Source organism: Aspergillus ruber (assembly GCF_000600275.1).
Source record: "Aspergillus ruber CBS 135680 unplaced genomic scaffold scaffold00006, whole genome shotgun sequence".
Lineage (NCBI taxonomy): Eukaryota > Fungi > Ascomycota > Eurotiomycetes > Eurotiales > Aspergillaceae > Aspergillus > Aspergillus ruber.
The window spans coordinates 1-64,853 of NW_024467302.1; the positions used below are offsets into that span (position 1 = coordinate 1).

The following is a 64,853-nucleotide window of genomic DNA, read 5'->3' on the forward strand; positions in this document are numbered from 1 at the left end:
AGTCTGGGGGGGTGTGTCGGAATATAGAGGTTCCTTACCGAACAATACCAACTGATGCCTGATTGATGCCTTGCTGATATCATATGGCGCAAAGCAGCGTATTTACTCTGCTATTACTGCTTTTGAAACCGCACAATCGCTTAGTATACTCTATAAGGTATTTACGGTCGTATATAGGATCCTAGATAGCACACTTTTGCAAGAATCAGAGACCTCAACCATATACGCTTGATACGTACTTTCAACCCTGACTAAGCCACATTTCCGACAATAGAAATCAGGGCACGTGAAAACTGCCGAAGATCCCCCGCAATCGCGGAAGCCCCTCCGCCACCAAAACCAACCCAGAACCAGAGAACAATCTCCCCTCGACCAAGGGTCAGTTTTTTTCTTGTTTTTCTTTTTTAACGCCACTTGAGATTAAGGTCCAAAAGGGGATATCAGTCTTGAACTCTGCAAAAAGAATCCATCTCTGCCATCGCAACTATAATGAACATGGTGCGGACAAAGCGACAAAACACAGCTGCGTTGGAGGATACGTCCGTCGCGCCAGCGACCTTCAACGATGGCCTGCCTTTGCCAAAGCTGATTGCGTTTGATCTGGATTACACACTCTGGCCGTTCTGGGTAGACACACATGTCAGCGCTCCTGTGAAGCCCCGCGATAACAATTCGCGCTGTGTGGATAAGTATGTTTTTCGCTTTGTCGCTCTTTTCGAGACCATCGACTAACTGGCAATGATAGATGGGGCGAATCCTATGCCTTCTACCCAGCCGTCTCCTCCATAATCCACGCCTGCAAAACCCGCTCCATCCCCCTGGCCCTCGCATCACGAACCTGCGCCCCCGACCTCGCCCGCGACCTCCTCAAAGCCCTACACATAATCCCCACCTTCACCGACAACCCAGCCGCCAACAAAACACGCACTGTTCGCGCCCTCGAATACTTTGACTACGTGCAGATCTTCCCGGCGACCAAGACACAGCATTTCGCACGTATTCACCAGGCGAGTGGAGTTGCATATGAGGATATGTTGTTTTTCGATGATGAGGCGAGGAATCGGAATGTTGAGACGGAGTTGGGGGTTACGTTCACGTTGGTTAAAGACGGGATGACGAGAGAGGAGGTTGATCGGGGGGTTTGGGCTTGGAGGAAGAGGAATGGTATTAAGCCCGGGCAGAGGAGGGATGAGGAGTAATTATTTTCATGGGGGATTATAGGTTTTTGATTTTGTATTTATGTTTGACTTGAGATACCCATGTGGGAATTGAGTGCCGTGGTACGAGATAAGAGATTCTTATCCTTATTCTATCCTTCTCCGACTCCGCAACCTCCGCTCCGCACCATCAACACAACACGACACGACTACACCACCACCACCATCACCATCACCATTACCACGCATCCATCCTAGAAGAAAAAGAGAAACGAAATGGAGCGACCCTCCCAACACCTCAAACCCCCGTCCACCCATCCCCACGCCCACTCCCAACACCGCACCTCCACAACCTCCTCCCCCCGAGCCCCAGTAACCGCCCACCCAACTGCCACAATCGCAGACACAACCGTCTTCCAAGGAACCCACCCCATCGCCATCGGCGCAGAAACAGTCATCCACCCTCGCTCCCGCATATACTCCTTTGACGGCCCTGTGCTCATCGGCGAGGGATGCATAGTCAGTGAGAAGAGCACGATTGGTGCGGCGCCGGTGGCTTCGCCGGTTTCTTCGCCTACGATTGGAACTCCAGCAGGAGGGAGGGAGGGGGTTCCTACGCGTATCTCGCATAGTGTGACTGTGGCTCCGCTAGCGACTATTCTCCCTGGCGCACATATTCACTCCTCCGTGTGCATTGATAGTCTAGCGACCGTCGACCGCCGCGCGAATATCGGTGCGCACTCAAAGGTCTGCGCTACGTGCCATGTTCCCGCCAAAGCTGTGATTAGGGATTGGACGGTTGTTTGGGGGTCTGGGGCTGGTTTTGGACAGAGGAGGAAGAGAGCTACGAAGGCTGCTACGAACACGGGCTTGGGGACTGCGGTGCCGCAAGGGCAGGTGTTGGAGGGGAAGGTGATTGAGGATGCGAGGTTGGTAGTTTTGAAAAAGGAGAGGGAAGCGTTAATTAGGTTAATTGGGGCTCCGACGGCTGGATCGAGGAGGAGGTAATGCTCTTTTGGAGAGCTGCTTGATTTATGATACCATTTTCTATGTCTTTCTGTTCATATACCCTGTCATAGCATGAGAGAATAATGCATCTAGATGAGCCCACTGAAGGATTCAAGTATACTACAACCAAAAAGGTCTCCTCGATTTTAATTTGGAGAAAGTAATTAATACATGCAACCAGAATCCAAGCACAAATGCCATAAATCACATAAGCCACAAAGGAGAAAATAACTTGAAGATTTTTAGGTCAGAGTATGCAAAACAAAAACACATTTGTAAGCAAGTCAGAAGAGAAAGAAGAATAGAAGATATTAAGAAAAAGCTTCAATAATGCAACACATCAAGATCCTCCTCGATTTCCATGTCCACCACCCCTCATTCTCTTTCCACCAGCTCCGCCTTCATTACCAGCATCGGCCCCATCTTCTCTAGCACGCTTGTTACCCTGCGGAACGAATTGGCGAGCAGCGGCGTTCATATTACCCCGGTTCGCTTGTCCACCCTGAGCAGCGTTGGCATTCTGAACGTTTTGGTTCCCACCACGACCAGCACCTCCACCCCGTCCACCACGGTTACGGGGAATGCCAGTACCACGCTGGCCCTGTCCTTGAGGTTGTTGTTGCTGCTGCTCGGTTTGTTGTTGTCCGAACGGGTTCTGTTGCTGGCCACCACGCCCGCCACCACGGCCTCCGCCTCCGCCCCTAGCAACAGGGAGACCGGATTGGAGCGCTCTCAGAACGCCAGGAGCAGCATTGTCTTGATTACCTTGTGGTGGCTTATTGGGCAAATTCTGCTGCTGCTTGTTTTGAACCTGACCGAATGGGTTTGGGGGGGTTCCTGCTTGAGGGACTGCTGACGCCGCTGCGGCATCTGCCGGTGGTTGTTGAATTTCCTCTTCGATCTGGCCCTCTTCCACAGGTGGTGCGGGTGCGGGTGCGGGTGCAGCTTGCTGCTGTTGTGGTTGAGGTGGCTGCTGAGGTTGCTGAGGTTGCTGAACCTGCGGCTGCGGCTGCGGCTGCGGTGGTTTTTGCTGTTGCGGCGGTCGTTGCTGCTGAACTGCAGCTGGCGAAGGCGCCGGTTGAGCAGCAGGCGGCACTGGTGTACCCTGTCCAGGAGATGCTGCTACAGGAGGCTTCGCTCCTTGTACCTGAGAAGCAGGAGCAGGCCGTGCCGTCTTTGCCACCTCCCAGACTTCCACGACAGGCTTCTGAGGTGTCTCGTTGGCTGCCTTCTGGACGACGTCGATCTTGGCGTTTGCAGTACGGAACCGGGTATCAAGCATGCTGATTCGAGCCAGAGACTTCTTGTCCGCAAGCTCGACTGCCGACTTAACCTTCTCCTCCAGGTTCTCCTCGTGAGACTTCTTGAGCGCGTCTCTTTCATCGCTGAGCTTCTTCTCCACGGCAGCAACGGCTTCCTGGTTGGGTTCAGCGGACTGCTGCGACTGTGGCTGCGGCGGCGGCTGCTTCTCTTTCTCCTTGGCCATCATATTCCGAATATTGTTCCGTATGATTGTCCGGATTGTTTCGTTCTTCGCAACAAGTTCTCTTGCCTGGGCATCGGTCAAATCAGGAATTCCTCCTTCAGCCTTCGATGGCGTCGACGGAGGCTGTTCAATCTTCGGTCCTGGGGTTCCAGGTTCCTGCTGAGGAGATTGCTGTTGGGCGGCGGCTACCAACCTCTCCACCTCTTGTCTGTGCGCGGCCTTAACTTCAGCCAGTTTATTGTTGTACACCTCCTTCAACTTCTCCGTACGTTCCTTGAGCTTGGCATCGTGCTCGGCATCCTTCGAGGCTATGATGGCATCCTTCTCAGCCAGAGCAGCCTCAAGACGCTGGATTTTCTGCTCAAGAGCCCTAACCCTTTCATCATCTGTGGCAACAGCAACTGGGGCGGTGGTTGTAGGGAACTGGGACGCAGGTGTTGAGTTGACGTTACCATTTGCTTCAGATGCCGGTGCGGCCGGTTCTGCTGGCACGGTTTCTCCAGCAGCTGGCGCAATCTGTGTAGTCGGGATGGTAGTCTCTCCAATCTTAGCCTTGAGCTCGATCAGCTCATTCCTCGTAGTCGTCAATTCCGCTTGGATGGTCTCTTTCTCCTCCACCGCGACGGTGAGTTCCGCCTGCTTGGCGTGAATCCGGCCAGTAAGTTCCTTCGAGCGAGCCTTGAATTGATCTGTAAGTTTGGATCGCAACTCTTGAATTCTGTCTTCGGCCTGTTTAAGTTGCTCGGGGAATGATGTCGTCTGTTCCTGCAGGGTGTCGCGTGTCGTAACGGCCTCGTCGCGTTCTGTAACGGCTTCGTCACGTTCCTTCTGCAATGCCTCAAGTCGCTCCTTCAATCCTTCCATTTCAGCAGGGTCAACACGGTCGTACTTCTGCAGGATGTTCTGGGTACGCTGTTGCCAACGGTCACGGTCTCCCTGCAGAAGCGACATCTCTCCGTCCTTGGTTTCGACAACATTCTCCAGTTCCCGGACCCGAGTCTCGAGAGGCGCGATCTGCTGTACGAGATCATCGACACGAGCAGATTTCTCTTGCAAGGAGGACTCGGCCTGCTTGACTTGGTTGCGTAGGGTAACACTGCTCTCACGGAAAAGGTTCAATTCGTTGAGGGTTTCCATGAGCTTGTTATGGCTCAAAGCAGTATGTTCACTATCAGTAGCAGCACGGCGCTGCTGCTCGAGCTTGAGACGTGTCTCGTCCAGCTGTGTCTGAGTGTAATCGAGCTGCTGGCGCAAGCGCTTGCTCTCTTGTGTGGACAGATGGTATTGCACATCGACGATCTCCTTCTCCCGACGCAAGAATTTGATAACTTCTTGAAGACCCTCGAGATTCGGTGCAGCATTCTCGTCCTCGTCCTCGGGAATACTGGCGCGGTCACGCTGCAAGGCGGAGATCTGATTGGTAATATTCTCGAGTTGGTTGTGGAGCAATGTGTTCTGGTGGAGGACTTCTTCGCGGCGCTTCTGCAGCTCAGTGATCTCACCTTCGTATCTGCCCTTAATCTCGTTCCAACTCTGCTCCTTCTGGGAGAGATCCTTCTTGTACGTCTCGGACTGGGTTCTCATTTCGACCACCTCGAGCTTCAGTTGGCTGGCTTCTGAACGAACAGCATGCAGGTTCTTCGCGGCTTCGGCGTGCTTGACCAATTCAGTTTCGTAATTTTGCTGGGCGTGCTGGGAGATCTCGGCCTGAGCCTTGAGGTCTTCCTGGTGGAACTGCGCGGCAGCAACCTGACGTTCATTCTCATCCTTCAACCGTGTAATCTCTGATTCATAGTGGGATTTCTGCTCTTCAAAGCGACGGGTACCATCGCCCTGTTCGTCGCGGAGTCTGGAAAGCTCGGAGTTCGTTGTAGAAAGCTCAGTGGAAATCTCTTCTATGCGCTTCTCAAGGTCTTGAATCTTCTCGTCCTTCTCCTTGAGATGATTCTCGGTCTCCTCGCGGTATTGTTCGTCGGTCTCGGTGACGGACTGCAAGCGTTCTTCAGTCGACTGGCTGATTGCCTTATAGTCCTCAACCTGCTCCTTCGCGTGCTCGAGTTCTCCTCTGGCCAGATCCAAGTCACGTTTGAGTTCGGCCACTTGGATGCCCAATTCTTGTTCGCGCGTCAAGTCAGAGTCCTGCGCGCCTGGTTCGGGAGCTGCAAGGGCTTCAGCCGGTGCAGCAGCGGAGATGCTATGTTTCTTAGACTGCAAGACCTGGAGACGTTCTTCGGCACTCCGGAACTCAACAGTTAATTCATCGACACGGGTCTGCAGATGATCTCTTGTCGTCTTGGTAGCGACCAACTCCTCGCGAACGGCACTCAAGCTCGTCACCAAGTCATCAATTCGTTTCTGGCTTTGCTCATGCTCGTACTCCCGGCGTAGCCCCGCCTTCTTCGATTCCTCGACCTCGTCATTCAACTTTCGCTTCGTGGACTGAAGCTCGGAGTCGAGAGTTTCAACGCTCAGCTGGAGGCGACGACGGTTCTCGGAGTCAGTGTGGTCACGTTCGTTCATCATGGTCTGCAGGTTTGCGTTGAGCCCATCGAGACGGCTGCGCTCGTTGCGCAACGTCTCGTTGTCCTCGATAAGCCTCCTCTCAATACTCTTCCACAATTCCTTCTCGGCCTTCAAATTTGCGCTTTCACGTTGGAGGCTGTCAACAAGTCCCTTGGCCTCAACGAGGTCTTCAGCCGCTTGCTGGGTCCTAAGGTCCTGACGGTTGGCGTTTTCGAAAAGAGTGCCGTATCGTTTCTGGAGCTCAGAGTTTTCACTCTTGAGCATGTTGAAGTTGCTCTGGAGAAGCTCGGCTCGCTGAGATGCGGCAGCAAGCTGGCTGCTCGACCGGCTGATTTCGCTCATCAATTCACTGTTCTTCCGCGACAGTTCATTGACTTGCTGCTTCAGAGCTGTGTGATCCGTAGCGCTTTCCTCGCGGAAATTGTCAAAATGCGCTTGCACCTTTCTCAACAATTCGGCATAGTCGGGCCCAGATTGGTCCTCAGCGCTTGGGGGCACAGCACCAAGAGGAACTGACTGGGAGAATGCGGACGAGTCGCCGCCAACGGTCTGGCGTCTACGAGTAAGCATGCTTCGGAAAGTGTCACGCTCTTTCACGTAGCTCTTCGTCTGAGCAACGAGGTTGGCGATTTCATCGCGGTAGGTCTGCACCCTGATTCTCAATTCCTTCAATTCCTCCTGCTCTTGCTGGCGGACAGCATCCTGTTCACGGGCTTCAGCGCCTTCCATCTTGTCACCAAGCTCCCGGAGCATGCGCCTGAGGGTGACGTTCTGTTCTTGAAGGTCGTAGAGATCCTTGAATGTCGTCAAGTTTCGGCTGATGAAGCGTCCTGTTGGGCTGAGCTCGGCAGTCGACTCGTCTATCTCGTTGCGGGCAATCTTTTCGAGTTCTTCACGGTCGTAGGCCTCGCCTTCCTTCATGAAGGCCACCTCCAGAACCAGAACCTTGACCTGGGAACTTAGGTCTCTCAACTGCTGTCGCAGAATATCGCCCTCACGAGCCAATCCTTCAACCTGGCCCTGCCACTTCCGTTGCCCCTTGGTCGCATCATCTCTCTCCTTTCCGGCAGATTCCAGGATATTCGACATTTCAACGACGGCGTTCTCGAGTCGCGCGTGATCAGCTCGCAATTCATCGATTTCGGGCTTGCTCGATTCAAGATCCTGGACCATCTCGTCCAAGGTAGATCGGAGTTCTTGGCTGTTCTTCTGCTCTGCAGCAAGCAGGGACCGCATCTTGTCGTATTCCGTGTACATCTGTGTGAGTGTAAGACCGCCCTTTGTCCGCGAAGTTCTAGGCGAGAAAGCGCCGACAGGTGTTCCGGAGCGAACGGGTGTGCTGGGTCCTCCATTGAGACCACGGGGAGCTGGGCTCATAGATCTCCTGCTGACAGGTCCTTCGGATTCGAGTTGATTAACGGTCATCTCAAGCTCCGCAACACGACGCTCAGCAGCTTCCTTGTCGGAATGTTCAGTTTCGATCTCGACGCGAAGGCGAGAGATCTCCTCCGCAGCACTATCTTTCGCCTTCTCCAAAGCCAACTGACATTCTTGCACTCGTTGTTTAGCTGTTCCAGCAGAGTTTCCCTGGAGCTCAGCCAGTCGGTTTGCGCTATCCAACTCAATGCGGAAAGATTCGGCGGCCTGAATTGCCTCCTCCTTCAGCTGGTGAATACTCGAAAGCGACTCTTCGTAGCGTTGCTCAACCTCGTCCAGGCGGCTCTTGAGGTTGTTCTCACTGCGTCTCATAGAGTCGATGTTCGCACTGGCCTCCTCATTTTCACGTTGAAGTTCCGAGATCCGGGCACTCTTTTCCTTACGGAACCTAAGGTACTCTGCAGATTTCGTCTTCAGTTCTGTCTCGAACCACTCATTGTTTTTCTTTGTCAGTTCTAGCTCTTGCTGAAGACTCTGTTCACGAAAGCGAGTGCTGGCCGAGGAAGAGTTGGCGGACTGGAGGTTTTGCTCAGCAGTAGAGAGCTCCCGTCTTAGTTCGATGGTCTTCTTGTGTTGTGTCGAAAGTTCTTCGGCCAGCTTGTCGTAGGCGGCAGTCTTGGACTCAAGAAGGGAGAGAGTATCGCGGTTAGAAGCTTCAAGCGAAGAGATTCGAGATTTCAGACTGCTGGCTTCGGATTCGTTGGACGTAGATGACGACTTGAGCGTAGCGATTTCGGATTCCAAGGATGATCGGGCGTTTTCTGTAATGCGTTAGACAAAAGCCAAAAAGGCATCATAAGCGCCATTGATAGATACCTGATTCATGCAGCTTCTTCCTAGTTTCCTCGACTTCCACATGACCCTTCTCGACCGAGTTTTTCAGGACCTTGATCTTAGAGTCGGTGCTCCGTATAGCATTCTCGAGCTCTACCTCCAAGCGAAGCTTGTCAGACTTGAGCTCATCATTTTCATGGGCTTTATTGGCGATGGCCTCCAGCAATTGATTGACCAGTTCCACCGTAGGAGCTTGCGTAAGGGTAGAGAGGGTCGACTCGGAGATCGAATAATGCGAAGAGAGGTAGGGTAATTCGACTGTCGCAGTAGCCATGGTGGCTATCTAGCAGCTAGAGCAGAGCACTGCTCAGCTTTCCGGCGTTTGGAATTCGATTATATCGCAAAATAAAGGAATGGGAAAGGTAGGTAAGGTGAGCTAGCTCGATCGATCGAGTTCGTCGCGTGTAATGCGCACTGCTTCAGGATAAGTGCACACAACGCTGGCGGAATCTTAGGACATGACTGGGTTCATGAACAAGGTGAGTATAAATTAGAACAAACGACAGAGGGAAAGGCGAAAGAAGATCCCCTGTCGAGTGATGTGTTAATGGTTGATCAATTCAAAGGGCGTGAGGCGCTCTGGCTTTGGGCGGTTGCTTTCTCCCAACGCGGTTAGCGCGGTTAGTTGCCACGTGATTTCTTCTGCCTTTCTTTCAAGGCCGTCACCTACTTTCGTATCCTTTGCCTCCAAACAATCACCTTTTTACCTTTTTCTTTCGGCGTTTATGAAACTTGGGTGATAAAAGAGCCCTTAAATCCACTCGCTGGCTCAGATGACTTATATTACCCTATAATAAGAGGTCTTTTCTCGTTCGCTCGAGGCAAGACCTCGTCCTTGCTAGCGGCTTCCTATTCCCTTGACGTCTCCACGCACCTACGAAATACCCTTTCCTTCCACTCAGTGAAGACATTTTAAAACCCTCCAAAATGTCGCACCTTCAACAGCAGCTCAAGAGCTTCAACGCCGGTGTCATGGACTATGCGCAGAAGATGCCGCAGCAGCGACGCTTCATCCACAACGGCAACTCCACAAACACGTCGCAAGCACCGTCCTCAGCAGCATCGATACCCACACCCAGCATCGACCCGAAGCGTAAAAGGCACGATGTGGACATCGTCTACTCGCAACCCGCCAACACCGGCACGGGTAAAGATATCATGACGCAGGTGTTTTTCGCCATCGAGCACATGAAGAATAAAGGCATCCCGCTCAAGTTCTCGGACATCGTCTCATATCTCTCCCTCCAAAACCGTGCGCATGATGAGGGTTATATTCAAGCGCTGCGGAGTATTCTGCAGGTGCATGAAAAGGTGGAATTTGACCCGAGTGGTGCGAATGGGGAGGGCACGTTTGCCTTCCGCCCACCGCACAATATTCGCTCCGGTGAACAGCTTCTGCAGAAACTGCAGGCGCAAACTACGGGTGCGGGAATGAGTGTCCGGGAACTACGCGAGGGTTGGCCGCAGGTGGAAGAGGCGATCAACAAGCTGGAGAAGGAAGGGAAACTTCTTGTGACACGGAATAAGAAAGACGACCATGCTAAGATGGTTTGGGCAAATGACCCTTCGCTTATCATTCATTTTGATGACGAGTTCCGTCAAATCTGGGAAAAGATTCGGATTCCGGATCAGCAGACTGTCAAGGAGGAATTGGAAAAGGCCGGTATCACGCCGACAAGCAAAAACAAGGTCGTCAATGCACGGCCAAAGATCGAGCATAAGAAGGTCAAGAAGCCCCGTCGTAGTGGAAAGACGACCAATACCCACATGATGGGTATCTTAAGAGATTACTCTCATCTTAAGCGTTAATCGTTAATCAGGCCTTGTGTGTACCATATTAGCCATTTATTCATAAACCGCGAAATAAATACCCAATAAATAGAGATTGCCAGAATTACATCTTCGTGTTTAGTATCGCTAGAGCTTTGGCCTGGAATAACTTGCTGTCATGTACATTCTAGCTAGCCGTCTATGTATTCCTCAGTGCATGGTACTCCGAACCAAAACTAAGATAAAATGAAATGAACATGAAATAGACACACCCAGCAGAAATAAAATGAGATATTTAATCACGAAGCACCAGACACACAAGGAGAAGGGCATGTAGTACGCGCAGCATCAACCCAACTCAATGCTTCCCATTAACAGGCGCAACCAATTTCCCCTCTGTCCTCTCAATATACTCCACCAAATCCTCAATCGTACACACCTTGATCCCCCACTTCTTCCCAAACCGCAAACACCCATCCCTCCTCATCATCCCGTTACTCCCTCTCATCTCAGCAACCCCCTCAACCATCTCCCCATCCTCAACCAACTCTGCAATAACACCCACAGGGTTCTTCCCTGCCAATCTGCACAGGTCAACAGCAGCCTCGGTGTGTCCCGTCCGCTCGCGCACGCCGCCGGGCCGCGCGCGCAGAGGGATGATGTGGCCCGGGCGCCGGAAGTCTTCGAAGCAGGCGGTTGGGGAGGCGAGGGTGCGACAGGCGAGGGAGCGATCCTGGGCAGAGATGCCAGTTGTCACGGAAGGGTCGCTGGAGTCGATAGATATGGTGTAGGCGGTACCCTTGGGGTCGGCGTTGTGGGTGACCATTTGGGGGAGGGAGAGGCGGTCGGCGATTTCGGGGGTGATGGGGGCGCAGATTAGGCCACTGGCGTTGGGAGTAATTTTAGTATGTGTTCTTTCCATTTGTCTCTGGTTCATGGCGTGGGTTGTCTGTAAGAATGGGGGAGGCCAACCTTGTGAACCGGACGAGGAATGCCATCTGGACATCGGTGACTGATTCCGCAGCGATGATGAGATCACCTTCATTCTCGCGGTCTTGCGAATCCAGCGCAATGATAAACTCTCCTCTCTCTGTGAGAATGGCATGTTAGCATCCTGGCTGTCTTCTCGGAAGTCCGCAACGGAGTCTCGGGGAGGCATGGAGCGTAGACTCACCGAAAGCTTCGACAGTGTCTTCGATCGGGTCGAATTGGAGAACGGGGTCAGATGACGAAGAAGGCATATTGACTGTTGAGGTGTTGAGGATCAATGGACAAGAGTGTAGTTGTAGTAACTTTTTTTGGTTTGCCCCTCGGCGTGGATGTGAAGATGTCAAGCGGGGCTATCGATTATCTCGGAGGTTTTGCTTGACAGTTAAAGATATACTATTCGAAAAGAAAGATAGAATCGCGGTGTGCTGAATTATAACAACCTCAAGGAATTGAATTCCTTTTTATACAGGTACAGAAAAGAGCTATAGTGACAATATGGGATGATAGTCGCAAACTCCAGTCCCTCGGCGGCAAATCGCTATCAAAATCGCCCCGTCCCTGTAAAGCCGGAACCGTGAATGTCTGTCTGATATTGACAGTCGCGCACAATTAACATGCGAAATAGTCGAAACCACTGCGCAGTCTGCAATGATGATGCAGCAACACCCCCTGCAGATCCAGAATCGTGAAACAGTTGATCTCGATCCCGAGTCTGCCAGATATGAGATTGCCGGTTTCGGGAGTGTGGGGGAAGGTTTTTAGTAGAGGGTGCGTACGCGAATGCGGTGGGATTTACATGGACGGGCTTTTCGCTTGGTATTACTATTATTAATGGGAGTGGTGATATTCTGGTTCTCGTGGGATTCGGTGGGATAGTCCGTGGTCTTGTGTTTATAGGATGTGGCGGCTGTCAGTGTTGCGTGGACACCACATGGTATCAACAATAGCGATGTCCAGGGGCTGTCTCTTTGGTCTGGATTGTATGGTAGATTCAGGAAGGTTTTCCAACGCCAGTTCTTGTAGTCTATCTATGCAAAGGTAAAAATGCTTAACATATATAAACTCCACATCCAACCAAAGAAACGAACGGAAGGAGTCATCATAAACCAAAATCTCCCATCCGACGGACTTCATCAGCCTGGGTCTCCAATGCCCTGCGCATCGTCCGGGCATACTCTTTCTCGCGTCGCAGCTGCTCTCGTCTTTGTTCCCGTACCACCCCACGCGTAGTGCTGTCAAGTCCCTCATCAATAGATATATAGTCTTCTTCATCCCCCTGGTCAAGGTCCGGCTCCGCGATCCCAGTAAATTGAAGACGTCCAATTCGCTCTCCGGTCCAGATGAGTAGCTCATCGCTTATCAAACTGCCCCCTGTAGGCACAACTTTCTGGACAACTTCATTGTTACCACGTGAACTGGCGAATAAACCGCCCATATCGGAGTTGTCTTCGTCCGACTCCCCAGCTTCGGCTCCAGAATTGGCCATGCGTTGGTTTGTTTTCATATCTGACAGATGAGTGTTTATATTCCAACGACGGACTTCGGAGCGTCCGTCCCTCTCTGTCCATTTGATATTGCCATCTGCGTCGGAGTAGACAATACGAGCACCGTGTGATGCAACAGACAGTAGCTTTGACCGAGCAGCACTCTGACGGTTTTGATATGCCGCCGAAGAAAGATTGGAGGACACGTCTGACGGCGTGAGATCATAAAGCTCCAGCGAGCCTCTACCTTTGTATTCCCCACAAGCAACTATCTTTTGCAGATCCGACCCATTCGAATCCGAACGCACCGGAAATCGTGGAGAAGGCGCTGAAGCAAGATCGCATAGACTGCCACCAGAATGAACAATGTTCTGCAAACGAGGGAAGAACCGACGATCATAATGCAAGATGCCAGGAAAGCGGCCAGCGACAAGAATCGTGTGCTCATGTAAAGACGGGGGATGTAGAACAGACAAGGGATTGGGTTGTAATAACGATGCGTATGTAGCATCAGTTTCCGCATAACCTGATGCAGACAACCTAGGATCATGGACATAAATATTCAACCACGTAGCCAGCGTCAATGGTGCTGAATAGTCCGTTTCTTGCGATAAAGCAAAAACAGGACAAGGATAGCACCGCTGCGTCACCACCTGAAGTGTTTCCATATCCACTTCGTTTAGGACGTTCCCGACGGCCATATATGCCCGTTGACGGACAGAGTCCACGCTCACGCATTCTCCCAGATTCAGAAACTCCGATGGTGATTCTTCCGAGGCAGAAGCCGTTAGAATCCCCGGGGCACTGACACCAAGGACTCTACCCTTGATAGACTGAGGTGCAGCACTGTAGGAATGGTTCAAATCCCATATGCAAACACTACCATCTTCCAATGGCGCAATCGCTTTGTCCTGCTCTGAGGAACTCCAGTCTCGCAGCAAGCCAATTCCTTTCACCTCCGGGGTCTCTTTCTTATTGCTACCAGGTCTCTTGATAGACGGCTGCTGTAGCCAATTGAAAGAAACCGGCCCATGTCTATCCCTGTATTCCGAATACCAATCAATTTCCTCCCTCTCGTACGACGGGTCCCAAGCAATCGCTGCTCTCGACCTTTCTGCGAGCGAGGATACGGTGCGTCCGTCTGGACCAGTCTCGTATGAAGATGTACTATGCGGTTGAATCAAGGAAAGAAGAGATTCCTGCCCAAGCGAGCTGAGTGACGGCGTCGGATTGCCAACGAGGCTCGTAGTTGTCTCCACGAAGCGGGGTCGGGACGCCTCGATATTAGCCCATGATTGCTCGTAGCAGTGAAGTCTCCAAAGGGTATTATCGCGAGCGAGAGTGAGGAAACTTTTTGAGACGAATTGGAGTAGGACTTGTTCGCGGGGTGTGAGATCTAAATTGGATCATTGGAATTGTCAGCTTTGATAAACGGAAGTGTGGGGTAATAATTGCTTACAGTCGATGATTTCGAAGAGGATTTCTACCGGTAGTGTGTCCATATCTGGTTTCTTTGCGTGAGCAACATGGAGGGCAGGCCGGTCTGTGGCGAGACCGGAGGTAGTTCAAGAGATAGATGTCGGGAGGTGGTGCCCTTGTAAGGCTCCCCGTTCCATGTCGTGGATAGATCGCGGAGTGTTTTCCCGGGCTGGATTTGAAATCACGTGTCTTTCTTTTCTACAATTATTGCGATAGTATTTATTAGTCATTGTAGCAAACTATGGGAGGAATGAATATACTGCGAATAGCCCAGTCTGAATGGTTATGTGAACAGGACCATGTTCTATGCAAATGTGTTCCCATGTTTTCCCTGTCATAACTCTTACGAAGCCTTCATATCCGCATTAATCGTACATATATATTAAAATAAGACAAGATAGAGAGAAGAGATATCAAGATTCCGGTGTATAGAGGGAATCTTTGCAGAGAATGGCCACCTTCTTGAAGAAACGCCTCCATTCAAGCGGATCACCTTTGACTTTCATAAATTCAATCTCGAAAAGACCCTCCGCTACACATTCAATCAGGATTTTGCCCTGCAATACGCACTTTCTGGAGTCATTCGTAACAACCCGGATCATTGCACCGCTATCTCCTTGCGAAACCGCAGGAATTGTAGGCACAGGGACCCCCAGACGATGCAAGGCTTCACAAATTAAAGGAACCAGAAGCTTAAGTTCCCAAATAGAGAAGAAACGGGTCATAGTACGTAGAGGTATAATGTCACCGAATCTTTGCGCTTTCTGAGTCCGGCTCAGAGGCACGGAAGGATGGGGGGAGAATTGGGACATAGACGGTTCTTCTTCGAGGTTGTCAGCTAGCAGGGTGTCATCCACAATTAAGGGCCTGCCGGAGGGCTGGGTAGATGAGAATGTATCGGCCAGATGAGGCATATCCCAGTCGACCAACATGTCTGCTCTCACCATCTCGGGTTGTGTAGATGGGAGCCTATGGTCCATATCATCTATATCCACGCCCATGCGATCCGGCCCGGGTGTGCCAACATTTGCGGCCCGGGATACCGGTCGTGTCAGGTCGATGTGTAACGACTCAAACATGGATGTTGCCAAGTTGATCGGGTCACCGAGCCTGCCGTCCGGTGTCAAATACCGGTTCTCTCGGGTGTACCAGGGATGTCTCCTGACATCCTCTAATAAAAATCGACTAGCGGGGTTGATGTTCAACATTCCACGCATTAATGATAGAGTCGCGGGTGGCAGCTCTTTCCATAATTCGTCCGAGGTCCTCGCGTTTGTTCTAACATATTCATCGTACTCCGCGCTCGTCTCCGTTGGACTGTCCCATGGCGTATTCCCAGCAAGCAAGACGAATAAAACGATACCACAAGACCAGATATCCACCACATCAGGCCGATAACCCGCTCCTCTCTGTCCGCCGCGAGAGCTGCACGCGATTACTTCTGGAGCAATGTACGGAGGACTACCGCAGAACGTAGTCGATAGCTTAGTAGCTCCTTTGTATTCAAACAATGTTGCCAGACCAAAATCCGCGATCTTCAAGTTCCCGTCAACCGTTAAGAGCATATTCTCGGGTTTAATGTCGCGATGCCCAACTCCCTTGGAATGCATATAGCCCACGGCACTGATGAGTTGCGTGAAATAGACATGGGCAATGTCCTCCCCCACGCCCTCATCGGCCTCGATCTTGTCGAAGAGGTCGCCACCCTCGGCCAGTTCCATTGCGATCCAGCGCCAGGCGTCATCCTCCCCTGTCGCGTAGAATGATATTATATTGTTATGGCCGATTATGTGTTTATGGACGGTCGCTTCCATCTGCAATTGACGCGGACTGATCTTGCCATGGCGCGCAGCGTATTCTTTGTGAATAAACTTGACGGCAATGATGGGGTTATCGGCGTTCGTAGGACAGGCCTTTTTTATACTGTATTGATGAAACCATGTCAATATTATCGCATGAGAATTCCTTCATTATAAAGTAGCACTCACCAGGCATAAGCACCCTGTCCGATGGTTTTCGAGACGATGCGAAAGGGAAGATCGCTCGGTAGCGGGGCAAGCTGAGAGTGGTGCATTGTGACAGATTGTAGTGGAAGAAATCTATGAACTATACATTGAATGCAAAATTGAGAAATAGAAGGACAAACCGTGAGCCATGGTCAAGTTATTCTCCTTCCGTCCACGCAAGGGTCGGAGGCGACTCGAGACGGGCAGAAGAGAGCAGATGAAAGAGGCGAACCTTCGCGGCACGCGAGAACCACTTTATCCTATTCGGGAAATATGTTATCGCTGGAATGGATCAGCTGTAGGCAACATGGTATTTATCGTAAAGTAGGTACTAGGTAAAAAAGCAGAGGGTAGAATAGACAAATCATATTAGCCCTACAATACTACAAAGATGTAAAATTTTGATACGCTTCATCCGATCTTTATACTCCGGAGTTTTTGTACTGGAGATTTTACATCCATGGATGGAGTGAAGAAGACGGAGTACAAAAGAACCCACGGGTTTTAAGAGCAAACGAAAAAAGACCAATCCCTCTAGCAAATCCATTCTCATTCTAGAAATCATACCTCGTCATACTTCTTTCGTTGCATACGGGGCAACGTTCCGGCAGTTGAGGTAGATCTGCACAGATTTATACATATTCAGCCTTAATTATTCACTGGGCATATTCTGTATAGCTAACCCTGTATACTGGTTATTTTCTCTTCCATTATTTCTTTGGATTGTGGTAGCAAGCAAAGGACCAAACTGCGTACTTGTAAGTAAGCGGGGTGATGGTTGCCCCGGTGGTTGACATCTTGTCGGTGGAGTAAACAACGCCTGTTCTTTTGTCTCTCTTTCCATTGCTCTCCCCTTGTTTCCTTCTTCCCTTCTCTCTCCAAACGCCGCGGAATACTTTTACTATCCTCATTTCCCTCCTCTTCCTTTTTTTATATTTTTTTTATTTCTTGCACTTTTCCGTGCTAAGCGATTATCATCGTTTCTGGTTTCAACATCCCTTTCAGCGGATCATTCCTGCGCCCGTCATTCCAGAGAGTAACCGTCTCTTGCAACCTTGTGCTCGCCGCCATCTCCCTCACTTTACTCATTAAATTCCGAGTTCTTTGCCTCCTGCAGCCGCTGTCTAATCGCCAAAATGGACTACACTATGGAAGACTCTCAGAACTCGGCACCCGACGCGCACGAGACCACCAAGTTGGGCTCATCGTCGAGTCAGAGAAATGACACCCAGAGCGTGACCAAGCGGTTAGTCTTCCATTTTCATGTCTCTGAAAACCTGGCATTGACTTTTGCAGTCTCCAAGCAGAACTGATGCAACTGATGCTCTCGCCATCCCCCGGGATCTCCGCCTTCCCTGACGCGGACGGCAACCTTCTTTCGTGGACAGCCACCATCACCGGTCCGACAGAGACTCCGTACGAAGGTCTCACAATGAAGCTTTCGTTTGCCTTCCCGAATAACTATCCTTACGCGCCGCCGACCGTCCTCTACAAGACTCCCATCTACCACCCCAATGTCGACTTCTCTGGCCGCATTTGTTTGGATATTTTGAAGGACAAGTGGAGTGCGGTTTACAACGTGCAGAGTGTTCTGTTGAGTTTGCAGAGTCTGTTGGGAGAGCCTAACAAGTATGTGCCTGATTATAGCTATGACATGTTCAATGGCTGATCTGTTATAGCGCGAGTCCCCTTAACGCACAAGCTGCTGAGCTCTGGGACACCGACAAGGAAGAGTACAAACGCCTTGTTCTAGCAAGACACCGCGACGTCGACGACATCGAATAAACGTATATCGCCGAAATCTGTCCTGACCTCGCAGGATGGATGTATATCTACATCTTGTCGCCATACCGGTGCAGTCGAGTTCATCCTGCCTCCCGGACGGCACATTGCATATGCAAATGGGTACATGGTTTTGGAGTTTGCGTTGGAATCTTATAATTGGGATCACGTGGTCAGGCCAATTGCACGTGTCCCTGAATACCCTTTCTTTTGGCATAGTCTAGGAATGCATGGAGTCATCGTTTTACGACCGCTATTGTTACTGGTCGCAGCCCATTGCTGTTATCATTGGAGGATGTCGGACTTACACCCTAACTCCTTCCGAGCTGATGCAAAACAACATATATCTGTTATAACAATAATAACTTAACTTATACCTATGATGAGATATACTGTTGCTCATTGGTGATCAATAGTCCTGCAATCGCGGCACTGGTGAAAGTGCTAATTGCTCCCGTCAACATGGCGCTGATCGCAACACGCGAAACATCACCAGCACGCGACGGTGCGATCTGAGCAAGCACACCAATCTGGTTACCTAGAGAGCCAATATTGGCAAAACCACACAGGGCATAAGTAGCGATGACGCGAGAGCGTGCAGAAAGATGCGAATATTCGTCGTATTTCTGAAGGTGCTCGTAGGCAACGAATTCATTCTGCTGCTGTTAATACTCACGATCCTTCATGGCAAGGAAGGCCAGTCAAAAAACACTTACCGAGATTAACTTGAGCCCGATCAACTGCCCAACTTTCAGAATGTCATCACCCTCGCGAGAAACACCCAAAAGAAATGCAATCGGGTAACAGATGTACCCAACGATCAACTCGAGCGTCAACGTCGGCTCATTGATATTAATATACCGACCCCACCAGGTCAAAAGGCCATCTACGAGACCAATGAGCGAAATAATACAAAGCAGGGTAGCGCTCATGAGACCCGCAATCTTGATACCAATCCACGCGCCGTTGGCAAATGCATGCAATGCGTTCGCGGGCCGCTCTTCCTCAGGCTCCTCAGGAATAACCACACGGCCGGCGGTGATGGTTTCACCTTCAGTCTCGGGCCAGCGTAGTTTGGACGCTGCCAATGAGGCGGGGATACTCATCACACAAGACGAGATGAGGGCTTGAGAGCTGACGCCCATGCCGATGAAGGAGACAAGCAGAGAGCCTGCTATGGTAGCAAAACCGGAGCACATGACTTGATGGATTTCAGCCATGGTGAGATGTGCGACAAATGGCTTGATGAGCATTGCGGATTCGCCCTGTCCAATAAAAGGCGATGCAGCTGCGACAACGGCCTCCGCGCCGGATACTTGCATGCTCCAAAAGAAGAACGCAGCGAACTTGACGATAAACCACTGAATTATATGGAAGTAGTACAGCAGCTGGACAAAAGAGACGAAGAAGATAATGGCTGAGATAACGCCGGGGATGAACCAACCGCTGTGATCTGCGGAGAAGCCTTCTGTAGTTAGGAAGTCGGTGCCTTGCGTTGAGAAGTCGAGGAGTTCACGCGCAAGCATCGAGATGAAGTTGAAGATGTCGTAACCGGCCGTGGTGCGCAGAACAAACAGTGCGATGATGAACTGCACCAGCATACCCACAATTACTGTGTGCCAGTTAATCCGGCTGCGGTCTCGCGAAGTGATCCAGAGACTGAAGATGCACACGACCAGGCCGAAGAGACTCACGGCGCGGTTGTCGCGCGTGTTATCTGCGGATTCGGGAGAGGCGAAGGAACCGATCAGGATTACCGCGATTGTGAGGAGGGCTGCGGCTGGGATTCGCATTTTGTCGGGAATCAAGCGGACGAAGGGTATAGCTGTGCGTTTCCAGACATAGTACACTGGTCGTGTGATGATGGAGACGGGGACGTAGAAGAAGATAATCCGCAGCGTGATGGCGAGGTATAGCAGGAACGGGATAACCCAGTTCTTGTCATGTCGGTGCAGGATGAGACTGGCTATCCACCATCTATCATACGCATGAGTCTGCTTCTTTTCTCCATTCTTACCCCTGCTCTGTCTGCCCCGGAAGTAAGAACTCACCCGGTGAACAAGAGCCAGATGACCGCATAAGCGACATGCTTCCAGTGCCGCAGCCAGCGACGATACCACGGCTTAAAGATCATTTCGCCATCCTCGTCGCTTTGGCTTGGGATTTTGCCTGCGTTTTGTTCCCACATGGTTCCGTCTTTAGCGTAGCCAATGTCTTCGTCGGGGGTTTTTTGGTCCACCGGTTGGATGTGCTGTGGGGGTTGGGGTTCTGGTTGCATGACCGGTTCGGTACGGATTTGAGGGTTCATTGTTTCTCCCTGCTTAGTGGTGTGGTCTACCATTTTCTCGCGTGTTGAACAGTGAGTTGCCGGTCCTGCGGCAGTTTATCAATTCTGCGTCTGGGTGTCTGTCCGTGGTCAGATCAAGATACCTCAGATGAGAGATAGTCGCCATTGATAGGAAGTATATACCCTGCTTAGTTCGGGAGGTAAGCTGCATCAATCGCGTCCTTCCTGGCTTGTTGCATTCCCTGTCTATCAGACGAAAAAGTCGATTCCTCGGCCTAGGGCATGATGGATAAGAAGAAGAGAGAAAAAGAGGAAGAAAGAAACAGCCGGAATGATAACGGAGAAACCGAGGGTTTTTTTTTTTTCCCAGTGTGTATCACGGACCATCCGGTCTTTTTTTTTTTTTTTTAAAGAACGATAAGACGATCAAGGGGATCCTTCCCTCAGTGTTGAAACCGCATACCGGGACTGGGTACTTGCCACTGTCGGAGGCGCCCCGACTTGGATTCTCCGCATGAAGTCGCAGTGCATTGTTACAGTCACACAGAGTTAAGATACGAGGATGAATTACTGGGTTACTGGGGTTATCTGTAAGGAGATATCAAGAGACTCTACTCCATACGCACAGTGCAAGTAAGCGTTGATAGAGTCGTCTGATGGAGACGAGAAAAAAAATCTATAAAGTGCTTCCCAGATAGGAAATGTTCAGCCGAAGCTAAGAAACGGAGCTTTCCGTGTTTTAATATCGCTGATAAGAGATCTGGGATTTCGCGCGTTCACGCGTTTGACAGATATCGATGAGATATCTTGTCTATAGTCTCTGGTGGTTGTTGTTGTTATTGTTGTTGTTTATAATGCTGTCTATATGGACTGACTGTATGGAGATTTATACGGCGTAGTCCGAAGACGAGTTTGAGCCAAGATAACAATGCAACATCGTTCGTTGCAAGCAGATCGATGGGCACACATGCTCACCACTGCTATGCCAGATGACCGTTTTCAATCATGTCCAACTGAATACTAGTAAAGTAATGAGTACTTTGTGGTATGCAATGATGCTCACTTCTAGTAGTATTTCTGGTCTGCACATGTATTCTGCAGATAAACGTGATCAAGCTTACATTTGCCCCTCCTCCATCCAGCGGGTCTTCTCCAGCTTCCAACCTTAATCCGGCCCAGCAGGAAGATTAGCAAAAAAGCAATGTGATCCATCCATCTATTACACTATACTAGTACTGTTATTATTATCGCAGCTATGGACGCAGACTGGGAGTTGGAAGAGGGTATTCCTCAGGTCGAGGATCCCTTTATCCAGAAGTATCTGAATGGTCGCAACTCTTTGATCGCCCAGGAACAGAAACAACGTCATGGTCAGCAACATCACCAAATTCACCCCTCCTTCGACTTCGTTTCTTGAGATGGCCCAAACTTATAGTACTCATCCTGTATAGATGCCAATCTTCGAAAATCTCTCTCCCCCGTCGCAGACAGAGCATGTCGAATCGTCTCCAAAATCCGCGCCCGCGAGCGAAAACAGGTCTGGTCCAAGGAACTCGATGACCCCAAGGACGACAACGAGACTACCCATCAAGCGGACGAGATCCTATACCCAGGAGTCATGTTTCACTTAGCCAGAAATCGAATGGAAAAGACTAAGCTCTGGAAGATTGTTCAACACATGCCCAAGGGCTCGTTGCTTCATGCCCATCTTGATGCCATGTTTGATATAGATTTCTTGATCGATCTGGCCTTTTCTACGCCAGGGATTCATATATGGGCACCTCAGCCGCTGCGGTCACAGACGGATTTTGATGAGGCGCCGTTTTACTTCCGATACGCGTCGTTGTCGACCGGGACTGGCGAGGCAGCGGTTTGGTCTGAGAGTTACAAGCCTTCTTCGTTGGTTGATATTCACACGGCTGCTGCATCGTTTCCGGGCGGGGGGGAGGCAGGTTTCCGGGCTTGGTTGAGGAGTCGATGTGTTTTGACACCAGAGCATTCATTTTATCACTACCATGGGGTCGATGCTATCTGGGCTATCTTCCGTCGCACCTTCCCCATTATCAACTCGATCCTCCAATACGAACCCATTTTCCGTGCATGCTTGCGTCACTTGTTGAGACAGCTCGCGGCCGACGGTATCCGATATGTGGATTTCCGAGCCGCGTTTGTCTTCGAATATAGACGTGAAGGAAGCGAGGCACCAGAGCCGGACTACATCGAGTGGTGTCGTGTGTTCGGCGATGAAATTGAGAAATTCAAATCCACCGATGAGGGAAAGAATTTCTACGGGGCCCGCATTATCTGGACCACTCTTCGCGCGCTATCAAACAAGCAGATTACGGACAGCATGAAGCAATGTATCGAGACCAAACAGACATTCCCAAACCTTATTGGCGGATTCGATGTGGTTGGACAGGAGGATAAAGGACGAACACTGGTCGATCTCGTCCCGATCCTGTTCTGGTTCCGGAAACAGTGTGTGGAAGAAGGGGTGGAATTGCCCTTCTTCTTCCATGCAGGAGAGTGCTTGGGTGACGGTGATAGTACCGACAACAACCTCTTTGATGCTGTCCTGCTGGGCACCCGAAGGATTGGACATGGATTCTCGTTGTTCAAGCACCCCTTACTTATTGACTTGATAAAGGAAAAACGCATTCTTGTCGAATGCTGTCCCATCAGCAACGAAATCCTTCGGCTCACTCCCACAATCCAAACCCACCCCCTTCCTGCTCTGTTGTCTCGCGGCGTCTCGGTCGCGCTCTGCAATGACGACCCTGCAATCTTGGGTCACGGCCGGAACGGGTTGACACACGACTTCTGGCAGGCTCTACAAGGGTTGGACAACATGGGTCTCACCGGGTTGGCCACGATGGTGGAAAACTCAATCCGATGGAGTTGTTACGAAGACCAGACGACACCCGAGTGGTTAGCGGACATTCATGATGGTATGCTGGGCGACGGTACCAAGGCCGCTCGTTTGCAGGAGTGGTATAGAGATTTCGAGAAGTTTTGCGAGTGGATTATCCTGGAGTTTGCTGAGGAGGATATTGATGATTGAGTCCGGGTATATATCCCGAGCCGAATGGTACCATAATGTTATTATTTGTCTGGCGTGAAATACTGGAACTCTGGCATGATCGTACTCCGTAAACAGTATACCCAGAATAACGTTAGTTAATCCGAAGTTTATGCAATGTCAATTACCCCCTGTAGGAGCGTTGCAGTAGCATATCCATGTGCCAAGACACACATAACAGTGTAATCGACTACATCACAGCACCTGTTTCCGGGGATTTTACAAGACATAGAATAAACAACTCACACCAGTTGACTACAGGTAAACATTCATCGCATCCCCTGGCCAAGTTACCGATTTCGGCGTGTGAGTTGTCGGGGTGTGATTTGACCCTCCCGCCTGACTGTCGGCGGCGGGTTGATCGCCATTCGGAACGTCATCTCCTCTCCTCCATCTCTGGGGAAAAAGAAACAATCCTCTTTCCTTTTTCCCCTGTTTTCATTCATCCCCCCCAAACAAACAAACTGTTCCTACGGAACATACATACACAAGAAAGAAAGGAGACACTGCGCTCCCTTACTTATACATCGCTGTGTTTCTTGATAGTATTATGTTCCTTCCCCGATGACAGTCTAAATGAGCCCCCGGTCGGCTCTGTTCGTCGCCCAAGATGGCTTCCTTTTTGCCTTCATTTTTCCAGAAGCGGTTGCTCCGGTATGCTCTTTCAAGGTTGGAGCTGGTCGACACCGAGGCCTTGGACTTGGATAGTCTGGGCATCCGCTGGGGACAGAGGAGTACGGTGGAACTACGGGATATTGGATTGAGATTAGAGGTAACCTTGTCCCAGATTGTTAAGAGACATAATAAGAGAGCTAATATACCCATAGAAACTAGCTAGCTTTTTACACCTTCCCCCTTCGAGTGAGTTACTCAACGCTCGCGTCCGGTTCCTCAAAATCACCGTTCCCGCCGATATCTACAGCAGCGGCATCGTTTGCGAAGCTAGCGGTATCGAAATACACTTGAAAATATCGTCGGAAGAAGCAGAACCGTCAGATCACGATCGGAACCCGTCGACGACCGCCCAGGATGCTATCGATGACCAAATCCTCCCCACGCCGACCGATCTTGCACAGTCGTTCTTGGAAGCGGAGCCTAAGGAGGAGAAGGATGAGTTGCAGGCAGCTATCTCGTCGCGGTCTCAGGTGCTCCAGCAACGATCGTCGACATCATTGAGTGATGATGAGGAGGAACTGGGATTGGGAAATGAGAGTTTGTCACTGCCTAGTTTTGTGGCTGGTTTTTTGAAGGGGATTGCGGATCGGCTGCAGGTCAGGGTGAATGATATCGCTATACGGGTTGATATGGAGCTGAAGCAGGATGGTACGGCCAAGAGGCAGCCAGAGGATGAGCCGGATTTGGTGACTGCCATGCTGAGTGTGCGGGAAGTCAAGGTGGATGGGGTTTCGACGACTTCCTCAGAGGATGCCTCCCATACCCGAACGGAAGGAAAGAGACTTGTTTCGGTATCTGATATCAACATGACCTTAGTCTCAGACCCCGTTGTTTTCTCGAACTATTCTCGATTCGCCGCTCCCCCTTCCCCGGATGACTTGACGCAATCAAAGTCCAGCCAGTTTCCCAGCAGAGCGCCATCTCCTTCGCTATCTGAATCGTCGGGTAATTCAAACCTGGCCATGACGCGGCCTACTATCTTCGGAATACCCAATGGGCCGCAGGAGGAAGAACCGGAGCAGCCAGGGACACCAAGGCCGACTGCACCGCAGATGGAAGCATCCGCATATACCTTTGATGGTCGATTCTCGGATGCAGATTCGGAGGGTGATACCAGGAGTGACGGCTATCTTCAAGACTCGCAGAACCTTGCGGATGATGGGATATTGGATAATCCGGATTATCTCGATTCGGTTATTGATACTCAATACGACGATGATGACATTGAAAGCGCATCACGCCCATGGCCAAGAGGTGGGCAACGCCTTACGGGCAATGAGACTACTTCGCGTCCTCCAAGTCCTCAGCTACATTTCTCTGAAAGTATGCTGCGGGAGAGTGATATAGGGGAAACCGGGATCTCGGCAGGAATGTCAGCGAGTCATGAACGGACACCTTCCGTCCACAGCTCTGTGCATGGCAGCCAGGCTGGTCTCAGGATCACTGAGAGTGCAGTACACCGCACGGGATTCTCCGAGCTTCCTCGTCTCTTGGATTCCTCACTCGCTGAAAGGCACGCGGAGGAGCAGGAGCGGCCTCCATCTCACACCTCGTCACCCCCATCCGAGGCTGGCAGTGCACATTCGCATTCTGGTTCATCCAATGGAGACCTTTCAGAGTCCAAGTTTTTCAGCCATGAGGAGGCGCAGAGCATGTACATGAGCGCTATCAGCCAAGGATCAGGCTCGAGAAGTTTCATTCCTGCCATGCCCGGAGCTTGGGATTCGGAGTCGACCGTTCTGAGATCTAGCCCTGATCACGAGACAGCCAGCCATGAGACACAGGAGGAATCAATGTCCACACCAAAGCTTAGTGGTCAGCCGGGACCGTTCGCACATGCCCAGGAACAAGGAACCGAGGATAACTCCGAAGCGCAGTCTGAAACAACTGAAAAGGAACTCAGCCAATCAACCCCGGAGTTGAATAAGGTCACTGGCGTGGCGAAGAGGTTTTTAAGCGTTGATAAGGTGTTGATCTGGATTCCGCCGGTTGAACAAAACAACGATAGTGAAGGCGCGCCAGCAGAGTCACGCAGAGCACCCCACGAGGACTTAGAAGAGTCTACGGCCGACTTGCGGGAGTCTAAAATTGAAGATGATATTCTTACTTCGAGAGTCTATGACTCTACACGACTTCGTCCGGGTACTTTGCACCACTCAAGGGAGTTGCGCGCCGACTTGCACGACGAACATAAAACGATTGCAGTCGAGGTGTTCTCCGTGGACTTGCAATTTGACATTGCTACTGGCTGGCTCCTTACCAAAATAGGCCAGAGAATCGCTCAAGCCTTTGATAATAGCGAGGAACAACCGCAACCGCGACCTTCTAAGAAAGGCCGTCAGCCAGAAAAGTCGCAGGCGCAGGGCAAACAGGCGATCAGCATCTCTCTCAATAAGCTGTCAATCAAGTTCGTTGAGCATTTACACGGACACGCTTATCCTGCTGATGGCACTGGATTGCACTCGTCGCAGTCCTTTAGTTCATCTATCGAGGATACCGTACTGCAAGCTTCAGCATCTGGTTTGAAGGCTCGCTTCGCTACGGAGAAAGAAACCACGAGTTTGCATCTCGATATCTCCAAGTTCACGCTAGGATTTGCTTCTGATAATCTGATCTTGTTCGATGAGAGCCTGAAGATGCGAGAATCTACACGGGATATCATGGCGCCCAGGCATGGCGACATCTCTCTTTTCCTGAGCAAATCTCCTGATTCTGGAAGAGTCAATCTGACTACGCTTCCGCTGCTGGTTAATTTCAATGTCCAACGCTTAGAGGAAGTCTTTGGTTTCTTGGGTGGTTTGAGTACTATTTTGGAATTGGGAAGCTCTATCTCGTCCGTGTCAACCGTGAAGGGTGCCAAGCAAGAAACACCGCCACCAAAACGGCCCCGTGGAGTGCATTTTGAGACGGCGCCTCCGCCTGCCAGTGTGGAGCCAGATGATTCTACGCCTTGGAAGGTGAATGCTCGCGTGGGTGGTGTTATGCTAGATATTGTTGGAGAAACCCATTGTCTTAAATTGAGATCAACGGCTCTCAAGATGGTCAGCAGGTCCGAAGGAATCGGAGTCCAAGTCGACAAGACAAAAGTGAGCGGGCCTTTCCTTGTCGGCGGGTTCCAGGATGCACCTGCGAAGGTCAGCTTGACAAATATCCGAGTTGAATACTTGTTCACTCCAAAGGAAGTCGATTTGGACCGTCTCCTGGCGCTGATAACACCGTCCAAGGACAAGTACGACGAGGATGACGACATAATGCTCGACACTCTCTTCCGACAGCGACGACAGGGATCTGTTCTTCGTGTTACGGTTGCCGGGATGAAAACCATCATTTCTCGAATCAATGACCTCGAACCAATTTCCCAACTCGGCAATGAGCTGTGCAGGTTCTCGAGTATGGCCAAGTATCTTCCCGAGGATGACCGCCCAGGGCTTCTTATCCTTGCTCTGATTAAGGAAGCCGAAAGTCAGGTACACATTGGCGGTCAAGTTGGGGATATCTCCGCTCACCTCCGCAACGCCGAGGCTGCTTATATCAGTATCCCATCTTTGATTGCTGCTCAAGTTGGAACGATGGCAGTCGTCAGAAATGGCGAGGAGGAGCTCCTTGGTGAAGCATTGATATTGAGCAGGGAGAAGAGCAAGGACCACACACCGCTTCCGGTATTAATGGCTCGTTTTATTGCCGATGAGATGGAGCCTGCTGTCAAGATCAAGCTGCATAATTTGCGGGTGGAGTATACCATTCCATCGGTGATGGCGTTCCTTGGATTCAGCGAGGACATGACGCGGGGTGATGTTGCTAGTAACATGGCGAACTCACTGGCTAATATTGCAGAGGTATATGAGTCTCGACACATGTCTGAGAAATCTCCTGTAAAGCCAAATAGTCCAAAGGGCTCTGCTAAGCCTACCCGGTTGGCGCTGGATTTGCGAGACTGCGTCATTGGCTTGAATCCTCGTAACACGCCGGCAAGGGGCTTGGTTGTGCTCACGAACGCCAAGTTTGCCGGCACCATCCATGATCTTGAGTCTTCTGAGGCGACTTTAGATCTCCGAAAAGCGTCAATTATGGTCATCGACGACGTGCAGAATATAGGTTATACCGACAACGTATCCCGGGCTAGATCTACAGTTCCGCAGAGTAGCCAAGTTCAGTCTTTAATCGACTTGGGATATGTTCCTGTGTCATCGATTTCGTCAGCGACAGCTACCGTGAAGTTATTGGCCTCCGGTGACGGAACGAAGTCAATTGATGTGGAACTCAGAGACGATTTGTTGATCCTGGAAACTTGTGCCGATTCGACGCAGACCTTGATAAGCATCGCGAATGGTCTTCAGCCGCCGATTCCTCAGACTGAGGCTGTTAAGTACCGGACAGAGGTCATGCCAATCCAGGACATGTTGGCGTCGTTTTCAGGGGATGCTTTTGAGGCTGACCCGGTAACTGTTCGACCGGAGGGTGTTCATGATCCTGTCCCAATTGGAGAGGATGATGGAAGGGAGAAAATAGAGGACGAACTCGAATACGTGAGCGACTTCTATCCAGCGAAGCCGGGCTCTGATACCGATGAATTCGCCGGCATGACGGGCTCGCCAACGGGCGCTTCCGACCCCGAAGATCTTCTCGATAGTTTCCATTCACAATATGAGGTTTCGTCCAGCTTTTCTGAGCTTGATTTCCAGAGCGACCATTTCGCCAAACAGTCCGCGGTTGGTGGTACGGCACACCGGTGGGACTCGACGCAGAACACCTATGGGCTTTCAAACGACTCGAAGCTTCAGAGAAGTCCTCTGCGGGTTAGAGTTCGGGACGCCCATGTCATCTGGAACTTGTTTGACGGATACGATTGGCAGCGGACGCGGGATACGATCTCCAAGGCTGTCAAGGATGTGGAGAAGAAAGCGTCTGAAAGACGTTCTAGGACCGGTGGCAGCCGAGCGTCCCCTGGGCTGGAAGAAGAGGAGGAATCGGTGATTGGTGACTGCCTCTTCAACTCAATCTACATTGGCATCCCCGCGAACAAGGACCCGCGAGATATTCGTGGCGATATCAATCGTAATATCGATGATCTAGTCAGCGAAACGGGTAGCTATGCGACTACGACGACTGTGACCGGGGCGACGGCGCGACAGAGCCAGTCGCCCTCGATACGAGGGAAGAAGCTGCGCTTGTCTCGGAGCAAGTACCACAAGATGACGTTTGAATTGAAGGGTATTTGCGCAGATCTTGTTGTCTTCCCGCCTGATTCAGAAGAGACGCAAAGCTCATTGGACGTGCGTGTCAATGACCTAACAATCTTCGACCATGTGCCTACTTCGACATGGAAAAAGTTTGCTACGTACATGCATGAAGCTGGCGAGAAGGAAAGCGGAACGAGCATGATCCACCTGGAGATCTTGACGGTTAAGCCTGTTCCCGAGCTGGCTGCATCGGAGATTGTCTTGAAGGCTACTATTCTCCCTGTTCGGCTACACGTCGATCAAGATGCTTTGGATTTCCTGTGTCGGTTCTTCGAGTTCAGGGATGAGTCTGCTGCTAGCACGCCTCCTGTTCCAGGCGAGGTTCCGTTCTTGCAGCGGGCAGAGGTCAATTCTGTGCCAGTTAAACTCGACTTCAAGCCCAAGCGAGTTGACTACGCGGGCCTCCGTTCTGGCCGCACAACTGAGTTCATGAACTTCTTCGTTCTAGACGGTGCAGACATGATCCTCCGCCATGTAATTATTTACGGAATTTCCGGCTTCGACAAACTAGGCCAGACCCTCAACGATATCTGGATGCCAGATGTCAAGAGTAATCAACTCCCCGGCGTCCTCGCAGGTCTCGCACCCATCCGCTCCCTCGTTAACGTTGGCGGCGGCGTAAAAGACCTCGTCGTGGTGCCTATGCGCGAGTACCAGAAAGATGGCCGCATCGTCCGCAGCATCCAACGCGGCGCCATCTCCTTTGCAAAGACAACCTCCAACGAACTCGTCAAGCTAGGCGCCAAACTAGCCATCGGCACGCAAACCGTCCTCCAAGGCGCAGAAGACCTCTTCTCCGCCCAAAATGCCGCAGCCCAACAATCAATCCCCTCCACAACAGCAGGAGTAACAAATGAAGACCTTCTCGACGAAGAAGAAGCCAAGAAAATCTCCCTTTATGCGGACCAGCCTGTGGGTGTCGTACAAGGCCTGCGCGGTGCCTTCACCGGCCTAGAACGCGATCTCCTTCTCGCGCGAGACGCCATCGTCGCTGTACCAGGCGAAGTTGTGGACAGCGGGAGTGCGAAGGCTGCTGCGAGGGCTGTGTGGAAGCGCGCGCCGACTGTGGTGCTTAGACCTGCTATTGGCGTGTCAAAGGCTGTTGGGCAGACCTTGTTGGGGGCTGGGAATACGTTGGACCCGGCGAATCGGAGGAGAATGGAAGATGTAAGTTTTTCTCTTTTGTCCTTTCGCAAAACTTTTTGCTAACGATGCGAGCAGAAATACAAACGCCATTGAAACCCCTCTTTCGACATCAGTTATCTGGATAATTTTCATGGTTTTCATACAGCCTACTTGCTTGTTTGCTTATTATACCCTACTTTATTTTATTTATTTATTTTATTTTATTTTATTTTTTTTGTTTTTTTGTGGAATGTTTCTGTATCCCACCCCGATTGGTCCTATTTCAACACGAAACTGAAGAATGAGGTTGATGATAATGATTGACGAACGACTGCGTTTTGTTGTATTTGGTTGATTGATTGTGTTTTTTCGATTGCATTTATTCAGGACATAGATTGGTGTTTATTGGAACTACTTGCTTGCTATGAATACTATACTAAAGAATGAATAAGTTACTTTTGTGATTAAGATTAACTATCATCAAAATTACACATATTCCTTTTTCCCATGACTAAACACAGAATAAGAATTATAGATAAGTACGATCAGAAAAGGAAACAATGTTGTGCCAATGGTACACTGGTAACTTCTCCAGCCTTGCATTGTTTTCCATCTGCCACGACGGTCTAGAAAATCACCAATTAACATCTTTACCTCTATAGATATCAGAAACAGGGGGTATAAGTGCTTACAAACAACTCCGGATCAACCTCCATATGCGGCGTGGCATTATTAAACTTCATATCATGTTTCGTGACAGTACGGCAGTTCTTGACTGGTTCGATTTGCTTTTTCAGATCGTACGAGTCGATGACGCCGGATTCAACACTGGCCTTAGAGACGAAGAGCACGCTGGATGTAGGGTTTAGGGGCTGTTGCAAATGTCAGTGGAATTGATTTGACCATGGTAATGGATAGAGGGTACGTACCGCGAACATCTTTCTGGTGATGATAGGTTGGACAGTAGAGATTGAAGCATTTGGATCTCCCTAGATACTGTTAGTGGCGACCATGAAAACTTGACGAGAAAACATACCATCTGCGCCGAAGCAATGAATCCCTTCTTCAGCACCAAGAACGGCTTCGTTCCGAAGTTTGACGGCTCCCAGATCGCCAAATCCGCCATCTTACCAACCTCCACACTTCCTACCATATGACCGATACCCTGCGCCAATGCAGGATTGATCGTGTACTTACTGACATACCGCTTGATACGATGGTTATCAGCACCAGTATCCTCATCCTCAGGGAGAGGGCCTCTCTGCTGCTTATTCTTATGCGCCGTGTTCCAGGTGCGGAGGATGACCTCGCCGCAGCGGCCCATTGCCTGGGAATCAGAGGACATCATACTAATAGCGCCTGTATCGTGGAGCATGTCTTCAGCCTCGATGGTTTCGGCGCGAATACGGCTGTCTGCGAAGGCAATGTCTTCGGGGATGTTCTTGGACAGGTGGTGGCAAGACATGACCATGTCGAGATGTTCGTCGACTGTGTTGCAGGTGTAGGGCTTGGTTGGGTTCGTGGAGCTAGGGAGGATGTTGGTATGCTGAACAAGGGTGATCATATCTGGGGCGTGGCCGCCACCAGCGCCTTCGATGTGATAGGCGTGGACGGTGCGGCCTTTAAATGCTGCTGCGGTGCGTTCGACGAAGCCAGATTCATTCAGGGAGTCGGTGTGGATTTGGCATTGGATGTCGTATTCTTCGCAGACGCTGTATTACCTCATCAATAGAATGCGTAATGCAAGTGGATGGTAATGGAAGACCCACCTAATGCATGTGTCAATGGCTGATGGCGTACAACCCCAGTCTTCATGCAGCTTCAAGCCAGCAGCACCTGCGTTACATTGGTCCTGCAGACCTGGCTTCCCGGTATCACTTCCTTTTCCAATTACACCGTAGTTGACGGGTAGATGATCTAGGGCCTGCATCATTTGACGGATATACGTTTTACTCGGAGTGCAGTTTGCCGCAACAGTGGCCGTGCTAGAGAGACAGGTCAGCAATCACTGTCCGAGAGCTAAAGCTGAGTTTGAGAAAACGTTGAAGGACTTACCTTGCTCCCGTTCCGCCACCAAACATGGTAGTTATTCCTGCTGCCAAAGACTCATCGGCCTGCTGAGGACAAATAAAGTGAACGTGCGTATCAATACCACCAGCCGTGACAATCTTTCCTTCAGCAGCAATAACATCCGTGTTCGATCCAACAATCAGGTTCGAATTGACACCGTCCATAGTATCAGGATTTCCGGCCTTTCCAATAGCTACAATCGAACCGTTCTTCACACCAATATCAGCTTTATAGATACCAGTCCAGTCAATAACCAGGGCATTGACAATAATCAGATCCGCGCATTCATCGTCTGCTCGACCTGCAGCTTGACCAATTCCATCCCGAAGAGTCTTGCCACCGCCAAAGGTGCACTCGTCGCCGTGTGCGGTGTAATCCTTTTCTACCCTCACCCATAAATCTGTGGTACCAAGGCGGATTTTATCCCCAACCGTTGGTCCATACATCATAGCATATGACATTCTGTCCATTGTATACGGACGGATAACGCTATGGTCTGATGGAGGATCCTCAGGTACGTGCCGGAAACCTTCTTCCTCGAGACGTCGCAGGACTGCGTTCACGTGCGACATGTCAATGGTTCCTGTTGCAACACTGCTTCCACCCTTGATGGTCTGAAGACCACTAATTTGAGTCAGGGTCACCGTCTTCGTTTCACCCGGTTCGAATCGTGCAGAGGTTCCCGATGGAATATCTAAGTGGTAACCGTATGATTTGATGCGATCAAACTCCAATTGAGGGTTGGTCTCGATAAAGTGGAAATGCGATCCGACCTAGAATAGCAGTATCGTCAACAGATTGTCCGCACATAGTGAAGACACGAATTCTCACCTGGATAGGTCTATCTCCTTTATTGGTAACGCGCACTCTAGTCCTCTTCCGCCCCGGATTGAGCTCAATCGTGCCCACATCGGCTGGGACAATCGCACCTGGCGCCAGGTGTGGATCATAGTCTGCGTCTTCGTATGTCGGGAATATGGATTCGGATGGAGGAGAAATAAAACTGCCGTAGAGGGCAAGTTCTATGTTGCCATCTCCAGAACTGATAGGTTGGTCTACCGTCACTAAATGAGTTCCAGTGGTAAAGGTCCCCTCAACCTGCAATACTTGAAGCTGAGAGACCACAGAAGGAAGCACATGTCGGCGACCTAGGATATGCTTCCCTAGAGACATGAGCTGAGCCACTGTGCGGGTTCCATCGCGGATTAGCTGACAATAATTGATTAGCGTGTCAATTGCTTTGGCGGAAACCCATCTTTTACCTCATGAAGAACATGCGACAACAATGCCTATCATAATGTCAGCTATCGATTATATCGACTCGGACGGTTGAAAGAGATGGTACTGTAGCTTCGGTATTATTCAACTTCACACCCCTCGCTAGGCGATGTTGAGCTAGGAGACCGGTTTGCGCGATTATGAGTTTGTCCAACTAGCTCAGCCGTTAGCCATTAATTTTCTGGTAGACGATGCGGTGGACAGTACCTCTCGGGGAACGAGGTTCATCTTGGGTAACGATTGGATCACCAGTTACCGCAAAAAAAAAAAAAAAAAAAAAAAAAAAAAAAAAAAAAAAAATATGTATATTAAAACAAAGAGTGGGAAAGACTGGTAGCAGAATTAGAGTAAAGAAGGCTCTATTCAATAAATTTTGCATATGAGCAGTTCATGGCCCGATAGTACTCCGTGCTATGGAAGATGTTCGGTGCCGCAACGCCGGAAGTGGGCCACAGGGCTACCGCAACATACCAATGCCAGGGACCGTGACCAGCGTATGCCACAAACCTCTCACTGCTCAATGGGTCAATGCTCTTGAATTTTCGCACATCTCGGCCATCTTCATGGAAAATATGGAGAAGAAGCTTTCGGCCATCGGCCAACGCGGGACCACCGGAAACGGCATACTTGATGTCACCATTCCAGAGGGACCAGAGGAGCCAATTGGCTGTGAACGGGAACTCTCTTGGTCATTCTGAGCTCATGGGTGTTTAGTATAAGATAATGATGGGCATCCCATGGCACTACATGGCAATGGAAACGCAATGACAACGAGTCATCCTCGCAAGCGCACGGTTGGTGGCGGAGAGATAGATATCGAAGCGTTCCAGCGATCCTCTTCGATCGCAACCCTTTCCTCCACATACCCCCTGCGGCTCATCTCACACCCAGTCCGGACAAGCAGTCGCGCCGCCATTATTTTCATGTCCTCCTATGGAGGAGGACTTGTGGCTGGGGATCATGTTGACATGCATGTTAAGGTCCGACCCAAAGCACGATTAGCACTTCTGACGCAGGGAAGTACGAAAATCTACAAAACACCATCGAAAGATATCTGCACGGAGCAGAATCTCACCGCCACGATAGATGAGGGAGCAGCGATGCTATTGCTGCCCGACCCCATACAGCCATACAAGGGGAGTTCGTATAAGCAAGGCCAAGCGTTTCATGTACAGCCGCAGCACTCCAGCGTGGCATTTTTAGACTGGCTGTCAGCAGGCAGGGCGGCACGCGGAGAAGCATGGGAGTTTTTCCAGTGGAGAGGGTGCAATGAAGTGTGGACTCTCCCTGCCAACGCAGGCCACGCAGCCCCGAAAAGGCTCTTGCTGCGGGACAACGTCATCCTAGATGGCATGTCTCCATTTGAACACAGCTATCGTGATGAAATGGATGATTTGGGATTATTTGGCACCCTGATCCTCCAGGGGCCGGTTTTTCATCCGTTGGCACAATTCTTTTTGAAGGAATTCACCAGTCTACCGCGAATCCGAGGGGTATCCAGCACAACAACATCGTCGACCATGAAAGCAAAAACGACAACACCAACAGCATCACCAAGGCTGACTTGGACCGCAGCGTCAATACGGGGATGTGTCATCGTTAAGTTTGGGGCCAAAGATGTTGACGAGGCCAAGCAATGGCTGAGGGACATGTTAGAGCGAGAAGGAACGGTAGAAAGAGAGTTTGGCAAGCATTCTCTACTGTGCTTACAGTAGTAATCTGTATATAGACATAGAGCATGATAATAAATGAGCGGTGTTTTGCCTTCTCGGCGGTGACCTGAAACATGTTCCTTGCAGAACTTCGAGATCGACTGGCGTTGAGATCGTCTCATAATGGATCAGTCATTCGTCTTTGTGTATTTGTCGCGGAGGGGGCGGGGGGCAGGACAGTACCGCAACTGCAGTCATCATTGGACCACGTTGGCTGGCGGTGGGAAGTTTTAAAAAAAGATCCGTCTAGCGGAGAGAAAAAGGAAAAACACGAAGGAAAAAGAAACAAAAATTAGACGAAGAGGTTGAGTATACGGTATGGAGTAGTAGAGAGTAGAGTTAGGAGAGAGTGTGTGAGTGGTTCGAAAAGACCGACTCAAGAAGGAAGGAAGAGGCTCTGCTGAACGACACCGGTACTTTGTATATTTCTGAATCTTTTCTACAAATTAACTTATGTCGCATCTCTTTTTATTATTCATTTTTGCTGTTCTCAGCGAGGTGCATCCATCTGCTTTCTGTCATATAATCCGACTCTTCCCTCTTTGTCTCCTTCGTCTCTTTCTACTACCGTTCCTTGGCTCTCATTCGTTTGCTACCTTGGCCTATATAACACGGACTTATAAAACGCAGTCTATTGATCATATCCTCTGTTTGCGCGGTCCCTGACTGTTTGCAATATCCGCTGGCTCGTACTAGCTTCCTAATTTGGTCTTGCACCTGGTCGTGATTTCATAGAACCAGACTCAGTCTCCGGAAAAAACCCTGGAAATTTTAACCACTCTTTTTCCTCTTTTTTCTTTGGCCACAATGGAGGTTCGACCATCCAATCCCCATCCCCTGGGACTTCGGTACAGCGTTGTCGACTTCGACCATTATCCCGGTTCTTTGCAGTTTCAGCTTCACCAGCCCAAGGATTCAATAAGCGCAGGCACAGCCTATGGTGCAGCCATGGAGGAATCGAAGCCGGACTGCTCGGGTTTGCTTTCGGTACACCAATACCGGCAGCGTCTCTGGCAAGATGACGAGAGCTGCAGTTCAGATGGCCATGGCGTGAAGGTGCTGCAGCACAACAACGGTGCTTCTAATCCCAACCAGACGCCTTCTCTGTCAGCGACGTCAAGCCCGCCGCCTCTCTCGCCGTCATATTCGTTAAGTATTGCATCGCAACGCAGCGAACAGGAGCTGGAAGCTTTGGATGGTTTTCTTTGTAAGTGGGACGTCTCGTCGCAACTATGAAATTGTGCTAACAGACATAGTTCCACGAGCATCTAGTGACCAAATGGCGCATTCGGAGTTTCCAATTCGCAGAAGGGTCTCAAACCGACTGGTATGCTTCTTCCCTTTTTCTAATCTTCTTGCACATACTGATGAACCAGAATACATTTCGCGATAGATTAAGGAAACCATCTCTTACCCGAGAGTCGTCACTCCGCAGCACCCATACCAAGACGCAATCAGATTCGGTCCTCACGGACCTGAAACAGGCCAAGGCGACAATGGTGCACCAGGGAACGTCCTTTGAGATACTGAACCCGCATGAATCGCTTAACTTTGCCCGCATCGTTTCTTATATCGAAGATGTGGATATGGATGACTTCTCGTGCGCTTCGTCAGATTATAAACGAGAGTCATTCTTATCTGCCAGCACCATCAGCACAAGAGTCTTGAAATCAGAAAGGGAGGTTGCGCCATTGGATGTGCCTGATAATGAGCCAGAGACAAACGGCAATACTGGCAATGAAGAGGTGCAGGTACATTCAGATCTGGTGGGCGAACCTCCTCATACACCAATGCCGTCAATTTCGGAGCGCTTGGAGAGCAGTGAAGATGGTGCATCGACGCATGGATCCCGTTCCGAAACACCAGCATCTAGCGACCTGGGTGAACCAGGGCCATGCGAAGAGGATGGTATCGTCGTCAACGAACCAGGACAGGTCTCCAACGCACCGAAAGAAGTTCCTTCCATCACATTGGAGCAGGCTCCTTCGAATGTGCCCAAGCAAATGCCCAACAAGCCCGGACAAAAACCTCAGCCCCAGAAACGTTTCTACCCGGATCCATGGCCGTTGAGTATGTATGACGACGGACCCGCCTCCGGGCTTAGGGCTCAGGATCAGCAAACTCGCCCGGTAATCCAGCATCACATACCTGCACTGACAGAGAAACCAAATAGGACCGGCACATTTAGTCGGCTACGAGCCGTCATCCGTTTACCATTTTTGCGGCGAAAGACAGATGGCATGGGCCGGCGATGAGACTGAATTTTGATTTGTTTTTGCTACGGAGTTATTAGATACCCAGGGACTATGCCATTCTGACGTACATTTGACTTATCTCCTACACTTCTATAACACCGTACAAAGTACACCCCACAAAACATTAAGTCCCAATCACAGCAAAAGTGAACCAAAATGACCGAACCCTCCCCAACAGCCTGCAACATAATAACCACCCAATCCCTCCATAACACCCTCCCCCACAAAACAATCCTTATAACCGGCTGCTCCTCAGGCCTAGGCACCGAAACTGCCCGTGCCCTCGCCAAAACGGGCGCAACCCTCTTCCTCGGCGTCCGCGACATGCTAAAAGGCAGACGCACACTATCAGATATCCTCGACGGATCACGGGTCCGCTTGCTACGCCTCGACCTCTCCAGCTTCACGAGTATTCGCCATGCAGTGCACGAGTTCCTGAAACATGCTAGTTATCTACATGTCCTGATATGCAACGGGGCCGTCATGGCGACCCCCCGCGAACAAAAGACAGAAGATGGGTTTGAGATGCAATTCGGGACGAACCATCTCGGCCACTTCCTTCTCTTCCAGCTACTACTGCCTGTCATGCTGCGCTCCGTTGACCACGAAGCCGGCGAAGCAGTCCGCGTCATCGGCGTAACTTCGTCAGCCCACCGCCGTCTTGGAATCCAATTCCACGACCTCAACCTCCAATCCACGCACCTCGATCCCACCGAGGTGCCCAAACTAGCATACGCCCAGTCAAAGACAGCAAATATCTACATGATGAACGAGATATCACGACGTTTCGGGTCCCGCGGCGTGCAGGGTCTCTCCGTGCACCCGGGTAACGTCTTTACCGGCCTGCAGAAATACATCGATGAAGCTGTTCTTGAGGAATGGAGGCAGCCGGAGATGAAGCAGCATTTGAAGAGCGTGGAGCAGGGTGCTGCGACGACAGTGCTTGCTGCTGTTGGGCGGGAGTACGAGGGTGTGGGCGGGGAGTATTTGGAGGATTGTAGAGTTGGGGGGATGGTGGAGGAGGGGTATCGGAGTTTTGACCCGGGGTTTGAGAGACATGCTTTTGATGAGATGGGGGAGGGGAGATTGTGGGAGGTTTCGCTGGGGTTGGTTGGGCTGGAAGGGGATCAGGCGTAGCCTGCGTACAAAGTACGATGAATTAGGGTAGGTGGTAGATGGGTATCTTTGTCAAGTACAAGCATACTATATACAAGAAGGGAACTATGATACAAATACAAATACAGATACAACATTAAAGACAGTGCTCCACCATAGACGCCAATGCAGCACTAACCAGACTCTTCCTCCTAAGTCCCTGCTCACTCTTCTTGCGCATCTCCCGGCTCGACGACGACGGATAGTAGTTCTTATCAATCCGTGATGAGAACGATTGCAAGAGAGCACCGGAGCTACTCTTCCGTCGTCCTCGATACCCTTGCTCCAAATCCCCTACTCCCGAACCAGAGCTAGAGCCCGAACCACTAGCCCCCACAGGCCGCGAACGACTCCGGTTCATCGTAACGGTTCTCCGACGCGGAGACCGCCTCGGCGGCAACGAACTAGGATGGCAATCATACTCCCCAAACGTATCCATGGGACTATCCTCCTCAGCGCAGCAGATAAGTGCTCGACGAATCGCCTCGATATCTGTTACGCTGCACTGGATCTGCGAGATCTGCTGTCTCTGTGCGCGGACGTTGATCGCCTCGTGCGCGTTGTTGCTATCTGTGTGCAAGAACTCTGATGGTACGGATGTCGGGCTTAGGAAGGGTGTTTGGATATGCGAGACAGTCGGCGAGGTGAGTGTTGACTCGTTGTCGACGTCGCCGTGGAGTGATGATTCATCGTCGTGGTCGACGTCTGTGTCTGGGGGCGTGAGGAAGTAGCCTGGGAGACCAGAGCCGGGGACGAGTTCGGGGAGGGAGTGTGGGGAGAGACATTCTTCTTGCGCATTGTTCCTGGGATCAGGTTGCTGTTGTTGTTGGTTCTGCTGTTGCAGGGTATGTTCGTGGAGTTTCTTGGTGAGGGTCTCGATGGACAACCCGCCGTGCTGGTGGTCGGCGGGGACCGAGGTCGGCGGGAGAGAGGGCTGTCGGGAACGGAGAAGAGATGGTCGCACCGATCGGGGGAATCGCTGGCCCTGTGGCTGCGAGGTAAAAGGACCAGGAGATGGACAGCGCGAGGATAGTGGAGAGACCAGCGAACTGTCGCTGTCGACCATGAGGCGATCATCGCCGTCGAAGGTGACGCGGGGGCGCGGAGAGAAGGTGAAGTCTTTAAACATTGTGCCGGTGCCTTTGCAAATTCAGCCTGGATAGATTAAGTCGAAAATAAAGCCCCGGAGACTATTGCGCAGGTGCAGAATAAAAAATCAAGGTTATTTTGGCTGGAGTAGGAAACCGGCAGACATGAGGAATCACACAGTAGTAAAGTAAGTGAACGAGTGAAGTAAATAAAATAAAGAATTGCCTCTCTTTTGTTCAAATTCTTTTGAAGGCGAAAACGAGCGACCAGAGGCGAAAAAAAAAAAAAAAAAAAAAAAAAAAAAAAAAAAAAAAAAAAAAAAAAAAAAAGAGTTGAGGGTGAACCCTGGGGCAAGAATCAAAGGAAACGAACGTGGAGAATCACATCGTCTTTTACTGGGCAGAGTTGAGAATGCCACATTAAAAGAATAAAAAACTGTTACAATAATAAGAGAATTACTCGTCTCCTTTTCCCGTTCAATTCTCTTTTTATATTCTTTTTCATACGTATCTTCCATTGCGGCAGAGCCAATTAGCTCCCCGTGCACCCTCAGGGGGTCAGGAGTGCCGTACGTACAGAGTGCTCTGTAGAGTCAAACAAGTCAAGGACCTCGGAATTATAGAGGCTAGAATCAAGAAACAGCGTTGTAATGATTATACACGTTAATCAGAGTGAGACCGACATGTGCTACTTTTCTGCTCCGTACAAGTATACTCTTGACTCTCCGTATGCAGAGTGCACCACAAAGCAAAACATCCATGACATGTGGCTTCTGATCTATCCTTTACCATGTCCAGGCATGCACAAGTACTCGCACATGATTCGTGTTATATTTCTTTTTCAGACCTGGCTCGACTCTCGCCACCGCAGTATATTCGATCAAGCCCTCCGGATATCACCCGGAGACCCTGTATAGAACACGCATAGAACAAACTTACCCGGAGCAATGGAGTCCACTAATTTAGACTCCCCCGAAAAGGCTGGACGATAGGCGTTCAACGGTTGGGACCGGTTTAAAACCGACAGATCTGTTTTTGTTCTCGTTCGCCAGGGATGCAGTATGAATGCGACTGTCTTGATCAGAATCCTTTATTGGCAGACACCCGAACCGTCCATGTGTCTTTTGGACGTGTACTCTGGAATTCTTGGCTTGATTCTGGCTGGATTCTGGCTCGAATTTTAGATCTGCCCCCTAATCCGGGCCGATCTCTTATGGAGTTTTCCGTGGGATCGGAAATGGACGGTGAACGGTTTCCGGGATATCGGTATTGCTATTAATATTGCTTCTTTTGGGCATGCTGTGCGGTCATGGTCGTTAGTAGCACTTGATATACGTCTGGTTTGGATGGTTTGGAATGGTGGAATTGAAACACCTTGTTTCAATAGTTTTTTTTTTTTTTTTTTTTTTTTTTTTTTTTTCTTTTCTTTTTTGTACTGCGTCTAGAGTTCTGGCGTGGGATCTATCCACGCCTGAGTCGCGCAACGACCACAAATATACATGTCCGGAAAGGATCCCTATCTCTCTCTCTTATCCAGAGTCAGCTTAGTACAGGTAGTCTACCTATCTCCGAGCAATCATGGCGTGTTCTGCCTATCCCAGCATGCCAGTGTCCGATGAAACGGCCGATTTCCGAGATATTCCCCGCATCTCTATCACAATCTGACGCCTCCCACTTCTCTCTTCGGACTACGCATGTTTTCAATAGACATACACCATGGCATCCTTACTCAAGAAACCGTTGAAGCTCGCCCTCGTGCAGCTGGCCTCAGGTACGTTCTCTCTACACCCACCCTCTCAGCACACTAACAAAACCGGTACAGGCGCCGACAAAACGGCCAACCTCTCCAACGCCCGCACCAAAGTCCTCGAAGCCGCCAAAGCAGGCGCATCACTAATCGTCCTCCCAGAATGCTTCAACTCACCCTACGGCACATCATACTTCCCCAAATACGCCGAAACCCTTCTCCCCTCCCCGCCCACAAAGGAACAATCCCCCTCCTTCCACTCGCTCTCGTCCATCGCCGCAGAGGCTAAAGCGTACCTTGTGGGCGGGAGTATTCCTGAACTCGACGCGACCACGAAAAAATACTACAATACCTCGCTTGTGTTCTCGCCGAGCGGGTCGTTGATCGGGACGCATCGCAAGACGCATCTGTTTGATATCGACATCCCCGGCAAGATCACGTTCAAGGAAAGTGAGGTGCTCTCGCCAGGAAACCAGTTGACTGTCATCGATCTCCCGGAGTATGGAAAGATCGGATTGTCTATCTGCTACGACATCCGCTTCCCTGAAGCAGCCATGATCGCTGCCCGCAAGGGTGCCTTCCTGCTCGTCTACCCTGGTGCTTTCAACCTGACTACCGGTCCCTTGCACTGGTCGTTGCTTGCGCGCGCGCGCGCGGTCGATAACCAGGTGTATGTGGCTATGTGCAGTCCGGCGCGGGATATGAGTTCTACGTACCATGCATACGGACATAGTTTGGTTGCGAACCCCAGTGCGCAGCTTCTAAGCGAAGCGGAGGAGAGTGAGAACATTGTTTATGCGGATTTGGATAATGAGACGCTGGAGGGGACGAGGAAGGGGATTCCGATTTATACGCAGCGGCGATTTGACTTGTATCCGGATGTTAGTGGTGAGAAGGCTTAGGTTGGGTTTGTAATGCGGAAGAGTACGAGACTGACCTGGTGCCCATTGGCCTACTGTCAGTTACTTAAGTAGGAGTGAATACCATTTCTCATCGTACGAAAATATACATTTTCCTGCAACAGTGAATCGAACGTCATATACACAGTAACTAGTGACTGCTTTTCTATCCTCGATTGCCCTTGTATCCTGGCTCGCTCGATATATATCTAATCACAACATTCGGCTTCGAGCAGCGGAAACGCGCCCTAGCCTGCTATTTATTGTTTGGGAGACACTTGACATCCATCGATTAGGGTCATCTCTTTTGTCAGACATGTTGGCTCTTAGAGAGCCTACAGTGACCTGAGACCAAGACTTATTCGATATCACAGACCCACATGCGTAGTCCCTGTTTCCGTGCTGCCCTTGGAGGTAACCTGATCCGGGAATTGAAAAAGTGGATAGCAACGCCGTTGCAGAAACCTTTTGGCAGGAGACATGCCAAACACCATGCACCTACCTATCAAAGCTGGCTTATGGAGAATGTCGGTCACAATTTGGACGACCTGGTTAACAATGGCCCGGACAGCCTCGGATTAGCTCTCTCTCTGCGATACACAACGCGATAATCTGGACCACACGCAGTCTCGTGGGAGGTAGGGAGGGAGGAATCGGCATTATCGTTTCCATCAGAGAGACTCGCAAGGAATACAAGCCCAGAGAAAAGCTGTGACATTGTCCTAAAAGAGTTACCGACTCCACATGAGACGCGGTAGTTTAATCCAGCTCCAAGGTAGAGGGGATGACTTCTGACTTGCCAACAGAAGAAGCATGGTTCGCTAACTATATGGCAAAACATGGCATGGCATGATAGCTGATTCCAGTGCAATCTTGCTCTTTTCGTGGGTTTCTCGAATGTCGCAGTTATGGGTACTCCAGTCAGGATGGTATTAGGTTTGGAACTATATGGGCAATACTAAATAAGCATTGGTAGACCTGCTCTGCTGCGTAATGGACCATCGCGAGACAGAGACACTACATTATGGGAATATACATATCTAGTAAACAGATCCCGTCGATTATTGCAATAGTAGTATGGAACGTAGGTAGTATAGTATTGACTCTGATTTGTTTCTAAACTTAAGCACTGACACGAATAGCTTACCCTAGTATAGTGAAGTAAGATGTGCTTGAATTGCTGATCATGTACGCAGAAAGATGAGATGGAACTACTGTTACAAGATAACATATCCGCTTCAACATCCCATAGAATGGTCAAATACTATATATGTTGCGATACGGATCGAGAGTACGAGAACGTCCCTTTTGCAGGTTAGCCTAAAAACCTATTCTCGGGCTAACCTGGGAAAGGGCCATGTTCGGTTTTCGCAATCGATATTTCCCAACACACATCTATTATCCAATCCGTTTTGTTGTAAACACACCATATGTTATATTTTTAACCTCGATAGCTAGTCTCGCACATATTACCAGACTTTACCGGACCATTGCTCGTCATGAATATCCATCCAAATTGAAACTGGCGAGGGCGACATACGCAAAATCACATGCCCACTGAGATTCCGGAACGGAATGTACGAAGGGCGAAGCGGACTCGCCTATCTAGTAGCTAAACTAATTTTATCATACATGCTGAAGCTCCCAGATAAGAGCTGGCCTTGAATTCTTGGGCCGCAACACGGCAATACATATTCTATGGCGGAAGGGGACGAAGGAAAACGGGTAGGAGAAAGAGGTTGAAAAGTTTTCAAAGTAGGGAATAATGTGCTAGGCATACTGTGTGGTAAAAGTGAGACCACTGCAGCCATTTATGGAAGTCTCTTGTTCCTGACTGCGACCGCAGGATCTCATCCACCTGCTGGTTTCCCCAAGGATGTGGGGATGCCTTGTGGCCCTTTCGGCAGTAGTAGTGATAAGGGGTCTTAAAACTCCCGCATGAACATTTTAACTTGGCATCTTCGTGCCCAAAACGCTCATGGTATTCGGCAAAATCTCTATGACCCGCCCGGGTGGCTAGAAGTCGGCCGAGAGTGGCTCTAGAAAGGGATAGTTCATGGGGTTGTTTGACTAGGCCAATGGAGAGATCCTGGTATTGCTGTGGCGCGTTCTCAGTCCAGTATGATTGAAATCGTCACCAAAACTCCTCCAAAGTTCGGCAGGCCCAGACATATCTCGCAGGAGGGGTGGTCTGCGGGGTAGATTTAGCTCCTCTTTTTGCTTGTTCACCAGCATTCTCGTTCCCTGCAATGCCTGCATGTCCAGGGATCCAGTAGACATACACCTGTCTGGGTGGGATTGCTGTGCATCGAGGGGACCAGTTGGGCCAGGCACTTGCGGCTTCTTGGCAGGCCAGTGTGGTGCTCTGGCTGGAGCCCCTGGGACAGCCCGCAGCTGCCATGCTACTCCCTGGTTGTCAAGGAGGATGTATAGGTTCTGAGCAAAGGGTGCCTGGATGCTATTAAGAGCAACCTTCAGCCCCTCAGTTGCTACGGTTGCCTCTGCATCAAAGACTTCGCGTTGTGGGACGGAGAGATGGCCGCGAGCAGACTCTTTCTTCCATATGCCCCGATATTCAAACCAACCAGCGCCAGCCGCAGACTGAATTATTCAAGCGGCTGCCGTCCGTGAAAAAAAAAACATGGAGAGTGGGCGGGCATGAGTCTGCCCAGTACTGAAATTCTGCGCCAGCCCTGTCTCGGGTAGAGCAGGTATTTCGGAAAGTATTGAAATTTTCTGGCTGCCAACGGGAATAGACCAGAGGGTCAGTCTGTTCTATCTTCTCCAACCACGGCAGATGATTGCGGGTTAGGCGTGTATTTAGTAGGGAGGATTGTGTTCGAAGTGAGCGTCTGAGAATTGGGTGGCGGTTGTCCAGCCTGGAAGCACGCAGTTTGGCAGCAACGCGTTTCTGATCTAGGATGATCTCCATAAGGGGGATTGCAGTTTCCTGATGGAGAACTGGGACAGGGCTGGAGCGTATGCTGGGAGAGTACGCCGGAGGGCTTCTCTGAGCACCTGGCCAAGGCACAATAGGGCGGAATCAACTCGGTTTTATATACATGTCTGGTTCCGGGGCCTGCGCCGGCCTGGCCACCAGGCCTCAGCCCCATAGCAGAGAACTGAGATGACACGCAGCTGCGGCTTGGCAAGAACAGACTACTTCGTACATAGCTTAAGCGAGGGCGGTATAACCACGTGACGCAATACTGATCACGTGTATTCCACCAATCAGCGGAGCCGGGCGGATAAGCGAGCCACACTGAATTTCGACATCAAAAATCATCCGGAAATTCCCATCCTCGAAAGTCGACCACTTCGCCAACGACAGCCGACAACCTCGTCAACCCCATTCAGTCAGTATACAGATATTATTATTCCGTCTCTTCTCGCTCAGGCTGACAGTTTATTTTCACCAGAAATGTCCAACGTCCAGACCCAGAAGAAGCAGCGCTCGGCCATTGCCGACGTTGTCACCCGCGAGTACACCATCAACCTGCACAAGAGAGTACGTTGAATAAGTCCTATCTACATTTGTCGATTGTTTTAGCGAAATCGACCAAAAACCCTGCGAATTTCTCGATACCGGAGGTATGGACGGAGAACACAAACTGGGAGAGCTGCTCGATTTGGGACAACCGATGGGGAATACCAATTCGAGGAAGGCATATCATACCAGAGAAGGAAAACAAAGCAGAGCAGAGCAGGCCAGGAAACTGGCTGCAATGTGATGCGCAACAAAAAAAGAAGAATTAGTTTTATGAAGTCCACCTCTATGGCCGATCGCAGAATACACATTCATGGCATTCGGGCGGAAGACTGATTTCTCTTTTTTTGCGACTTATAGTGCCACGGTGTTACCTTCAAGAAGCGCGCTCCCCGCGCTATCAAGGAGATCCGCACCTTCGCTGAGCACTCCATGGTAAGACTTTTCCCTTCACTTTCTGCCAAGGAGGTTGACAACTAACCGTTCTACTCTCCACAGGGCACCAAGGACGTCCGTCTTGACCCCCAGCTCAACAAGAAGGTCTGGGAGTGCGGTATCAAGGGTGTTCCCTTCCGTCTCCGTGTCCGCATCTCGCGTAAGCGTAACGACGAGGAGGGCGCCAAGGAGAAGCTCTACTCTTACGTCCAGGCCGTCAACGTCAAGGAGCCCAAGGGTCTTCACACCACTGTTGTCGACGACGAGTAAATTAATTGACAATGAATGGACATGAAAAAAGTTTTTCTTCCTTTTCTTGTTCGTCCTGGACTTGAATAATGGGGTTTGTTGTGGCCGGTCCGGGTCTGGCGGATTTCTCGTTCGGATGGATGTACTAGATACCATTGACAAGAAAATTTGAAATGCACAGATCTTGTCCGAGTGGACATTTTCCCAGGGCATTTGGTCGAAAGAATCTTGATACCCATATTGCTTCTTTGTTATGAGCTCTCCAGTAGGCATATTGTAGTTTCGCGGTTTATAAGTGTTATCACCTGGGTCATTCACTAAAGCTATGTTACTGGTATACGCTGAGTGACCAGGTTCTTTTGCAAATATGCTCTCGACGAGATCAACACTTAGCATGTAAAACAGACAGGGAGTCCTTTTCGCTTGGTCTTTCAGTACATGCTTCACGCCGGAATGTGCACTCACCTTCTGATGCTGTTGTTCCAAGATCTTGTAGGGCAGATCTTGTTATCCATAAAAGAGTTAGGTTACAGATTGTAAGCAGGTTCCGTCTGCTCTCTTACTCTTCGACGTTACTATTAAAACTTTTCAGTGGCCAGATGCATTGTTCAAGTAGGTTATTCGACATCCCCCAATCGAAATTCTGGGCCAAAGTGCCGGTTTACAAGATCAACTCTACTGATGCTGCTGGGCCCTGCCTTGTAAGTGTCTTATGTATGTTTCCGTACGACTTTCAGCTAACGATTTCATATCAATGACATGCTGAATGACTAGAATGACCAAGGGGCACGATCTTGGCGACTGTCGAAATGTACATAGAAACGGATTCATCATCATTGATATCCGAGCTCAATATCATGCTGATAGTCGCCGTCAAATTCCAGCGTCAACAATGGCAGAGGGGTTATGCTCATAAAGACCAGCACCAGCCCTGCATCCTTGCCGGTGAAATATCGAAGTTTGTAACTCTAGTTCTTTTAGTTAGCACAGTATATCAACCGAATACAGGCGCAGCGCCGACATGCCAGTGGATGCGTTCACCAACCCGGGAAGGAAGTGCCGTTCAACTCAATTCTACGAATCCACCAAGCGTTCCAGACGCTGTCAAAACGTTTCGGACTGGACTGTGGACGCCAGAGCAGTCCGTCGTAGTCGTGGTTTCCCATAGGAACCGGTGCTACAGATGATTATAACTGATCCCCTTGGGAGTATTCATTGTTTTCCCTAGAAAAGAAAATTTGGCAAAATCCTGCCCTAAAAGTTCGGTGTTGTCTTTGGAGGGTCACTTTTTCCCATTGTTTCCCTTGTGCTGCAGGCATAGGTGAGTTATGACAGCGTTCTATGCCTTTTGAGGCTGTATACTATTGGAGATTCATCTAAACCTCGACTTCGAAAAACCGGCAAGACCCCAGGAGTTTACGCATCTCCTCGGCAAAGCAATGTGCATAAGCAAAGAAATATCTGATTACTGGGAATATCAAGAGGCATGCATAATCAGAATCTATGAAATCGATGTTAGACTACTATCTCTATTTGCCGTGAAGAGCCCAATGCCAACAAAAGTTTTTGAGCAATTGCTCATGGACGAAGAATACCTGGCACATTGGAGCTTGAGCTCGTGCACACTGCCAAAACCCGAAAATTGGAAGGAATTGAAGGAAATGTTGGTGAGGAACTTGGTTGATTGCATGGAGAAAGACTATGATGACTTCGTCGAGAAAGCCGATGCGATGCAGCCCTTGGCGAGAAGATTATCAGTGAAGATTATCAGTTAGCTTCTTTCCGTTGATCCTAGGAAACGATCTAGTACAGCACGAATAACGACTTACTATGTTTCAAGAGCCTACGGTTAATTATTGAGAGAATTATTAAACAAGTAATCTAAATGCATTCTCAAAGAAATAAAAAATGCCACATCGCTATGCTAAACTAATTGCGCCTTTCTGAACTTAACAACTACACAACAAAACAAAAACGACGATGCTCAACAAAGCATACATGCTGCAAGCGCCAATGTGCAACATAATCAGGTAAATACATACAAAGACAGAAGTAGGTGGGGTATGTCTCGAGAGCTGTGAAGTCGGCCGTTCCAAGAAGGTGAGGTAGGGAAAAAGTATAAAGAAACGAGACGAGGCAGCGATACCCAAGGTCGAATTAAACAAAGAAGTGTAGGAAGACATGGTCCAGAAAAGAATCTCAATGGTCAGGGTTACACGTGAAATAGAAAAAGAAGCGATGGAGGTGTCAATGATGAAAGGAAGTCGTTGACGAAAAGAAGGAACAGATCGGAAAGCGGGTCTGTCCTCGTTAGAATGAAGAGCATTCATACTGCATCACATAAGGTGTTCGAAAACAAACGCAACAGACTTAAGCCTTGGCCTCTTCCATAGTAGATCCAAGACGTCCAATGTCCTCTTTCTTCGTCCGAATAGCCCACTGCTCGAGACTTCCATCAGGCTGAGGAACGGGAAAGAACACACCAGTTCCATTGACGGTGTACTTGAGGTCCTTCATCAACGAAGCATTCAGAAGTACCTTACCACTAGGATCAGCGCGAAGAACCACACGGGAACGAGAAGTTTCCCGGTTCTTCAGAATCTTAACGAATCCAACACCTTGGCTGTCCCATCCCTCCTTGGCCATCTTCAATCCACGAGCACGAGTTTCCATGAGCACCTCCTCGTTCTCTTCGCCTGCGCCACCGCGAGCCAGGTCAACCTGGGGCAGAGCTTCTGCTGCTTCGCCATCACCGGACTCGCCGGCTCCGGCATCAGAAGTCCCTGGCGTTGAAGCAGCGCTGGTTGCGGTGGAATTAGGTGCAGAGGAAAAGATAGAAGAAGTCTGAGTTGAAGGAGCGCCGAATGTAAATCCAAGTGACGGTTTCGAATCACCAGCTGTTGGCTTCGGCGCAGGTGGTGCCCCAAACAGGGTAGAGAATGGCTTTGGGGTTTCGGACGAAGTGGAGTCCGGCTTCGAGGTGGAGCTCGAGTCCGATGCAAACTTGATAGGAGAGTCTTTCTTCCATGTCTGGTCATTCTTGACACCGTTCTGGCCTGCGCCAAAGAGAGATCCGGTACCAGCTGTCGAGGTGCCGAACAGGCTCCCACCAGTGGCGTTTTTGGACGCACCGAAGATACTGGTAGAGCCGCTAGTAGACGTAGTGGGTGCGAAAAGGCTTGGATTTCCACTTGACGACGCTGCAGGCTTCGGGGTGCTGAACAACGAACTAAATGGGTTCTTCGGAGTAGCCTCATTCTTTTCGTCCTGAACACTGCCAAACAGGCTGCCGCCAGCGGGTTTCGCTGGAGTAGACTCACTGGTGCTTTCCGTGGCCGAGGCAGGCTTGTCAGTGGCCTTGGACTTCTTGAGAGCCTTACCAAAGTCACCATCTTCACTATCGTTGGACCCGTCATCTTTGCTGGCAGTGGCGGCCTTAGGCCCTGGGCCCTCATCCTCATTATCTGAGGCTTCCTCAGTAACATCGCCATCGTTCTCTTCAACCTCCGTAGGAGTGGCAGACAAGTGACTAAAAATGTTACTGGGTTTTTCTTCGGTCTCACTCTTTGTGTCAAAGACTGATGTAGTAGAGCTGGCGAAAGAAACGCCGTTCGTCTCATCGGACTTCTTGGAGTCTTGAGTGTTGGTGCTGACATCCTCGTCGAAGGAAAATCCCTGTCCAGGAATGAACTTAGCCCGCCTCTGCGATTGGGCTTCGAGCTCCTCCCGCTTCTTGCGTTGTTTCTCAGCATCCTTGCGCTCCCACTCAGCCTCGTCTTCTTCTTCCGAGTCAAAATCTTCTTCTTTCCTCTTGGCCTTCTCCTTTTCGGCGTGGCTTTCCGCTTGGGTCTTGAATTGCGCAAAGAAATTCGTGCCACTGCCACCACTGAACTTTGGCATCGAGAACGACGGGGCAGCCGCCGGCTCTGCACTCTTATTCTCCGTTGGCTTCAGTGTGAAAGGATTTGCAGGGGTAGCATCATTCTTTGGTGCTTCAGAGGCGGGCTTCGATGCGGATGAAGGCTGACCAAAGAGCGAGGTAGGAGCAGAAGGCTCCTTCGACACAGCGGGGCCGGGGAAGAGAGTCTTTGCGGGAGATGTGGTCGGGGTAGTCGAAACCGGAGCCACCTTCTTAGACTCAGGGGTGGACGGCTTGAAGGGAGAAGAAACGGGCGACTGGGAAGGTTCTTCCTTATCAGAATCGACCGACTTGGAGTTAGAGAAGGTCTGGGCGAAGATGCTCGCAGTAGTAGAATCGCCCTGCGAGCGTTTTGCCGAAGGAGGCTCAGAGACGCCGCCATCTTCATCGTCTGCTTTCCTCTTACTGGGACTGGGTTTAGCAGTCTCACTCGCACCAAACAGGTTAGAGGTACTGGTGAGAGAGCTCGGTGCGATGTTCATCTGCGGCACTGACGAAGATGCGGCTTCGCCAAAAGGCTTCACCTTCTTCTGAGCCGGAACACCCTGATCACCGTCTCCATCCCAAGTCTTGCGCTTAGGGGCATGTTCCCCACCAGTAGGGGCCCCGATCGTATCACGAACGCGCATATAGTATAAGATAACGAGATCGAAGTCATCCTTTGACGGATCAAGTTTTGTTATCTCGCGCTTAAAGGACTCATTCAGGATGCGGACCCGGTTCAGTAGCTCGACATCATCTTTCAGATGCTTGTTGAGGTCAACCGACAGCCCCTTGGGCTGCATCGTTTCGAGATGCTGAGAGGCCGGCGTGGGAGCCGCAGCGGGAGGTGGCTGGAAAAGAGAAGTAGACGGTTGGAAAACGCTTGGAGGCTTGGCCGTACCCGCAGCAGGTGTAGAAGCCGAGAAAGAAGGTGTGGAGGTGGTAGGGTTTGCCGGCTCGCTTGGCTTGGGAGAAAAGAGGCCGCCGCCAAAGGAGGGTTGGGCTGCAGGTTGCTGTTTTCTCTCTTCCGGATTGATTTCAGAAGCTGGCTTGGGCGCAAAAATACCGCCAAATGGGTTGGCCGTAGGTGCTTTCTCTTCTGTGGAAGCTGGTGGCTTAGGCGCGAAGATGTTGCTTGTGGATGGAGGCTGCGATGCACCAAGACTAGGGTTTTGGCCGAACAATCCACCAGATGCAGGCGGGGCTGGTGCAGTCTCGCTCTTGGAAAACAACGAAGATCCAGTAGGGGCAGACGGCGTGAACTGGAACGGCGACTTGGGAGCAGAGTCGCTTGGGTTTCTCTCTCCTTGTGGCTTTTCGCTTGCCGCAGGGGCACCCGAGAAAAGATTGCCGGACTGGAACGGGTTCTGGGATGTAGAAGCTCCAAATAGAGAAGGTGCAGTTGTAGTGGTCGTCGCAGAGCTGGTTTGAGTGGTCGCGCCGAAAATAGAGGGGGATGCCGCGCCGGACTGCTCTGCGGGCTTGGCCCCAAAGGTAAATGGTGTTGCTGGAGTAGATTTTTCGTCTGGTTTTGCGCCAAAGAGAGGCTTGGTGGGCGATGGACTGGGTGCAGAGCTTGCAGGCTTGCTGAATAGGTTGTCCCCGCCAAAACCGCCAAAGGTTGGAGGTGGTGCGGGAGTGGTTCCATTGCCAAAGATGGACGGCTTCGATGCAGAGCTGCTCTTGGCGTCCGGAGAAGTTTGCATCGAATCGTCCGTAGAACCTGTAGATTGGCCGAAGATAGATGGTTTGTCCGAGGTTGACTGGCCGAAGATACTCGTCGAAGCTGCCGGCGCCGGCGCAGGACTCGAAGCGCTTGTTTGTCCAAATAGACCAGCACCACTAGTAGCAGGCGTGGCCCCGGCAGAAGGACCAGAGGTCGCACCAAAGAGACCACCAGAAGGCGCTGGGCTTGCTGGTGGGAGATTGAAGATGTTCCCCTTGAAACCTCCGAAACCACCGCTATCGGTCGGTTGACTCGGAGCGGCCGTACTCACGGTAGCAAATGGATTGCTAGCTGTTGTAGTAGACCCTGCGGCAAAATTAAAGGAAGGACCGCCGCTTCCACCACCAAAAGAGAACGGCGATGATGTTCCGTTTGTGCCGGGCTGACTCGTAGTGGGAGCGGGGCCTGGGAAACTCTGAGACTGGCCAAATGAGAACCCGTTTGTGGAAGCGGGCGGGTTGGCATTTTGATTGAGGGAGCCGAACGGGCTGTTGAAAGGTTGTTGTGGCGGTGGTGGTGTGGGAGATGGTGTGGCAGTGCCTGGCCGTCGCCTCCGAACATCTCTAATTCTGGTTGAGTGTTAGTATCATCCTCAGAGAACCCAAAGCAAAATTCAGCTAAAGCCGTCCCTAATGAATGGAGAAAAGGGGCTACTCGCAGGGTCCGTATTAACTCACTTTCTGTTGGCCAACTGCGCAGCGCTCGCCCGTTGGGGCTTCTCTTCTGGTGTACTCGACATCAGGAATTCGTTGAGAGAATCCTTATCCCCCTGAGGTCCCTCGTTGCCGCGTTTAGACATCTACAATAGCAAGACCAATGTCTCTGTCTCGAATCCTAATGGAAGTGACAGACAACAGCGGTCTTCAACCCCTTGTGATAGCTTCGATTGGGTATTTGCGAATCACGCGTCTCTCATGCACAGCAACGATTCAATGAAATCCTCCTTGTCGTTTTCTTCAGACTGAAGGTGATGTTCACACGCAATAACAACCACGTATCGACAAATCGCAAGCTCGTAGGCGGTAGACGACGGAGTGGCAACGTGCGTGGGTGAGCTGTGTCAACAAAACAAAACAACCCCGATGGTTAGAATCGGTGCTCTCGGTCCCAAATATCGAAATTATGCGCGTGTTTAAATCGTAACTAAGGTGCGAAGTGAGGGACACGCGCAAGTGTTCACCACGGAATGTTGGTCCGTCGCGAGGATAAATGGGGGGTGAGAGAAAATAAAATAAGACAAGAGTTGAAGCGCGCGCTTTTCGAAAGGATAATAAATACAGGCGCGTCTTCTTGATTCAATAAAGCCTTCTGTATGATAGGAAATGGAGAGAGGAAGAAGGACGAGGTTGAGGGGATGAGCTGAGGTTGTTGAGTGGGAGTTGCTCGGGACACTTTTTTTGCAGATATGCGGCTCGCGACGTTTTTTTCTTTCTTTTTTAGCGGTGCAGGTAATATTTCGGTCACGTGAATACGCGAGATAGTCTTGGCGGACAACATACAGTGAATGCTTTGCTACTGGATAATGGGTTATAGTGAGAATAGTATAGTGAATGAGAGGCAATACTCTGCTTTGTTTGCTTGACTCTGATATCATGTTCTTGTGGCAGCAAATGGGTCAGGCAGTTCGGGGTCTATAGTGTAATTTACGTATCTCCATTACACGTGCTTGTTTCCATGGCAAGCAGCCTTACAGCCTACAGATACTGACATCTTCCACGTTTCTTAATCGGGATCACAAAAGGCAAGGGAGTCGATGTCTAAGGTACTGATGCAGGTACATCATTAGGGCAGGTGCAAGTCTCAGTACGAAACTCAGACAGGCCTGCAAAGGTGTGCCTACTTTTTTGTGTGGACAAACGCGGGATAGATCTCCGATATGTAGAGTTAAACTGGCTGACGAGATCTAGCGTCATTGCAGACAAGGTTAAATCTTCCCTTGATATGATAACATATACCCAAACGATCATATGATAGATTACTGCGGTCTAACTGGAGAAAGGTCCCAGACGCGGGTACTACAACGGATCTCAACATTGTCGCGGCAAGAAATCTCCCTACGGATTGACAGGACAAGAGCCAACCGGAGAAATTGCAGGACGGGAGAAAGTCTTATATCTGCGGATTATTTGGCTTGGTCATCCTTGTCCAACATGCGCGTGCTAGGAAATCGGATTGATGCTCTACCGAGGCGCCTTTATATACCTGTACAACGTTTAACCCTGGACGGTTGGTCTAAATGGCAATTGGCCATGTTTCTCTCAGAATCGGGGACTTATATCTCCAGGTTTTCTAATCCCTGGCAGCGATCAACTATGCCGATTCTAGCCACAAGTCGATGACATCTTCAGGACAATTTGGTGGTTACCAAACGACGTCAGTGCCTAGGATGTCTACTGGGAATCCGAGGCGGACTGCCGGATGTCAATGTGCCTCCAAGATTCTCATGCAGGTGCGCGGCAATGCCTCGTTTTCTATTGGATCTTCATGCCTCGTCATGCCTGGAGGTTCAATTGATGGGAACACTGCTGCCGGAGAAAACAGTCTCAGTTGTGACTGGAGATCCTTTGACGCGTCTCGGTTCATATGTTATTTCTGTATGCTTTGTCTGAGTGACGGAAATAAAAAAAAAAAAAAAAAAAAAAAAAAAAAAAAAAAAAAAAAAAAAAAAAAAAAAAAAAAAAAAAAAGAGAAAGTAGATATAAGAAGCCAAAATTCTCCAGGAAAATGGCTTGCTTCAATACCTCAAGTCTGCGGACGCGTTCCCTATTGAATATATTGACAAGATGCGCGGTACCTTTTTTGCTACGACCTGGTTGCTGCTTACTGGCCTCAGTACGCAGTTACCTCAGAAGCCTCCAGAAACTCTTATCGCCCAAGCCCTAGAGACAAACTCAGTCGCAGCTCCTAGTGACGCATCGTATTGGCAGGCAGATATCAAACACCAAGGGATCGCGGCATTTAACCAAGACCCGTCGGGATATAGAGTGTTTCGCAATGTCAAAGACTACGGAGCCAAAGGCATGTCTTGCTTTCATGTACTCATGAAGAAGCATAGCTGACTGAAACAGGTGATGGCCAAAGCGATGATACCGAAGCAATCAATCGAGCTATCAGTGATGGCAACCGTGCTTCCCCAGAAAGCCGTCGAACATCTACCACCACTCCTGCAATTGTGTATTTTCCAGAAGGCACCTATGTCGTTTCCAGGTCGATTGTTGATTACTACTTCACTCAACTCGTTGGAAACCCGAATGCACGTCCTGTTATCAAGGCAACTTCCACGTTTGAGGGACTTGGTGTGATCGATGGTGATGTGTACCAGGACGACGGGAACCAAGGCTGGACGTCTACCAATGTGTTCTTCCGGCAGATCCGCAACTTTGTTTTGGATTTAACTGATATCTCTCCGGATAAAGGAGCGACGGGAATTCATTGGCCAACTGGGCAGGCGAGCAGTCTTTACAATATTAAGATTGTGATGAGCTCCGCACCAGGCTCACAACACCAAGGACTTTTCATTGAGAATGGTACGTCACCTTCGTACAATGAAGATAACCGTATAAAGCTAACTCTGCCAGGTTCTGGAACTGTATTGGACGATATTGAAATCATCGGAGGCCTCTACGGAGCAAACATCGGAAGCCAACAGTACACAACCCGCAACCTGCGAATCTCCGACTCTGCCACGTGCATCTCCCAGATCTGGAATTGGGGCTGGACATACCAGGGTGTTGAGCTGAACAACTGTGGCACGGCAATCTCCATGGTCAATGGTGGACCTGGCTCCCAGACCGTGGGCTCTGTCACTGTCATCGACAGCGACATCAAGAACTCCCATGTGTTTGTGGATACTGCCTGGCAAGAGTCACCCTGGAGCAACGGTAGCTTGATTCTAGAAAATGTCTCTCTCGAAAACACCCCAGTTGCAGTCCAAGCCTCGAACAAGACCGTTCTAGAGGGTGGATCTAAGACAATCACTGCCTGGGGTCAGGGCCACAGCTACAAGCCATCCGGACCAAATAACTTCCAAAGTGCTATGACGCCTGGTGATCGGCCTCGCGGTCTCCTTGCCAAGGATTCGAACCGGTACTATACCAAGTCCAAGCCGCAGTACGAGAAACTCCCAGTATCATCCTTTGTGAGCGTGCGAGAGGGTGGTGCAAAGGGAGATGGCTCGACGGATGATACCAGAGCACTGCAATCCATTATTGACAACGCACAACGCGAGAACAAAATCGTGTTCTTCGACCAGGGCGTATACAAAGTCACCAACACCCTCCACTTACCACCAGGCACCCGCATTGTCGGCGAGGCCCTGCCCGTAATTATGGCAAGTGGTGGCCCATGGACTGACATCAACAAGCCCGTCCCTGTCATCCAGATCGGGCAACCAGGAGACACAGGCTTCTTTGAATGGTCCGATATGATCGTCAGCACGCAAGGGTCTACTCCCGGCGCCACTCTGATTGAATGGAATATTGATGCAGAGCTAGGCTCAGGCATGTGGGAAGTGCACACGCGCATTGGAGGATTTGCCGGATCTCAGCTGCAGGTGCCGGATTGTCCAACTATATCGCAGGTATCGACTAAGTGTCAGGCTGCATATATGTCGATGCATATCACAAAGTCTGCGAGGAATGTATACCTGGAGAATAACTGGTTCTGGACGGCGGATCATGACCTCGATGACCCGCATGACACGCGGGTTTCCGTGTACACAGGACGTGGCCTGTTAGTCGAGGGCAAGAATGTCTGGCTGTATGTCTCCCAACCCTCCATATCATATTCTAAATACTAACGAGCATAGATACGGAACCTCCTCAGAGCACCATTCCCTCTACCAATACCAACTAGCAAACACCGACTCCATCTTCGTCGGCTTCATTCAAACCGAATCCCCCTACTACCAACCAAACCCTGACGCTCGCCACAGCCCCTATAAGCCCAACCCTACCCTCAACGACCCAGACTTCACCCGCTGCCTCGCCGGAAACTGTAACTCTTTGGGCCTGCGCCTGCTTAACACGCGTGATACGGTAATTTACGGTGCTGGATTGTACAGTTTCTTCAATAACTACGATACCACGTGCTCTGCGAATGATAATAACCAGGTTTGTCAGAGCGAGGTGTTTAGTATTGAGGGAGAGACGAGTGGGTTGGTGGTTTACACGTTGAGTACGATTGGGACGGAGTGGATGGTTGTTAGGGATGGGGAGGGGGTTGTTAGGGCGGAGGATAATCGAGCGACGTTTGCGGATACGGTTGCTTGGTTTAAGCTGTGAGGTTGTTGTTTGAGAGTGAAGTTAGTTTGTATCTCAAGGACTTAAGTTAGTAGCAATGTCAGACTGTCTCAATTCGAAAGGAAAACTACCCCAGATCATCACGTGTCAACATGTGAGCGACACGCGACATCAGAGTACCCCGGACAATCGACCACCCAGGATAATCATAACCCCATCATATGAAAGGCCGCCGGATATCATACAGACCCCGAGCATAGCAAAGCGCACAAACCACGATGATCCTGGAGGAGAGGGGACTCTGGACTGTGGAGCGCGAATTGAATACCCAAATGGGATAAACGAGCGAGTGCCGGGCCTGCAGAGCCGCGGACGGGCGTTTAATGGGAAATATATGGAGCTGCAGATCGAGTTCTCGCAATTTCGATGTTGTTTGTTGGGGGGCGTTAACTGTTAGCTGTTTGTTTTCCGACGTACTCGGAGTAACCTGTATTATCCAGCTGGGAGTTTAGCATTCTTTGAATCAAATAAATCGGCGATTCTATATTCTAAAGAAGCGATCAAACCAATTCCACTGTGTAGAGCGCAGTTGTCCGGAGAATTCTGAACGATGAGATCACAAGTCCGACTCGGCATGTGAACCGCGCCCCCCGTGCCGAGGCCCAACGGACAAGTTTCGTGTCCATATATAACCCAGCTCAGCTCCTACCACCATCTCACTCTCATCTATCCAACTATTACCAAACAACTCACCATAAAGAACCGCCATCATGACTCTCAAGAACGGTGCGCTCTCTCCCTCTCCATTTCCACACGCGATCACTAACAAACAACCGCAACAGACGCATTCCCCTCCTCCGCCGCCTTCGACGTAATCAACGCGACCCTCCAAGCCGACGAAAACGAGCGCAAGGACGCCATCTCCAAGGCCAAGGCAGTCGTCGCGTTCAACATCAAGAACGCCGAAGGAAAGGAGGAGGCTTGGCACCTCGATCTCAAGGAGAAGGGTGTTGTCGCTAAGGGGGCTGCTCCGGCTGGGGGGAAAGCTGATGGTACACCCCTCGAATAAATATACGGGCCTATGTGGTAAATGGTACTGATGATAGATAGTCACGCTGAACCTCTCCGACAAAGACTTCCAGGACCTGGTCACCGGCAAGGCGAACGCGCAGCGATTGTTTATGGGCGGCAAGCTGAAGATTCGCGGGAATATCATGAAGGCGACCAAGATGGAGCCTGTGCTCAAAAAGGCGCAGGGCAAGGCCAAGCTCTAAGCTATAGATACCCTATTTTATATTTATCGCGTTTTCGTTACTATACGTTTTTTCTTTGTTGATCGGGTGTAATTTGATTGATTGTTGACTGGATACTATGTATACTCCGTTGAGATATCTAAATATATGAATTGATCACCACGAAGGCTTCGCAGCCGCATAGCTTCCCTTCACACTAGCACCGGTACACTTCTCAGGAACCTTAAGTGCCGCAGAGGATCCCCAAGACGGCGGCACAGACCCATCGCGTCTCGCAAAAGCAGTCAAAAACGCCGCGTTCGACCAAGTCAGATCTGGAGCAGAAACCTGGACCCCTGTGTCGCGGTCATACTCCTCCGACAGGCCTCCATCAGCAGGAGTGCACTCCTGCACCGCGGAAATGAAACCATCTGCGTAGCTACGTATCGCGTTTGGCGATCTTCTGATACGTCGGGATTACGCTGGGGTACACGCCTGGCTTGATACCAGGGAGGAGGTCTGTGAAGAAGAGTTGCCAGGTACCTGTTCTTGTTAGCTAGCAATCCCAGCTGGAAAAGATGCTAACATACCAGGGATTCCCACCCATGAAAAACATCCTCCGGATATCTTCCCACAGCAGCAGCCTTCCCAGCAATCCTACCCTGGTTAGCACCATAGATAGACAGGAAACTATCAATGAGAACCTTGTGGTTGGACAGCGCGCGCAGAGCACGGCTGGAACGTAACATCGTCGCATCTTGCAGCCGGATCAAACGTGTTAATAGCCGTGAGCACAGAGTTGATATCAACACCACTCCGACCCTTGGGATCATTCACGGTAGGATAGTTCGACACCACGGCAGTTCCGTTCTAATACCCCTGCAGATGGCACAGGAGCTCTGGGGCAACAGAACAGCCCTCGCATGTCTGTCCTAATGCCTCCGCGAAGTTCTGTCTCTCGACGAGCGCCTTGTGCTGCACGGCGGTAGTAAAGAACGAAGTCCCATTGACTTCGTCCCACAGATCGAATCCAGCCTGATTCCAGTACTGCCCGCCATATGCGAGGTCATTTTGCAGAACAGGCCAGACGTTCTGCGCAGCCTTGACGTGCTGACCCTGCGAGAGCAAGTAATTTCCGTACGCAACGAGAGCAGACGCACGCACGGCGGGCCCTTCGCGCTGGGGACGGCCCCAGGGATTGGTATACGCTGTTAGGTTGATGTTAAACTTTGGCTCGGCGAGCCCCAAACTGTCGGAGAGGGGGCTAGAGGCGTTTGTGGTGGTTTGAATCTTGGCTTGCGATGTGATGTATTGCTGGATGAGTGGCTCAAGGGAGGTATTTCCGGTGAGGATATCGTGGATTAGGGATTGCATTGTGAGCCCGGAGTCGCGAGTTCAGGTGTAGATGTCTGGCATAAATTAGCTTCTGTTCTCGTTGAACGCAAATGTAAGTGTGATAATGTACAAGGAGGATTCGTCTCGGAGTTTCGGGCAACTGGAATACCAGGAGCAGCTCCATGGGACAAGTTGCCCTTGGGACCAAAGTTGCTCAGTATACCCTGAAGGACAATGGGCCTCTCGGATTGGAAAGGGGTTGCTTGGGCTGATGGTGTGGGCCTTCATGGGTTTTGTTTGAGTTGTGAGATTACTGTGTAGATGCTGGTCGCTCTTTGTTTAGCTCTACTTGGTTGAATTGGCCCATCCTTTCCTACTTTCATAGATAGTTGGCTTCTGGAAACCGGTGATCTGCCGCAATAACGACTTTAGCCCTTGAAAATAGACCGGGATGTCCGAAGGACATACATAGGACAGACATCACACCATGACTTCTGACGATGCAGAACGATCCTTTGGCTCAGTACCCGTGAGCCAAGACCCTCATTAGAAAATGATGCACCTAGTCATCGTACATAATTCCTATCAAATGGACCTAGCGTACGGATGCCATAAAGTGACAGTAATTCCATATTTTTGGCGGTGAGATCCTTGCTTGTTCTCCAACACAAGCGGCTCATTTTGCTATGCTTGACTTGGATAGTTCTGTTTCGGCCATATCACCGATATATGCGTAAATGTAAGGCTGATATATGGAACGTTTGAGGGTGAAGTGAGCCGTCCATCATATTGGACCCTTAGCGGGAATTAGGGAACAGAGGATAGTGTGACAGTGTAGGTGTAATACTATTTAGAACACTCGAGGGACGTTTAAATGGACTTATATTCCAAAGCAGTAACTATCATTTTCTTGTCTATGCGACAAAAATGGTAAAGACCGAACAATATACAAGCACAGAACGGACATACAGTATTACCTATCAAAGCCCCAAATGGCTAAGAACAAGCATAAATTTGACCAGCAGAGTACATCGCTTGTACTTAAATTGATGTCAGTGTAGGTAAGATATTCTTTTCGTTGAAGTTTTGTTTTGTCGTAATGACAAGCCGATATATTGGGAATACGGGACTGAGTGAACCAGCCAAGGTGCTCTCATTGGAAGATATAGCGAATCTACCGCTGTAACAAATAATCATGAATGTGTGAAGCAATGCTATTCTGATTGCTGTCGCCAGGTAATTGTCTTTGCCGAGCAAGCGGAACAAGTCAAGCGTAGTTAAGAGACAATGGAAATATGGAGGAGGAAGGAGAAGAAGAACCCAATAATATAGATAGGTTTCCTATCCGCTACGGTAATCATTTACTAGTAAGGATGGTAAAAGAATAGAAGTGCTCACATGTATATACTTTCTGCGAGTCCAGCAACGACACGGAAACTTATGAAAGAATTTCATAATCCTTAAAGCCAACCCTTTTCTATATCTTAAGATACTTCCGTAGAACCTTAGAAGAAAACACTCTTCTCCAACCAGTCGGACAAGCCGGCCGTGTTGATGAAAAGAACTTCGCGTCTATTGGGAGTTGTGTAAGCCCAATAACACTTCATGGAAGGACCTGTGCAAGCACAAAGGCCCTTCCACAGAATCGAGATACTAGATTAATGTCGCGTTCCGTAAAACGGGATTCAGCGATTAAACCGAAAAGAACAGTGTTGCCTCACTTGATTTAAGCAAAACGGTAAAGAGTGCTGGAGAAGAAAAGGGAATAATGACCGGGCGAGGGAAGGTATTTATACTGTTGGTAGATGAAGCTAGTTTTAAGCGAGGGAGTTTTTGACTCATTGACAAAGGCAGACAGAGCTCTCATATAATAACGCCAATTTTTGCGGTATGAGACGTGTGTCTTCGCTTTCTGGCAACAATATGATCAACATTATGCCATCCTCGGAAATAGTATGTCTTCTAGACCAGAATGCAACCGGTCGAGCACTAGTCCTTTTGTGTTATCAATTATAAAGGACACAGCAAAATGGCGAAAATCATAATTCGTGCCATTACCGGTAGCTTCGAGGGCCAGGGCCATACCAGGAGTTACATTTTCCAGGCCCTCCATCTTTTGCCGGGACTCGTCCGAACTGGCATTAATGTGAGTAACCTGGGCTTTCTGTGCTTTAACCTGTTGATTGCACTAAAACCTCTCGTCATTGGAGAGGAGAAGGTTGGCATAGGGCGTGCGATAATCCATGGGAGCCATCGGCGCTAGTGCAAGCGCTGGATTAGTGGGAGGTGGCATGGGCTTTTGAGGACTGAAGGAAGTTCCCTTTGGGGAAGCGCGAGAGCTCTTTCGCTGGTTATTTCTGTGTGCCATTTTTGTTGCTTGTTCTGTAAACAAGGGGGTGGAAGACGGAAGATGGGAAATGGGAGAAGTCCAGAGAGAAGCAGGTATTGATACGGTCACGTTAGGCTGCAGATTCAACAAGGTAGCAATATGGTAGCGAGAGCCTGTCGGTCCTCGAAAGCGGCAATTCCTCCCATAGGCAAAATTTTTGCGAGGATTGGTCGCTATTAACTCTCGAGTGGATGTCGTTTGAGCAGGCACTCCAATGTGTCTTGGGCGATATTTCGAGGTAGAGCCCATAATTTGAGACAAAGAAGGGTTCGAAAGTTGAGATGGCATGTTCGTCCAGCCAAATGTCGTCACAATTGACCTTTTCGAGCTCCCGGGGTGGCTTTCGACCTCTGGTCAGTCTGGTCGGTTGACGACGTAGTAGCAGGATAGACAATACGCCCGCCATGAGGTCTCCCGAATTCAGAAAGACCCTCGTCCTGGCGCTGTTATCCAATGGACTCAAGCTCACACCAGAATAAGTGCTGCTCATATTCATTTAGATCGGCTATTTACGCTCTCCTTGAGCCGCAAATATAGGGTTATTACCCAGGGGAACCTCCGGAGTCGAAGCAAGCTGAGCTTTGAGTTGGCTGAGATCAAGGATTGAATTGGCTCGCAGGCAATCGTCATGCTAATGGCACCATTAGCCTCGACACTGGCTGGGAAAATACAGGATAGCCTTGGCCACCCGCAAATTGGCTGATTGCGTTATACAATCATCTCGCAAACTTAGAGTATGCCTCTGCCATATTGCTATACATTTCCTTTCCGGCAAAGCTCCTGAGCGCCAAAAATTCACCAATAGGCGCAGACGCCGGTCCTCCCCTCTCATAGGAAGCGCAATTCCCGGGCATATGTATCGCCAATAGCGATTTTCACATCGAGTGGCTCGGTGTGAGAGCATTTGAACAAGACATCCTAGTCTCTAGCAACGGCGCTATGGTTGCGGGGGATAGGGTTAGACTCGTAGAGGTTAAATGGCATAGCCAAGAATAAATCTAGCTGTTCATAACTTGCATACGTCCGCCTCCGACCTAAATCCTCATCCCACACCTAAGGACTGCTTGTTCACCTGATTCATTAAACAGCCAGCGAAGCATTATGAGAGGCGTGATATAGGAATCGCGGTTGGATAGAACATCAGCTTATAAATGCATCATCTGACATCACTTGTTTTGACTGAAATGCTCATATATGTCATCTAGGGTTAGCGAGTCCAAAAAAAAAAAAAAGGAATGCAAGCCGCTAGAATACAAACTCGTACAATTTATTATAATCATAAGAACCACAACTCAAAACAACATGTACATCCGCATCCCAATCTCGCCTCCAAGCATTAGCACTATACACTCCATTCCCAGACACGCGGTGAGACCATCATCTTAAGAACCCTCCCCAGCACAGACGTTATTCCACTCGCTCTCTCCCCGAAGAAAAGATTTCCATCTCCATCGACTGTTCCTTCCGGTCGACCGGTATCACCGCCCTTGAAGATATTATGACAGGACCGAGTTGGAATAGGAACGGAGAATTCTCGGATTCAGACTACGGGAGATGATATCCGAAAATTGCCTTTTCGTTCGTCTAGGCGAGCTTTCCGGAAATTAAAAGGACGATCACTCGGTTCTCATCTGGATCTCGGTCATTTCTGTTCCGAAAGTAGCGGTGTTGATTGATAATGTATTTTCGAGAACGTTATAGTACCTGTGCGCAAAGCCTACTGCCCCGTAGAGAAGTATCCCTAACTGGGAGAGAATCGGAAGCGTGCGATGTGACCTGGTTTGGGCAACCGGTACTTAATATCATCCTCGTCGGGTCTGTAAAGGCATGATAAGAGACGGTGATAACTAGCGAGGAATTCTGGCTGTTCAAATAAGCTCCTTTTTCAGTCGGAAATGAATTTGCTGGGGTTAATACCATCGCCTGACCGTCCTGGTCGAACACTTCCCAGGTAATACCCAGGTCAGGATCCTGAGCAAGCGCTCTAACAATATAATCCGCAACACAATCCAAATCCCCGTTTTGCTCAATCTGATCAACCAGTCCCCCTGGAACCAAAATGCGTCACCAAACGCAGTCTTACAAGATCCCAAAACTCATCCTGCGAAATACTCAGATAATGAAGACACTCCAACGCCCCTTCACCTCCATTTAACTGAATTTGAAGCTCCTTAGCAAACCCCCGAAACCCATCCCTTGGAGGCCCATCCCTTCCAATCTGCTCCGGCTTCGCAACATTACAACACATCCAGTAAATCATGGAACATCTCGTCTCCCTTTTCATCAAATATAG

The 64,853-nt window shown here is 50.1% G+C and overlaps 20 protein-coding genes across 20 annotated transcripts; 11 read left to right on the forward strand and 9 right to left on the reverse strand.

Annotated features, from left to right (window-relative positions):
• Positions 1 to 495: 495 nt before the first annotated feature.
• On the forward strand, positions 496 to 1,199 carry EURHEDRAFT_450967 (Mg-dependent acid phosphatase; the record flags this gene model as incomplete). The annotated part of the gene is made up of 2 exons (XM_040783908.1): positions 496 to 689; positions 746 to 1,199. 2 exons carry the CDS (start codon positions 496 to 498, stop codon positions 1,197 to 1,199), a joined length of 648 nt encoding a protein of 215 aa, XP_040640729.1.
• Positions 1,200 to 1,300: 101 nt separating this feature from the next.
• On the forward strand, positions 1,301 to 2,295 carry EURHEDRAFT_317669 (transferase hexapeptide domain protein). Its single transcript, XM_040778322.1, has one exon. The coding sequence runs from the start codon at positions 1,434 to 1,436 to the stop codon at positions 2,163 to 2,165; it is 732 nt and encodes a 243-aa protein (XP_040640730.1). The 5' UTR covers positions 1,301 to 1,433; the 3' UTR covers positions 2,166 to 2,295.
• Positions 2,296 to 9,372: 7,077 nt separating this feature from the next.
• EURHEDRAFT_451351 (transcription factor TFIIE subunit TFA2) lies at positions 9,373 to 10,254 on the forward strand (the record flags this gene model as incomplete). Its single annotated transcript, XM_040783944.1, has 1 exon — positions 9,373 to 10,254. The coding sequence occupies one exon, from the start codon at positions 9,373 to 9,375 to the stop codon at positions 10,252 to 10,254; it is 882 nt and encodes a 293-aa protein (XP_040640731.1).
• Positions 10,255 to 10,389: 135 nt separating this feature from the next.
• Positions 10,390 to 11,880, reverse strand: EURHEDRAFT_317823 (3,4-dihydroxy-2-butanone-4-phosphate synthase RIB3). Its single transcript, XM_040778323.1, has 3 exons — positions 11,390 to 11,880; positions 11,188 to 11,305; positions 10,390 to 11,099 (listed from the first exon to the last, which is right to left on the reverse strand). The coding sequence occupies exons 1-3, from the start codon at positions 11,454 to 11,456 to the stop codon at positions 10,574 to 10,576; spliced, it is 711 nt and encodes a 236-aa protein (XP_040640732.1). The 5' UTR covers positions 11,457 to 11,880; the 3' UTR covers positions 10,390 to 10,573.
• Positions 11,881 to 12,304: 424 nt separating this feature from the next.
• EURHEDRAFT_513657 (uncharacterized protein) lies at positions 12,305 to 14,191 on the reverse strand (the record flags this gene model as incomplete). The annotated part of the gene is made up of 2 exons (XM_040786191.1): positions 12,305 to 14,085; positions 14,149 to 14,191. 2 exons carry the CDS (start codon positions 14,189 to 14,191, stop codon positions 12,305 to 12,307), a joined length of 1,824 nt encoding a protein of 607 aa, XP_040640733.1.
• Positions 14,192 to 14,581: 390 nt separating this feature from the next.
• Positions 14,582 to 16,242, reverse strand: EURHEDRAFT_451506 (putative serine/threonine protein kinase; the record flags this gene model as incomplete). Its single annotated transcript, XM_040783957.1, has 2 exons — positions 14,582 to 16,091; positions 16,157 to 16,242. 2 exons carry the CDS (start codon positions 16,240 to 16,242, stop codon positions 14,582 to 14,584), a joined length of 1,596 nt encoding a protein of 531 aa, XP_040640734.1.
• A 783-nt stretch (positions 16,243 to 17,025) lies between these two features.
• On the forward strand, positions 17,026 to 18,308 carry EURHEDRAFT_318031 (putative ubiquitin conjugating enzyme (UbcK)). The gene is made up of 3 exons (XM_040778324.1): positions 17,026 to 17,420; positions 17,471 to 17,803; positions 17,854 to 18,308. The coding sequence occupies exons 1-3, from the start codon at positions 17,311 to 17,313 to the stop codon at positions 17,957 to 17,959; spliced, it is 549 nt and encodes a 182-aa protein (XP_040640735.1). The 5' UTR covers positions 17,026 to 17,310; the 3' UTR covers positions 17,960 to 18,308.
• Positions 18,309 to 18,333: 25 nt separating this feature from the next.
• On the reverse strand, positions 18,334 to 20,264 carry EURHEDRAFT_375651 (NupC/NupG family nucleoside CNT transporter; the record flags this gene model as incomplete). Its single annotated transcript, XM_040778765.1, has 3 exons — positions 18,334 to 18,612; positions 18,673 to 19,933; positions 20,008 to 20,264. 3 exons carry the CDS (start codon positions 20,262 to 20,264, stop codon positions 18,334 to 18,336), a joined length of 1,797 nt encoding a protein of 598 aa, XP_040640736.1.
• Positions 20,265 to 21,498: 1,234 nt separating this feature from the next.
• Positions 21,499 to 23,304, forward strand: EURHEDRAFT_375652 (putative CECR1 family adenosine deaminase; the record flags this gene model as incomplete). The annotated part of the gene is made up of 2 exons (XM_040778766.1): positions 21,499 to 21,613; positions 21,695 to 23,304. 2 exons carry the CDS (start codon positions 21,499 to 21,501, stop codon positions 23,302 to 23,304), a joined length of 1,725 nt encoding a protein of 574 aa, XP_040640737.1.
• A 265-nt stretch (positions 23,305 to 23,569) lies between these two features.
• Positions 23,570 to 30,797, forward strand: atg2 (putative autophagy regulatory protein Atg2). The gene is made up of 3 exons (XM_040785377.1): positions 23,570 to 24,094; positions 24,150 to 30,404; positions 30,459 to 30,797. Exons 1-3 carry the CDS (start codon positions 23,933 to 23,935, stop codon positions 30,474 to 30,476), a joined length of 6,435 nt encoding a protein of 2,144 aa, XP_040640738.1. The 5' UTR covers positions 23,570 to 23,932; the 3' UTR covers positions 30,477 to 30,797.
• Positions 30,798 to 30,825: 28 nt separating this feature from the next.
• Positions 30,826 to 33,776, reverse strand: EURHEDRAFT_410083 (Urease, alpha subunit). The gene is made up of 8 exons (XM_040781279.1): positions 33,695 to 33,776; positions 33,264 to 33,641; positions 32,418 to 33,205; positions 32,132 to 32,347; positions 31,399 to 32,074; positions 31,292 to 31,351; positions 31,055 to 31,234; positions 30,826 to 30,988 (listed from the first exon to the last, which is right to left on the reverse strand). Exons 2-8 carry the CDS (start codon positions 33,603 to 33,605, stop codon positions 30,908 to 30,910), a joined length of 2,343 nt encoding a protein of 780 aa, XP_040640739.1. The 5' UTR covers positions 33,606 to 33,641; positions 33,695 to 33,776; the 3' UTR covers positions 30,826 to 30,907.
• A 254-nt stretch (positions 33,777 to 34,030) lies between these two features.
• EURHEDRAFT_410084 (urease accessory protein UreD) lies at positions 34,031 to 35,752 on the forward strand. The gene is made up of 3 exons (XM_040781280.1): positions 34,031 to 35,350; positions 35,421 to 35,523; positions 35,606 to 35,752. The coding sequence occupies exons 1-2, from the start codon at positions 34,475 to 34,477 to the stop codon at positions 35,460 to 35,462; spliced, it is 918 nt and encodes a 305-aa protein (XP_040640740.1). The 5' UTR covers positions 34,031 to 34,474; the 3' UTR covers positions 35,463 to 35,523; positions 35,606 to 35,752.
• Positions 35,753 to 36,370: 618 nt separating this feature from the next.
• On the forward strand, positions 36,371 to 38,814 carry EURHEDRAFT_513665 (oxidoreductase, short-chain dehydrogenase/reductase family; the record flags this gene model as incomplete). Its single annotated transcript, XM_040786192.1, has 3 exons — positions 36,371 to 36,640; positions 36,799 to 37,492; positions 37,856 to 38,814. 3 exons carry the CDS (start codon positions 36,371 to 36,373, stop codon positions 38,812 to 38,814), a joined length of 1,923 nt encoding a protein of 640 aa, XP_040640741.1.
• On the reverse strand, positions 38,631 to 40,190 carry EURHEDRAFT_410089 (uncharacterized protein). The gene has a single exon (XM_040781281.1). It carries the CDS (start codon positions 39,959 to 39,961, stop codon positions 38,930 to 38,932), a length of 1,032 nt encoding a protein of 343 aa, XP_040640742.1. The 5' UTR covers positions 39,962 to 40,190; the 3' UTR covers positions 38,631 to 38,929.
• A 1,176-nt stretch (positions 40,191 to 41,366) lies between these two features.
• EURHEDRAFT_495754 (carbon-nitrogen hydrolase) lies at positions 41,367 to 46,758 on the forward strand (the record flags this gene model as incomplete). Its single annotated transcript, XM_040785673.1, has 6 exons — positions 41,367 to 41,691; positions 41,743 to 42,548; positions 45,898 to 45,922; positions 45,986 to 46,074; positions 46,414 to 46,488; positions 46,552 to 46,758. The coding sequence occupies exons 1-6, from the start codon at positions 41,637 to 41,639 to the stop codon at positions 46,756 to 46,758; spliced, it is 1,257 nt and encodes a 418-aa protein (XP_040640743.1). The 5' UTR covers positions 41,367 to 41,636.
• A 2,349-nt stretch (positions 46,759 to 49,107) lies between these two features.
• EURHEDRAFT_375661 (RanBP1 domain protein) lies at positions 49,108 to 53,163 on the reverse strand (the record flags this gene model as incomplete). The annotated part of the gene is made up of 2 exons (XM_040778767.1): positions 49,108 to 52,933; positions 53,042 to 53,163. 2 exons carry the CDS (start codon positions 53,161 to 53,163, stop codon positions 49,108 to 49,110), a joined length of 3,948 nt encoding a protein of 1,315 aa, XP_040640744.1.
• Positions 53,164 to 55,044: 1,881 nt separating this feature from the next.
• Positions 55,045 to 57,806, forward strand: EURHEDRAFT_410097 (glycoside hydrolase family 55 protein). Its single transcript, XM_040781282.1, has 4 exons — positions 55,045 to 55,382; positions 55,433 to 55,891; positions 55,943 to 57,122; positions 57,172 to 57,806. The coding sequence occupies exons 1-4, from the start codon at positions 55,148 to 55,150 to the stop codon at positions 57,644 to 57,646; spliced, it is 2,349 nt and encodes a 782-aa protein (XP_040640745.1). The 5' UTR covers positions 55,045 to 55,147; the 3' UTR covers positions 57,647 to 57,806.
• A 489-nt stretch (positions 57,807 to 58,295) lies between these two features.
• EURHEDRAFT_410098 (SCP2 sterol-binding domain-containing protein) lies at positions 58,296 to 59,039 on the forward strand. The gene is made up of 3 exons (XM_040781283.1): positions 58,296 to 58,390; positions 58,447 to 58,656; positions 58,715 to 59,039. Exons 1-3 carry the CDS (start codon positions 58,375 to 58,377, stop codon positions 58,876 to 58,878), a joined length of 390 nt encoding a protein of 129 aa, XP_040640746.1. The 5' UTR covers positions 58,296 to 58,374; the 3' UTR covers positions 58,879 to 59,039.
• EURHEDRAFT_551079 (uncharacterized protein) lies at positions 58,729 to 60,851 on the reverse strand (the record flags this gene model as incomplete). The annotated part of the gene is made up of 5 exons (XM_040787527.1): positions 58,729 to 59,299; positions 59,440 to 59,571; positions 59,714 to 60,131; positions 60,302 to 60,439; positions 60,776 to 60,851. 5 exons carry the CDS (start codon positions 60,849 to 60,851, stop codon positions 59,014 to 59,016), a joined length of 1,050 nt encoding a protein of 349 aa, XP_040640747.1. The 3' UTR covers positions 58,729 to 59,013.
• Positions 60,852 to 62,359: 1,508 nt separating this feature from the next.
• Positions 62,360 to 62,848, reverse strand: EURHEDRAFT_400832 (uncharacterized protein; the record flags this gene model as incomplete). Its single annotated transcript, XM_040780039.1, has 1 exon — positions 62,360 to 62,848. The coding sequence occupies one exon, from the start codon at positions 62,846 to 62,848 to the stop codon at positions 62,360 to 62,362; it is 489 nt and encodes a 162-aa protein (XP_040640748.1).
• Positions 62,849 to 64,853: the final 2,005 nt, after the last annotated feature.

Excerpts from the sequence above, each read along its gene's own strand:
- atg2 (XM_040785377.1), top strand. The coding sequence starts at position 23,933 with ATGGCTTCCTTTTTGCCTTCATTTTTCCAGAAGCGGTTGCTCCGGTAT. Across the intron at positions 24,095-24,149 it reads ATATTGGATTGAGATTAGAG|AAACTAGCTAGCTTTTTACA; the intron begins GTAACCTTGTCC and ends ATATACCCATAG.
- EURHEDRAFT_410098 (XM_040781283.1), top strand. Across the intron at positions 58,657-58,714 it reads GGCTGGGGGGAAAGCTGATG|TCACGCTGAACCTCTCCGAC; the intron begins GTACACCCCTCG and ends GATGATAGATAG.
- EURHEDRAFT_317669 (XM_040778322.1), top strand. The coding sequence starts at position 1,434 with ATGGAGCGACCCTCCCAACACCTCAAACCCCCGTCCACCCATCCCCAC.
- EURHEDRAFT_410089 (XM_040781281.1), bottom strand. The coding sequence starts at position 39,961 with ATGTTTAAAGACTTCACCTTCTCTCCGCGCCCCCGCGTCACCTTCGAC.
- EURHEDRAFT_410084 (XM_040781280.1), top strand. The coding sequence starts at position 34,475 with ATGACAACGAGTCATCCTCGCAAGCGCACGGTTGGTGGCGGAGAGATA. Across the intron at positions 35,351-35,420 it reads TTGACGAGGCCAAGCAATGG|AGTAGTAATCTGTATATAGA; the intron begins CTGAGGGACATG and ends TACTGTGCTTAC.
- EURHEDRAFT_317823 (XM_040778323.1), bottom strand. The coding sequence starts at position 11,456 with ATGCCTTCTTCGTCATCTGACCCCGTTCTCCAATTCGACCCGATCGAA. Across the intron at positions 11,306-11,389 it reads AGACACTGTCGAAGCTTTCG|AGAGAGGAGAGTTTATCATT; the intron begins GTGAGTCTACGC and ends CCATTCTCACAG. Across the intron at positions 11,100-11,187 it reads TTCCTCGTCCGGTTCACAAG|TGGCCTAATCTGCGCCCCCA; the intron begins GTTGGCCTCCCC and ends TCCCAACGCCAG.
- EURHEDRAFT_410097 (XM_040781282.1), top strand. The coding sequence starts at position 55,148 with ATGCGCGGTACCTTTTTTGCTACGACCTGGTTGCTGCTTACTGGCCTC. Across the intron at positions 55,383-55,432 it reads CAAAGACTACGGAGCCAAAG|GTGATGGCCAAAGCGATGAT; the intron begins GCATGTCTTGCT and ends TGACTGAAACAG. Across the intron at positions 57,123-57,171 it reads GAGGGCAAGAATGTCTGGCT|ATACGGAACCTCCTCAGAGC; the intron begins GTATGTCTCCCA and ends TAACGAGCATAG.
- EURHEDRAFT_318031 (XM_040778324.1), top strand. The coding sequence starts at position 17,311 with ATGGACTACACTATGGAAGACTCTCAGAACTCGGCACCCGACGCGCAC. Across the intron at positions 17,421-17,470 it reads ACCCAGAGCGTGACCAAGCG|TCTCCAAGCAGAACTGATGC; the intron begins GTTAGTCTTCCA and ends TGACTTTTGCAG. Across the intron at positions 17,804-17,853 it reads CTGTTGGGAGAGCCTAACAA|CGCGAGTCCCCTTAACGCAC; the intron begins GTATGTGCCTGA and ends GATCTGTTATAG.
- EURHEDRAFT_410083 (XM_040781279.1), bottom strand. The coding sequence starts at position 33,605 with ATGTCTCTAGGGAAGCATATCCTAGGTCGCCGACATGTGCTTCCTTCT. Across the intron at positions 33,206-33,263 it reads AAGGAGATAGACCTATCCAG|GTCGGATCGCATTTCCACTT; the intron begins GTGAGAATTCGT and ends CTGCTATTCTAG. Across the intron at positions 32,348-32,417 it reads GGTGGCGGAACGGGAGCAAG|CACGGCCACTGTTGCGGCAA; the intron begins GTAAGTCCTTCA and ends CTGTCTCTCTAG.